This window comes from Mauremys reevesii, linkage group 1 (assembly GCF_016161935.1).
Source record: "Mauremys reevesii isolate NIE-2019 linkage group 1, ASM1616193v1, whole genome shotgun sequence".
NCBI lineage: Eukaryota > Metazoa > Chordata > Testudines > Geoemydidae > Mauremys > Mauremys reevesii.
In genome coordinates, this window is record NC_052623.1 from 8,982,049 (window position 1) to 9,042,550 (window position 60,502).

General features: G+C 45.8%; 4 protein-coding genes across 4 annotated transcripts; 3 read left to right on the forward strand and 1 right to left on the reverse strand.

The window, feature by feature from the left end:
* Window positions 1-8,555: 8,555 nt before the first annotated feature.
* LOC120390336 (olfactory receptor 51G2-like) lies at window positions 8,556-9,491 on the reverse strand. The gene has a single exon (XM_039512927.1). It carries the CDS (start codon window positions 9,489-9,491, stop codon window positions 8,556-8,558), a length of 936 nt encoding a protein of 311 aa, XP_039368861.1.
* Window positions 9,492-23,103: 13,612 nt separating this feature from the next.
* LOC120399192 (olfactory receptor 52D1-like) lies at window positions 23,104-24,075 on the forward strand. Its single transcript, XM_039527238.1, has one exon. It carries the CDS (start codon window positions 23,104-23,106, stop codon window positions 24,073-24,075), a length of 972 nt encoding a protein of 323 aa, XP_039383172.1.
* A 17,947-nt stretch (window positions 24,076-42,022) lies between these two features.
* On the forward strand, window positions 42,023-42,961 carry LOC120399240 (olfactory receptor 52E2-like). Its single transcript, XM_039527350.1, has one exon. It carries the CDS (start codon window positions 42,023-42,025, stop codon window positions 42,959-42,961), a length of 939 nt encoding a protein of 312 aa, XP_039383284.1.
* A 13,648-nt stretch (window positions 42,962-56,609) lies between these two features.
* On the forward strand, window positions 56,610-57,548 carry LOC120399212 (putative olfactory receptor 52P1). The gene has a single exon (XM_039527254.1). It carries the CDS (start codon window positions 56,610-56,612, stop codon window positions 57,546-57,548), a length of 939 nt encoding a protein of 312 aa, XP_039383188.1.
* Window positions 57,549-60,502: the final 2,954 nt, after the last annotated feature.

Below are 60,502 nucleotides of genomic sequence, written 5' to 3' on the forward strand. Positions count from 1 at the left end.
AGATACTAATTGTATTTGTCTGGGTTTACCTATATCTTATTAGAAGTTCAACAATGTGACCAAATTAGCTTATAGATGCTACATTTCAGTTCCTGTGAACAATGTTTCATTACCTATTCTCTTGATTCAGAGGTCAAAAGGGGATATAAACATTTAGATGAAATTTATGGTGTAATAATATCATTGCCTTTATTTCTCTTTGAAGTTTGTGATAAACTACCTGTGAACCTCTTCAGTGGTTAATTGCCTTATGCTAATCAATGCTAATAGTTATCAGTGTATACATAGGAAATAGAGATTTATTTCAAAGCAACAATGCACATTACTTATTCTTCGTCCAAGGAAGGCCTGCTGTGATCATCTGCGGACAAGAGGCTAATCAGCTGAACTTCAGCTATAAAGGGACTTTGGGGCCTGATCCTTACTATCTCAGATCTGCTTAAACGTTGTCAGGGGAAATTCAAGTGACAAGATGGAGGACTTCTGAATTAGCTCTGCAATTCTTATGGAAGAATTTGAAAAAAACTCTGCATGTGGCCTGCCTATTGGGCTATGACTTTTTCCATTAATTCCAGAAGGATTTCTACAAATAGACAGCATCACCATCTCTGCTTTGAAACTGACCTATAAACTGGATTCATATATGTATGTATAATGATCTTTTAACACAATAACTCTCTTCCTTTTCCTTTTAAATAAATCTTAGATTAGTTAATAAGAATTGGTTGTAAGTGTGTATTTGAGCTGGTGTGTAATGTGTTCGATCTCTTGAGAGTGGTAGAACTTTACAGATGGTGAATAAGATTTTAAATAACCCTCACTAGATGGACTTGGCTGTCTCGGTGGGAACCAAAGGCTAGATTGATTGAAGAGAACTGTATTTTGACTTCTTGGTATCCAGTAAGGTATTATAGAAGCTGTTTGGTTACTGTTTTAGTGAATCATTTATAAGAACAAGCCATCAGTTTTGGGAATTGTCTGCCCTATTCCCTGCAGTTTGCCCTGATTGAGCATTCTCATTATAGCCCCTCCAGCGACCATGGTCACAGCATCCCCAAAGGAAAAAATTTATTGTTTGCCTCCAAAAATCCCAGTTAGCATAACTGCAGTCCTGTGCCCTTTAAGCTTCTCTTTCATGAATAAAGTGTATCCTGATTTGTACGGGAATTAGGTTGCTCAGTGGAATACATATAAGGAAGAAGGAGTTTTAAGGGAGGAAGACTACGTGCATTCATTCCTAAACTACTTAGCAGGTTGACTTGTAAATTCTCTGAAAACTCATTCTGCACTCAGAGAGTAAGTGTTACAGTGCTGGCTGAGGCTACACCATATTTTGCATAGATACAGAAGTTGAATCCTTGCTCTAATGGCAAAACTTGACTCAACATTAACTATGGCTTCACTATTGATGCCACCATAATAAAATATAATTTTTCAGCATTTTTACCTTGCTGTTAATTGTAAATAATTCTTATTAATATTTACTTATTTGTTGAAATCCTTCCTTAATATGCCCTTCATTAAAGAAATCTGCGTACCATGAAGCCTTCTGTTAATCTATTCTGCACAGTCTGCCATCCTCATCTTCATAGATTAAAAGGCTAGAAGCGACGTAATGATCTAATCTAACTTCCTGTATAATAGACCATTGAATTTTACCTAGCAACTCCTGCCTCAAGCCCAATAACTTGTGGTTGAAATATAAGAGATTTGTTAGAAAGACCCACTCAAGTCACCACTGTCATAGGTCCATTGCTGTGATCCTTTCCAGCGCTCCCTCCCCAGTTACCCAGAGAACGTTAGATCTGTATTGTTTTGTCTTTCTACTGAGAGCCCATTCTTGCCAGGTGAAGTGAGTACCTAGTTCCAAACACTTCTCAGGCAGGGTGAACCCTTTTGTTTGTTTGGAAACCAACCTACACATGCATTTGTTAGTCAAAAGGATTTGGTGAGCGATTGGTCATATAAGCCCACATGGCATAGCTTCTAATCATTGATTGGCTGACTAACAAAATGACTAATAATGCCCTCTCTTGCTCTCTCTCTCTCCTGAGAGTGCTGATTAGTGCCCATGTATTTTGCAGTTTGGGTGCCCGTCTAGGAATGAGACCTATCTCTAAGGTCTGGAGGCAGTGGGCCAGGTACCCAGCTTTGTTCCAGCTCCTTTGCAATAGAGGGGGCATTTGGATTCCAAAGTCGAGTTGGAAACCCTTCAACTTTTATACAGAGGGGGCTTCAACTCAAACACTCCTTCCAATCACAAGGAGAGTATCGCCTGGGGAGAGAGAGAAAGACAGTTGATCTCATAGCTACCAGGTCCTAAAAGGGAACTGGATAAATTCATGGTGGTTAAGTCCATAAATGGATATTAGCCAGGATGGGTAAGGAATGGTGTCCCTAGCGTCTGTTTGTCAGAGGATGGAGATGGATGGCAGGAGAGAGATCACTTGATCATTGCCTGTTAGGTTCACTCCCTCTGGGTCACCTGGCATTGGCCACTGTCAGTAGACAGGATACTGGGCTAGATGGACCTTTGGTCTGACCCAGTATGGCTGTTCTTATGTTCTTATGTTCTACGTAGGTCAATACCAATACCTTAAATTCCACCCAGAAGGAGATGGGCAGCTAGATCAGATCTCAGATCACTGCTGTTGGTTGCTCAACACCAAATATGCTGCTTAGCAAACAGGTTGTTGCATTGTTCTAATGGTGTAACATTGCACCCCATAATGCTTTATAGAAATATGGTTATGGGTGTAAATATGACATAACTGGAATATGTTTTATGCTAGATATGCCATATAACATATTTTTGCAAAGGTTATTATCTACTGAATAGATTCATCCTATTTGTATGCATTTAGCATTTTTATATCTGAAGTTATGAGTGTTGGCTCTATGCTAGTATTTAAAGTGTTTGCTGTAGGAAGCACATAAGACAGATTTGGTCAACATAGTGTGAAGGGGTTATTCAAGTAACTAGCAACGGACTTTGGGAGATACCAATCCACATCTGAGCTGTCCTGGGAACATTCAAACTAACATGTAAACAATGGTGTTGGCCTGCAAAAAGCTTTGGGGGACGTGGTTCAGACCTGGGGCTGTGTTTGCAGCAGGCTAGCGGTCTGGCTCAAGGAAGGCAGGCTACTGAAGTCCCAAGCTGCCAGGGAAAACGGGCTCAAAGGTAGTCCTAGAACATCAGTTACTTCATCTGGGCGGGGGAGGAGCTCAGGTTCTCCACCCAGTGCCCCAAATCACCCTTATGGGGCACACAGAGCTGAAATCTCTCTAAGGCACTTAGCTCTGGCCCCAGTTATTGCAGCGTCCGAGCGCCTCACAATCTGTGACATGTTTCTCAGTACAACACCCCGTGCATTAGGTAAGTGCTATTAAACCCACTGGGCAGATCCCAAGGCCAGAAGGCACCACTGTGATCACCTAGTCTGACCCCCACCCCTGCACAGCACAGACCAGAGACCTGTCCCACAATAACTCCTAGAGCAGAGTTAGAACAACCTCCTGCCTTGATTTAACAATTGTCAGTGATGGAGAATCTACCTTGGTAAATTGTTCCAGTGGTTAATTACCCTCGTTGTCCCAAAAATTCCATCTTACTTCCAGTCTGAATTTGTCTAGTTTCAGCTTCCAGCTGTTCGATCATGTTATAACTTTCTCTGCTAGACTGAAGGGCCCATTGTTAAACTTTTGTTCCCCATTCAGGTACTTACAGACTGTGACGAAGTCACCCCTTCACCTTCTCTTCGTTAAGCTAAATAGATTGAGATCCGTGAGCCTATCACCATGAGGCAGGTTTTCTAAGCATTTAATCATTCTCTGGGCTCTTCTCTGGCCCCTCTACAAATACAATTTATCATCATCCTTCTTGACCTGTAGCCACCAGAACTGGACACAGAATCCCAGCAATCGTTGCGCCAGGGCCAAAAACAGAGGTAAAATAACCTCTCTGCTCCTGCTTGAGATTTTCCTGGTTGTACATCCTGGCTTGCTCTAGCATTTTTCATCAGTACTGCCACACTGGAAGCACACGTTCATCTGATTATGGCCCCTAGGTCTTTTTCAGAGTCACTGCTTCCCAGGATTGAGTCCCCATCCAGTAAGGATGGCCTGGGTCCATTGTTCCCAGATGTAAACCTCTACACTGAGCCATATTAAAACACATGTTGCTAAGGCATCGAGGGACTAAGTGAGTTGACCAAGGTCACAGAAGAACTCTGTGGAAGCGCCTGGAACTGAAGCCAGTTCTTCTGAGTCCCAGGTTAGCACTTTAACCACTGAACCATCCTTCCTCTCTGGGGCTAGTGGCTGAGGAGGGGGCAGCTGGCAGCTCAGCATGCTGAGATTACCAGGAACTCAGGGAATTAAACTCCTGTGACATCACTAAACAGGAACCAAAGAACAATTCCTTTTCCAGATGATAATGCTGAGTCATGCTTTCTCCTGAATCTATTGAGGGACAAATCCATTGGCCAGGGCCCAGAGCAGGGTCATAGTGGACAAGCAACTCCACATGAGCTCCCGGTGTGACGGAAAATGGGTGACTGTTACCCATAGGGACACTGGAAGGGACCTCCTGTGTCCCTGAGCCCAGTCCCCTGCTATCACAGGTGATCCTGTTTTATCATCAGGTGCAGAAACCTGTCAAGTTCCTGTGACACAGTGTGCTCGGGGCAGCCCTCCCTGGACATGCCAAGGTCAGGCCAGGCTGCAAAAGGGAGAGCAGATACTCCCAAGACTGGTGGGTAATGCTGAAGTTAACCCCCCAACCAGTCACAGAGCCCCCTTTATTGCATTCCAGTTCTCTGGCTCCCAATCAGCACCTCAGTCTAACACAGTGAGAAGTTATGTAAACAACTCTGCTCACTTATACAAAATGTTTTTCTGACTCCAAAGGGTCAATCATGTTACCAGGTCAGTGTACGTTTGGTTCTTACTCAAAATACCACGCTGCCGGCCAGTCCCTTAGTGTCTAAAACTAAAGGTTTATTATAAATTAAAAAGAAAGGACAAGAAGAGAGATGTTAAATGCTAAAACAGTCACATACATACAAAGACTTCAAGGGCCATATATCAGGTTTCTGCAGTATTGGTTTGTTTGCTGGCTTGAAAGTCCCTCTGGATCACACCCACCATTTGGAGAAGATGCAGCTAGCTGCTTGTGGCCTGTGCTTCCTTTGTTCCAGACACAAGCTGCCCAGCATATGGCTTGGAAGTCTCAGAATTCTCTCCATAGGCATGTCCCTGCCTGCCTTGCTGAGTCACAAGGCGTATCTGCCTTCTCTCAACGGGTCACTTGTACAGCTGATGGTCCTTAATGGGCCATCAAGCAGGCTAGGCAGGGCTGATGCCAGACTGTCTGAGGATGTCACCAAGAAGCAAAGCACAAGTTTGAAATACAGACATATCTATAACTCATAATACAAAGGTGATACAAACATATACACGAGATTATCATATCTGGCAAATTATAACATTTTTGCAAATATCTTACATGGCATATCTGGCATAACTCATTGCAATTATACAATACTGGTATTCGTAATATCCTAAAGTGTCCCCCAGATTCCATACGTAGTCACAGCTCCATCTTAAAACAAGCTCAGCTGTTTCCCCCCCAATCCCCACTGCTCCTGTTGGGAGGCTGTTCCAGAACCTCCCTGCTCGGATGGTCAGAAACCTCCTTCTCCTTTCCAGCCTCACTTTGCTCCTGACTAGTTGATCCCTGTTTGTTCTTCTGCCAACACTGTCCTTTAGCTTCAGGAGCTCGTCTCCCTCCCTGGCCCTACCCCCTGGCACTTATATATTCAAGCAGATCCCAGCTCAGCCTGCGTTGGTTTTTTATTATTTAGGCAGCACCTTCCATTCTTTAGTCTTTTTCATTCTGGAGCCCTTCTCTCTCTCTCTGGTTCTGCTCTTTCTTTCTTGACCAGAATTTTACACAGTTTGCCAGAGGAGGTCTCACCAGTGCCTTCTATAAGGATATTAATAGTTCCCTATCTCACCTGACACATTCTAGGATCTCATATGATTTGTTCACAGCCACATCACATCGGTGGCTCACAGTCATCCTGGGACTAACTAATACACCCAGGTCTTTCTCCTCCTCTGTCGTTTCCAGCTTACTGCTGGCTGAATAAACAGGGGTGCAGTGAGTAGATGTATGGAAGATTGAGAGCTGACTTGATGACAGTGTGCAAGCACTTTCACAGGGATGAAATACCAGCTATTAATGGGCTCTTTAATCTAAGAGAGAAAGGTATAACAAGAACCAATGGCAGTAAACTGAAGCCAGACAAATTAAATTTGGAAATGAGGCACACATATTTAACAGCAAGGGTGCTTGACCAGTGGAATAAACTCTCAAGGAAGGTGGGGAATTCTCCTGATACCTCCAAACCAAGACTGGATGCCTTCCTGGAAGACACGCTTTAGAGGACCAAAAGTGATGCATTAGTCAAACACAAGTCATTGGGGTCAATACAGGGTAACTGGGTAAAATTCTGCAGCCTGTGCTATACAGGAGCTCAGATTACAACAGTGGGTTCCTCAAACTTATTTTATGACACCCCGGTGCCTTCTTTGTGTCTGTAGGAGTTTATGCCCCACTCACCTGCCACACAAATACATATATTGATATATGTGCATACAGATGTGGTCTCCTCATCTCAAAAAAGATATACTGGCAGTAGAAAATGTTCAGAGAAAGGCAACTAAAATGATTAGGGGTTTGGAACAGGTCGCATATGAGGAGAGATTAAAGAGGCTAGGACTCTTCAGCTTGGAAAAGAGGAGACTAAGGTGGGATATGATAGAGGTATATAAAATCATGAGTGATGTGGAGAAAGTCGAGAAGGAAAAGTTATTTACTTATTTCCAAAATACAAGAACTAGGGGCCACCAAATGAAGTTAATAGGCAGGAGGTTTAAAACAAATAAAAGGAAGTTCTTCTTCACACAGCGCACAGTCAACCCATGGAACTCCTTGCCTGAGGAGGTTGTGAAGGCTAGGACTATAACAGAGAACTGGATAAATTCATGGTGGTTAAGTCCATTAATGGCTGTTAGCCAGGATGGGTAAGGAATGGTGTCCCTAGCCCCTGTTTGTCAGAGGATGGAAATGGATGGCAGGAGAGAGATCACTTGATCATTGCCTGTTAGGTTCACTCCCTCTGGGGCACCTGGCATTGGCCACTGTCGGTAGAAAGGATACTGGGCTGGATGGACCTTTGGTCTGACCCAGTATGGCCGTTCTTATGTAAGGACTGAATCAGGTTCGGCTTCTTTGTGTTGTTTTTCACCTGAGTTTTATTTTTTTGTTGCACAAATGAAACAACGATGCATTGGAATCAGAGAAAAAGCAAAACCATGACTGGTCCCTGCTTACAATGAAATGCGCACACTGCGCCATAGCAAACAGATCCACGTACAGACGGTGATGTCATTGCAAATGCTCTGCAAGCTTAACAGAAATCCATCAAAATGCACAGCACCGTCTAGAGTCAAACACCCAGTGCAATCTGGGGACTGGATCTGCCTGGAGAAATCATCTGGGCTAGTTGTGTCCCCACAACCCGTATACATTCCGCTCCCCGCCCCCAGGTGGGCTCTCCCCCAGTTTGGACCTCTGGACTAGATGCTCTAATGGCTCCTTCTGGCCTTAAATTCTATGACTCTGTGAATCATCGTCTTGAGTGGATCGTTATCTTGGATGCAACTTGAACAAGTTATTCCTCTGAATGCTGATAGACACTCAACAAGGATAGACGCTGGCCAAGAAGAATTGGGATTGTCACAATAAAACCAGGATATATGGTCTCTTTATGCTCTAAACCAGGTCCTTTCCTGCCTTGGGGGGAGTCTCACAATTGTCCCACTCTTCGAGCTGGGAACAAAACCATGCTAAACGCTTATCACCAAGCAGGGCCGACTGGACACCTCCGTCTCTTCCCTTTGGGTGCTTGTGACCAGAGCCATAAAGTCACACCAGCCTCCTTAAAACTAGTAGGTTTATTAGCAAACAGCACAAAGCACTAGAGAAAGTGGTTTTATAATATCAGGCAGCTGTCACACGTCTATACTTGTCTATCTCACATATCACTACAGGCTAAGTTAGACAGGCTTCCAAGAGCACAGCGCACTCTGGCCAAGTCACTGCCAATGGAGATTGCCCCAGAGTGCCCCCTTGTGGCCTGAGGTAGCCCTGAAGCCACCCTGCCCTTCCCTCTAAGGTCCTTGCAATGACTTACTCTCAGTCTGGGATACTTAAAGCAACAGACCCCTTTGTGGAGTCACATATATTCAGCCTTTTCTTTAACACAGTCTCTGCCACCCTTCATCTCCTTCCCCCAGTTCACAGTCCTTCCTCACCAGCCCCTCTCCCATTGCTCCAGGCCTTAGAGTCCATGAGAACCTTTCTCTACACAGTGGAGATCAGTAGCTCAAGTTGTCTCGGATGTAAGGGTCCAGGATGTAATAGCTGGCTCACGTTTTTCATCTCCCATGTCACCAGCACTGGATCCGGGTGATGAGCTGACCCTTCACTTGACAAACACCCTCATTATCCTTGCACGAAGGTGTTTGCTTTTCACACTGTACACGATTGGGTTCATCACGGGTGAGATCACCAGGTAAATGTAGCCAATGAGAATCGGAAGCAAGGGAGAAGAGCTCTTCCCAAATCTGTGTATGACAGACAAGCCGATCACTGGCGTGTAGAAGAGCAGGAAAGCACAGATGTGGGAGATACAGGTGCTCAGGGCCCTGAGGCACTCTGTGTGAGACGCGATGCTCAGCACTGTTTTGAGGATCATCACATAAGAGAGGAGGATGAGCAGCGAGTCCAACCCCACTGTGGAGATTGTAACAAAAAAGCCATAGATGTAGTTGGCTCTGATATCCGAACAGGCCATCTTCATGACCTCCTGGTTTATGCAGTAGGAATGGGAGAGGACACTGACTTGACAGTATTGGTAGTGTTTCAGGAGAAAGGGGAGTGGGAATATTACGGCCACCCCTCTTAGCACAAACACCAGTCCCATCTTGGCTATTCTCGGTGGGGTTAAGATGGAAGCATATCTCAATGGGTTACAGATCGCGATGAAGCGGTCATAGGCCATTAACAACAGCACAGAGGATTCAGTGAATGAAAACAAGTGGATGAAGAACAGCTGGGCAAAACAGGCACCGAGGCTGATCTCTCTAGAGTTAAATAAGAATATACCCAGTATCGTCGGCATGGTGGATATCGATAAGCCAAGGTCAGTGACGGCCAACATGGAAAGGAAAATGTACATGGGCTCATGGAGGCTTGGATCTGTTTTTATAATGAAGAGAATGATTGAATTTCCTACTATGGAAATAAGATACATTAAGCAGAAGGGGACAGAGATCCAGGGATGGACGCGGTCCTGCCCAGGTATCCCGGTGAGAAGGAACACTGCAGATTTGAGTTCGGTGTCATTGACAGCTGACATAATGTACTGGGCAGGTCCAAGGAGTTTTGAGCTTTCCTTCCTAAAGGGAAAAGGAACAGGAGAGTAGATGATATTTAATAAGTAGGGCTGTCAAGCAATTAAAAAAATAATCACAATTAATAGTGTGATTAATCGAACTGTTAAAAAATAATAGAATACCATTTATTTAAATAATTTTGATGTTTTCTACATTTTCAAATATATTGATTTCAATTACAACACAGAACACAAAGTCTAAAGTGCTCACTTTATTTTTTATTACAAATATGTATGCTGTAAGAAACAAAATAAATAGTATTTTTCAATTCACCTCATACAAGTACTGTAATGCAATCTCTTTATCATGAAAACTGAACTTACACATGTAAAATAGTGTACAAAAATAACCACCTTCAAAAATAAAACACAGTAAAACTTTAGAGCCTACAAGTCCACTCAGTCCTACTTCTTGTTCAGACAATCGCTCAGACAGAAAAGTTTGTTGACATTTGCAGGAGATATTGCTGACCACTTCTTATTTACAATGTCACCTGAAAGTGAGAACAGGAGTTCACATGGCACTCTTGTAGCTGGTGTTGCAAGATATTTTCGTGCCAGATTCGCTAAAAATTCATATAGCCCTTCATGATTTAACCCCCATTCCAGAGGACATGTGTCCATGCTGATGATGGATTCCGCTCGATAATGATCCAAAGCAGTGCAGACCGACATATGTTCATTTTCATCATCTGAATCAGATGCCACCAGCAGAAGGTTGATTTTCTTTTTTTGGTGGTCTGGGTTTTGTAGTTTCTGCATCTGAGTTTTGCTCTTTTAAGACTTTTGAAAACATGCTCCACGCCTCGTCCATCTCAGATTTTGGAAGGCACTTCTTCCAAAAGAAGATTCTTAAACCTTGGGTTGAGTTCTGAAGCTATCCTTAGAAAGCTCACTTTGATACCTTCTTTGCATTTTGTCAAATCTGCAGTGAAATTGCTATAACATGAAATATATAGCAGAATGTGGGAAAAACAGAGCAGGAGACATACTCTTCTCCCCCAAGCAGTTAAGTCAAAAATGTAATTAACACATTTTTTTAATGAACGCCATCAGCATGGACGCATGTCCTTTGTAATTGTGGCCAAAGGATGAAGGTGTATACAAATGTTTAGCATATCTGGCATGTAAATATCTTACAATGCCAGCTACAAAGTGCCATGCGAACACCTGTTCTGACTCTCAGGTGACATTGTAAATGAGAAGCAGGCAGCAATATCTCCTGTAAATGTAAACAAAATTGTTTGTCTTAGCGATTGCCTGAACAAGAAGGACTGAGTGGACTTGTAGGCTCTAAAGTTTTACATTGTTTTGTTTTTGAGTGCAGTTATGTAACAAAAAAATCTACATTTGTAAATTGCACTTTCATGATAAAGTCATTACATTACAGCACTCGTATGCAGTGAATTGAAAAATACCATTTCTTTTGTTTATAATTTTTACAGTGAAATATTTACAGTACAAAGAAAAATAATATAAAGTGAAGACTGTATACATTGTATTCTGAGTTGTAATTGAAATCAATGTATTTGAAAATGTAGAAAAACACCCACAAATATTGAATATATTTCAGTTGGTATTCTATTGTTTAACAGTGTGATTAAAACTGCTATTAATAACAATTAATTTTTTGTTATTTAATTGCATGAGTTAACTGTAATTAATCAACAGCACTATTCACAAGATAACTTTCTGCTCCCAGTGCAAGTCTAGAGACTCCCATGAGCTTAAGGAAGATCAGGAAAAACATAGTCTTGGATTTACACCACCAGTAGGAAGATGGGCACTGCCAGAGTGGATCAGATCTGCAGTCCATCTAGCCCAGTATCCAATGGCCAGGTCCAGATGCTTCAGATGAAGGTGAAAGAACTCCTGCAATGCGCAGCTATGAGATAACCTGCCCCCAGGGAATGTTTCCCCCTGACACCCACTAGTTAGACATATTTTGTGTGTCAGTTAGGAAAGTTTAGAGCTCTTCTAAGAGTTTTAAAAAATATTTTTGATGGTGCACTGCATAAGGCTTTATTGAAATATGGTTATGAATGTATATATGACATAAATGGAATATATATATGTAAAGGTTATGATCTACTGAATATATTCATCCTATTTGTATGTATTTGTCATTGTTGTATTCTAAGTTATGAATATTGGATGTAAGTGTTAGAAACAACTTCTGGTCAGTTACCAGGAGACAGTATCATACAACTGTTCACTGAACAAAGAGTTAACATCACACACCCATTGCAAACAGTATGTGGAGCACTTCTGAAATACTTTCTAAAGCAAAAGTCATAACATTTACACATCTATTCTTTAGTACACACATGTCAACCCATTCTTTCCCCTCTGATTTTCTTTCAGAGGTGATTTCTCAGGTTAGAGTGCGGACTTACAATATAGCATCTGTCATCTGGATTTCTTCAGAACCTGATAAGATCACAGTGTCTCAGCCCACATTCAGTCACTTGTCAGCAAACAAAAGTCTAGGAGCTGCTCTGTCCCTGGGTTAACAGCTGACTGGTTCTCCTCAGGTTCTGTGCTGTCAGTCTACAGCTTGTATGCGGAGAGGTAACAGGCATTGGGATCAATACAGAAAATTTTCATTCCCTGGGCTCTCACTCTCTAGTATAGTGGTTTTGAAAAGTTTTTTTCTCATTTGCGGAGCCCTAATAAATTTCAAATGGGGGTGTGAATACTTTTCGAAATGTTAGACATAGTCTGCAGACCCCCAGTGGTCCACGGACCACAGGTTGAAAATCACTGGTCTGGTACATAGTAACTCCAGCATCTGTTATTCAGCCACGATGAGGGTTTGCAGGAAGTAGATTTCAAAGCCAAATGCATGTGGAACATCATTTCCCACCTTAAAGTCGTCTACTGCTCTCTGACTGCCAATGCCTGGTATTCATAAAAACAGTAGTACCTGGGAATGGCACTGGGACAGACATGGAGCTGAGCTGCCATAGTGAATGTGTGTGGTAAACTCAGTTCTTGGGCTGTTTGCTGTAGAGTTATATTGGGATAACTATTGGAATGTTGATGTTATGGCTACATTGGGTGAAACCAGTACGGTTCTTCTTAGGTTAACAGCAGCCTGCTGGAAAACAAGCAGGAAGGGAAGCCACAGATCAACAAAAGCCTTCACTCAGTAGGAGGCATGTCAGGGAGGTTGAGAGACAAGACCGGAGCTACAAGCTGGGAAGAGCCTATTTCTGGGCTCCAGCCACGTTACACAGCTTGTTTTGCCAGCGCTGGGAGCCTGTCCAGAGCTGGGGCAGCTGTTGCTGAGAAGCTCTTCAGACTGACAGGCACAGACACTGCTGGGGAAGACTCAAGGCCCTTGGCCTGCCTGGGTCCCCACCAGAGAGGGAGGGCTTGGAGTCAAGCCTGTTGTTCCTACTCTTCAGATTCAACAGTATTTTGGTTCAAAGAGGCTGGCTGGCCACTCACTCAGCACTACTCATAGGCTACCAAAGGCAAGAACCACAGGTGCCAAACGCACTCGGACCTGCTGGGCAAGCAAACTCCACCCAATGTGCTGTAGCCCAGGGGCCAGTCTGAGGGTTGGAGAATGGTGAGATTCCACCCCCCAAGAGGCCTGACATGTGGCACTCGGAGACCAGACAGGGGGCAGCGATGCCACCTGCCCCGTAACTCTGAGGGGTCTCTACAGGGCAGAAAAGCTGGAGCTGTCAGCCAGTCAGGAAACAGAAATAAACCCTATCAGACCTGTTACCACAGAGCAACGCAGCTCTGAATTCCTGCCTTCACAATCGAGCCAGAGAATAAAACCCTTGAAAATTAATTTATTGATAAAATTTCCAGGAGCAAATAAACCTGAGGCGATTTGGGAACAAGTCACTGACATTCTGTGGGGTCTCCTCTGGCTCAGCCCCTGACAGGATCGGGCCCAGGGGACACGACACCTCTAGAAATGGGACCCATTCAGAAATCCTGACACAGGGCATCGGGGTTTTAACACTCCAAGCTTGCTTCCAGTGTGAGATTTCTGTGTAGCTTGAACAGCCCCCTGTGGAGAATGGGCAGATGTAGGGGAGGGGTTCCCAAGCTACCTGGGACAGCACAGCTGAGTCCTCTGCAGCAGCACAGAGCATCTGCAAATGGAAACAGCTTGCAGCCTTTCCCTCTTCACTTTGCATTTTAAAGATAGTGAAACCTGCCAACATACCCAATTCCTGCTAGAAGGGGAGCCGCTGATACCAGAGATCTTCATCCTAAAGGACAAGGAGTCATTGGAGAGTTTGCATGGGCAGCAGGCAGTATCTGTTCAGACAGGGAGGCAACTGTCTTTATGAAGCATGTCTGCACATTCCCTTGGGGGCCACTTGGCCATCAGGGAACCTTCGCTGCTTGGTTTAGTGTGCACCAGCTCTAACCCAGTAGGGGAAAAACTTCCTAGCTGTCAGGTCAGTTAAGCACTGGAATAAATTGCACAGGGAGGTTGTGGAATCTCCATCATTGGAGATTTTTAAGAGCAGGTTAGAGAAATACCTGCAAGGGATGGTCTAGATAATATTTAGTCCTGCCGTGAGCACAGGAGACTGGCCTAGATATTCTCTCAAGGTCCCTTGCAGTCCTACAATTCTCCCTGAGAAATACACAAAGAGCCACAAGATCCAGGGATTCCCAAAGTTATGCACAGATCTCAATGATCCATTGGTATGTAGCCTCATCCACATGCAATCTCTATGCCTCCACAACTGCTCTAGGACACTCTCCAGCTCCCTGCTAGCACAGGTTCATCAGAGGTTTGCTACCAGGGCCTGTCACAATAGCCACTGACCGCGAGATCTGCTGAAGGGGCCTTGTACAGGGTGGCGGGGGCTGCACAGAGACCTTTCCATTCCCAGAGTGTAGCCAAAGACTCCGTCAGTGCAACCTTCATTTATGTTACGAGGAAGAAGCAGATAAAAATCCTCCAGTTTCTCTTAGGGATCCTGGCAGCTGCAGCTGGGCAGCATCAATGCAACTGATATTTCAGAGAAAAATGATCTTTGAAAACTCACCCCCCCCAAAATGGATTGAGAGTAAACATTTTAGTTTGTGTCAAAATGTTTCAGGGGCGGCGGGTGGCAGGGGACTATCTGTTTTTCAGCCCAGCTCTAGTTCAATGAGCCTCTGTCCTTCGTGCTACAGGATCACACCCCTAGGTGGCAGCATCAGCCTCCCATACTGAGCAGCTCCTGGATGTCTGCTGGGGTAGCTATACCAGCTCTATAGCAGAGCGATCCCCTGGAGAAGGCTTGTCTGCAGCAGATGATCCATCAGTGGAGCAACTGAAGAACAAAAGAACGTCCATATTTGATCAGACCAATGGTCCATCTAGCCCAGTGTCCTGTCTTCTGACAGTGGACAATGCAGATGCTTCAGAGGGAATGAATAGAACAGGGCAATTATCAAGTTATCCATCCCATGCCATCTGCTCCCAGCTTCTGGCAGAGTTTTAGAGACACCCAGAGCATGGGGCTTCATCTCTGACCATCTTGGCTACTAGCCACTGATGGACCTATCCTCCATGAATTTATCCAGTTCTTTTTTGGATCAGTTATACTTTTGGCTGTCACAACATCACCTGGCAATGAGTTCCACAGGCTGGCTGCACACTGCGTGAAGAAATACTTCCTTTTATTTCTTTTAAAAGCTGCTGCCTATTAACTTCATTGGGTGACACCTGGTTCTTATGAAGGGGTAAATAACACTTCCTGATTCACTTTCTCCACACCACTCATGATTTTATAGGCCTCTACCATATCCCTCCTTTCCAAGCTGAACAGTCCCAGTCTTTTAAATCTCCCCTCATATGGAATCTGTTCCATACCCATCATCATTTTTGTTTCCCGTCTCTGTACCTTTTCCAATCCCTTTTTTTTGAGATGTGGCAACCAGAACTGCATATGGTATTCAAGATGTGGCCATACAATGGATTAATATAGAGGCAATATGATATTTTCTGTCTTATTATCTATCCCTTTCCTTATAGTTCCTAACATTCTGTTAGTTTTTCGGTTTTTGTGTGTTTGGTTTTTGACTGCTGCAGCACATTGAGAGGATGTTTTCAAAGAACTATTGGTAGTGACTCCAAAATCTCTTTCTTGATCGGTAAAAGCTAATTTATACCCCATCATTTTGTATGTATAGCTGGAATTATGTTTTCCAATGTTCATTTCTTTTAATTTGTCAACACTGACTTTCATCTGCCATTTTATTGCCCACTTTGTGAGATCCCTTTGTAACCTGCTTGGGACTTAACTATCTGGAGTAATTTTGTCCTGACTGGAAATTTTGCAACCTCACTGATTACCTCTTTTTCCAGATCATTTATGAGTACGTTGAATAGGACTGGTCCCAGTACAGACCCCTGTGGGACACCACTATTTACCTCTCTCCATTCTGAAAACTGTCCATTTATACCTACTCTTTGTTTCTTATCTTTTAACCAGTTACCGATCCATGAGAGGACCTTCCCTCTTATCCCATGACTGCTTACTTTGCTTAAGAGCCTTTGGTGAGGGACCTTGTCAGAGGATTTCTGAAAGTCCAAGTACATTATATTCACTGGATCACCCTTGCCTACATGTACCAGAATCACCTCTGGAGCCTTTTTTTAAATCAGTATCACATTAGCTCTCTGCCAGTCATCTGGTACAGAGGCTGATTTAAGTGATAGGTTACATACCATGGTTAGTAGTTCTGCAGTTTGATATTTGTGTTCCTTCAGAACTCCTGGGTAAATTCCATCTGTCTCTGGTGACTTATTACTGTTTAATTTCTCAATTTGCTCCAAAGCCTCAGTGACATTGCAACCCATAATGCTTTATAGAAATATGCATAAATATGCATAAATAAGACATAACTGGAATTTGGTTTTTGCTAGATATGCCATGTAACATATCTTTGCAAAGGTTATGTTCTACTGCATGTATTTATCCTATTAATCTGCGTGTATCATTTTTATATCTGAAGTTATGAGCATTGGCTCTATGCTTGTATTTAAAGTGTTTGCTGTAGAAAGCACCTATGGCAGATTTGGTCAACATAGTGTGAAAGGGTTATTCAAGCAAATGGACGTACTTGGCCAACAATGGGCCGTGATAGATGCCAATCCACATCTGATCTTTTCTGGGAACATTCCTGTAGAGAACGGAGTCATGCATGGACATGTGTCTTGCCCATCTGACTCCAAAACTCCATCTTGTAGCTGTGATTCTACACAGGGGGAGAGAGGGGTTTCCATCCACAAGAGAGAGACTATATAAAGCCCTGGCAAACCTCTCCATTTTGTCTTCAGCTGGCACAAAAGATACCTTCTCCACCCCAAAGAGTTACCTGAACAAAACTGGAACAAAGGACAGTAAATACAGGGGTGTGAGTGATTGTTGGACCCAGCCTAGGAGGAAATCTAGTCTGTAAAATAGGCTTGGAACATCTCTGAAGGTGAGATTTACCTGCATTTATTTTCTTATTGTATTAGGCTTAGGATTGCATGTTTTATTTTATTTTGCTTGGTAATACACTTTGTTCTGTCTGTTATTACTTGGAACCACTTAAGTCCTACTTTTTATATTTAATAAAATCACTTTTGTTTGTTAATTAATCACCAGAGTAAGTGATTAATACCTGGGGGGAGCAAACAGCTGTGCATAGCTCTCTACCAGTGTTATAGCGGCTGAACAATTTATGAATTAACCCTGTATAAGCTTTATACAGAGTAAAACAGATTTATTTGGGGTTTGGATCCCATTGGGAGCTGGGTGTCGGGTGCTGGAGATAGGTGACCTGCTGAGCAGTGTTTGGTTAAAATGTGCAGCTTGGGGGCATGGACCAGACCTGTGTTGCAGGAGGCTGGTGTGTCTGGCTGAAAAAGGTAGGGTTCTGGAAGTCCCAAGCTGGCAGGGAAAATGGGCTCAGAGGTAATTCCAGCATGTCAGGTGACAGTCCCAAGGGTGTCTCTGCGACCAAACCCCTCACAACTGCTTCCTGGAGCAGCTAGCATTTTCAGAGCGTACACAATGGCCTAACATTTCTTTTTTGTGATTGACCAGTGGCTTCCCTCTTAGACAGTGTTTTGCGGAGAAACACGACAGGATGGAATTCTTGATCCTGTCCTTCCTGCATTAAGACTGCTCGCGCACCACACTCAGATGCATCTGTGGTTACTAGGAAAGGTTTGTCAAAGTCTGGGGCCACCGGTTACCAACCAGTAACCACTCGGTCTGTTCTCCAGACACCACACTTAAAACTCACTTTAAATCACTACTAGTTTCTCAAAGCAATCAGCTGGGCACATATCCTGTCAACTACACCACTGTGATGGGTTCCCTGGGGGGGACACCTTTGGGACTGACACTTGATATGCTGAGATACCACTGAGCCTAACCTCTCTGCCAGCCTGGGCACCCCTTGCCTCTGTCTTGCTGAGCCAGACCCTCCAGGCCTCCTCCAGCACAGACACAGAGATAGGGGGGAAGGCTCAGTTAAAAGGGACTTGCCTCAGCACCCAACTACGTAGCCCCAATGGGACCTGACCCCCAGATAAATCCATCTTACACTGTATAAAGTTTTATAAAGTATAAGTTCATATTGTTTGCCCTCTTTCTCGAAGTAAAGAGAGATATACACAGACTGTTTGCTCCCCACCATGTAACAATTACTTGCCCTGGGTTTATTAATAAACAGAAGTGATTTTATTACGTATAAAAGATAGGATTTAAGTAATCATAAGCGGTAACAGACAGAACAAAGTAAGTTACTAAGCAAAATAAACAAACATGCAAAGCCAAGCTTAATACACTAAGAAACTGGTAAGCGGGGTATCCTCACTGACTCCCTCTTTGTCCTGCTTCACGCCCTTATATGGACTTGCCCCAAAGGCGGGAAACTTTGTCTCTTTGTTTAAACTTTCCCCCCACCTTGTGAAAAAATATAAAATCCAAGATGGATTCCAGCATCAGGCGACACAGACACATGTCTGCACAGGGATCCCCAATGCCTCTCCTCCTCACAGGGATCCCACAGACTTACAGGAAAACAAATCCATGCATAGCCAATTGTTTCTTGCATAAGAATCATCAAGTTCCTTAATGGCCCTCACTTAGCATAATTACAATAGGACCTTAGATTTATACTTCATATTTCTAACTTCAAATATAAGAATGATTAATGCATACAAATAGGAAGAACACATTCAGCAGATGATAACTTTTTCAATGATACCTTACATGATGTATTTTGCATAAAGCATATTCCAGTTTTGTCATATTCATATTCATAAGCATATTTCAATAAAGAATATGGAGTGCAACACAACAGGGCACACCTACCTAAAATACCACCATAGTGAAATAACCCCAATGCATCAGATCAGGGAAACTCCCTGGCTGTTCTCTTGTAAAATGTGGGATATCATGTGAGATGAACTCCAGGTCGTTTTGGCCCTGGAACGAGTGAAGGAATCACACAGTGAGTGGAGAATTCCCATTGTGTTAGTTCTAACCCAGGATAGCGCAACCTGTTTCTACATCGATTTCTGAAAGATCAACAAAGTATCGAAATCTGATGTTTATCCAATGCAGAGAGTAGATGAAATATTAGAATAGTTGTGAGCTTCCATATAGATATCCACTTTAGACTAAACAAAGGGATACTGGCAAATAGCTTTGATACCAGAAGCCTGGAAGAAGAAAACCTTTTCCACACCCTTCGGTTTGCATCAATTAAGGACCACTTCACTGGGCCTTCACAGAGTGGCACTGACTTTTCAGAGGCTAATGCACTGTATATTACAACTGCCTGGGCAGTATGCAGTGGTATGCTGCTACGATCAATTGAAAATGGTTTTTGGTCCCGTGTATGGTGGCAGCATTCCCACACATAGCGCAGATGGCAGTACACTACACACAAAAAGAAACCTATTGTCAATTGCTAGATTGCATAGTCTGCAGGACTCAGTTTCCCCTGACAACCTGAGCTCCTGTTATCAGTGAATATTTTCTTCTGTCCCGTGTGAGACTCTCAAGCTGTAGTTCTTCAGGGTCTATTTTCTGCTCTTCCCACTGCTCATGGAGCCGAGGGAATTGTCTGGGAGTCCTGGTCAACCAGATTGTTCACAGGGACTGTACAGGGGAACCATAAAGGTTCCTGTCCAGCACACTGAGTGTGATTCATACACTGATTCTCAGAGCTCCGCCTTCCTGCCATAGTAAGGAGATTTCTTCTCTCTGCTGGGTGGATTTTGGTGAGGTGCCTGTTTCTGCATTAAAGTTAGTGCCGAGGGCTCAGGAAGGGTTCCAGGATTCAAGTTAAGAACCATCTAGGCAGGAATTCACCAAAGTGGTGACTTGAACTGTTTAGTATTTAGTAGTAAAAAGCTAAACAGTTCAAGAGATTTACAATGGGAAATACAAACGTATTGGAGATAGTTTAGACAAATATTTGTTTTTCAGATCAGTTCCTTGTCTCTTACTGTGTCCTTCTATCTGTCTCAGCAGCTTCCTTTTATGGGCTGTGTCATTTTTCCTCTGGTTCACTCATGTTTTCCAGTTCAGGAACTTCACTGCCCTTTTAGAAAATTCAACCAAAGCCTCCTCATTGGGTACCAGAGGGTTCACAAGAAGAATGAGTCACACACTGGCCAGATCCTATTCTCACATTCTGCCTTCAGTGGGTCACTCCAAATTGACACTGACCTCCCTGACAGCAAAATTGTTGCCCATGTGTTTTGGAATCCCCATTTTTCATGATTTTCACAGCTGGTAGCCAAAAGATAACCATTAAGGGTGAAATCTTGATCCTTATTCAGATCAACAGCAAACTCTCAACACGGCCAGGAGTTCACCCTAAATCCACTTGTAGGGACTTAAATAAATGTCCTGATTTACACTGGCCATGAGCCTCCAGTGACTTCAACTGGAGTCATCCCATGGCCTCTAAGGCCGGTGAGCTCATTTGGACCAATGATGAACTGACAGGAGAGTTGCTGAAATCTCACACTCACAGGCTTAGAGGTTCAGAACAATCAGGATAACACGTTTTTTTCTGAGGGGACAGAGGGATCAGCTCTCTCTGTGCCCCTGCATCTTTGGAAAGGACGAGAATCACCAAAAGGCAGTAAAAATAACCAGGTGGTGTTGGAAATGTCACCAGGGAGGTTCCAGAATGCACAGTGTGTCGTCGTGCATATGTGGATATCCTGCCATATGTACAGACCAAAGAGGCACGTTGAGGCCTCCTTGGGTGGGGTGAGTGTGTTAGACTGTTAGGTAATTTCTACCATACTGTAGCAGAATGTCTCTCACACCTTCCCCCATCCGGACCATTCCTCCTCCTGTGAGCAACCCCTCTACAGCCTCGTGGTAATGTCAGCAATTGCCAACAAGGAGAAGCAGCCTCCGGAAGGGGTGTCTGGGTTTCTAGCGGGCTGCAATATGTTAAAGCTTCATGTCATTTTGAGAAAGAGTTACTCACACTGGCTACTTTTAGTCTCCACGTCCTCTGTCCTTCCCGCCGGGTCTGTCCCTCTTTCCTTCAGTGCACAGCCTGAATTTTTGCTGATCTCCCCCTCTCCCCTGGCACAGACAGACTCTGAGTTTAACCTAGTCTGTGGAGATTATGCTGTGAGCTGTCACTGTGGGGTCTGACACCTGCTTTTGGTCCTGGGTGAGGGGTATCACTGTGTGGCAGTAGTGTGGGTTCTGGGGATGGGGGAAAGGCAGACAGCGTTGGGGGTTGTGGGGCAGGCGGAGGGGTATACAGACAGGCGGGAAGCGTTGGGGGTTGGGGGGCAGGCAGGGGGTATATGGACAGGTGGACAGCACTTGTTCGTGTGGGGACTGGGAGCAGTGAGTACATGAACAGGCGATCAAACGCTGGGTGCTGTGGGAGCAGGGAGCGGCCTGTACATGGCGAGGCAGGCAGAGCTGTTGAAATTGAATTTTCCTTTGTGATTGTTGGTTCAAAGCCAGTACTGGGACCTTTCCTGGCCTTGAATGCATGTTGGTGGGTAGACTGAAGAGCTCACATTAAATATTTGTTCCCCATGTAGGTATTTAGAGACTGTGAACAAGTCTCCTACTAACACTATAAGGCAGGTTTTAATTCTTCACTTATTCTGGTGGCTCGTCTCTCAACCCTCCTTCTTGAATTGTGGATTCCAAGAATGGATACAGGATGTCAGCAGCAGATGCACTAACTCCAAATACAGAGGTAAAAGAACATCTCTATTCCTACTTGAGATTCCCCCAGTTATCATCCGCGGATCGCATTAGCTATTTTGGCCACATGATAATATTGGGAGTCTCGTGTTTAGCTAATTATTCCTTCGTTCTCCCAAATCTTGTTCAGAGTCATTGCGATTCCACAATAGAGACCAGCATCATCTCTCGGACAAAGCTGAGTGCCTGTAAAAACGTGTCACACCAAAAGAAAAAGGGGAAGTAACAGAGGTGCAGGCCTGTAGCCCTAAATACAAAGACCTCTGTGCTCTTCATATCCACTCTCTTGAGTACAAAGTCGTAGCCCAGCAGGATAATTTCTGTGTCCATTGGGAAAATTGGCTCCTTTCCAACATATGAACTGCATTGTGGTTCAGACCTATGGCCAATCTAGTCCAGTGTCCTCTGTCTGAGAATGACAGCCCCAGGTGCTGCAGTAGGAGGCATAAGAAACCCAGCAGTAGGTTGATGGGGGGATGCCTTAACCATCCCGAGAGTGTCATTCTAATGCCTGACAGTTAGAGACTGGCTGGTTCCCTGAAATACATTGGCATATAGGCTTTCCAAAATATTTATTTAGCTGAAAGTATTGTAAATGGATAGTCTTGTGTTGTCAGTCAGGGAGAACACATTCTTTATCTCCTCTCTACCAGTCATCCCCCTGAAAACTCTCTACCAGTCAGTAATTTATAGACTTTTCTCATATCCCTCTAATAGATCTCCTTTGTAAGGTAACAATCCTAGTCTTTTCAACCTCTCTCCTTGATCATTCTCATTGCCCTTCCCTGAATCCCTCCAGCTCTGCAATATCCTGTGTGAGAAGGGTGCACCGTACCACCCAGAGGAGTCTAGAGGAGGGTGAAACATAAACTGACTGATCTCATGGCGTATTTTCTGTATGATTCCCCATCACACTCCCCTTGGACCCAATGTTTTTCTTAGTTTTGAGTACGGTTTCACAAAGCTGTGTACCATGTCTTGTACTGAATTTATACAATTAAATTAGAATCTTGAAAAATATTCGAGGACTTCAAGCTTTTCCCTCTAAAAAGCAGACATGCTGCAGATATTTACATTGAAGTTCTTCTGCCATCACGCCACCCATTCATCTGGCTTAGATACCTCCCTCTGAGGACTTCTCTTTACTTGAATATTACCAAAATAATATGGTGGCATCTGCAAATGTCCCCACCTCACTGCTCACCCCCGTTCTAGATTATTAACTATAAAATATTTACCATACTATTTGTTATCATGTATGTAACTCCCCCCCCCACTCTGCTTCTCTCCCTTCAGGAGGCACCTTGAGTATTTCTGAGCCCGATCAACGCTTCAGTCACCTCATGGCAGCTTTCAACCTCACCCACTCTGATCCTTCACCATTTATCCTAATGGGCATCCCTGGACTGGAAGCTGCCCACATCTGGATTTCCATCCCTTTCTCTATGTTCTACGTTTTCAGCCTGTTTGGAAATTTCATGCTTCTGTTTGTTGTAGGCAAAGAGCAGACCCTGCACAAGCCGATGTACCTGCTGCTCTGCATGCTGGCACTCACAGATATCGGCATGTCTACCTCTGTCATTCCAAAGGCACTGTGTATATTTTGGTTTAATTTGAAAGGCATTACTGTGGATGGCTGCCTCACCCAGATGTTCTTCCTTCACATGCTAACTGTAATGCAGTCAGCCATTCTTGTTACAATGGCCTTCGATCGCTATGTTGCCATATGTAACCCTCTGAGATACGCCACCATCCTCACCAATGCACGAATAGCTAAGCTAGGGCTTGTGGGTTTGACAAGAGCTGTTCTTTTCATTCTGCCCCTTCCTCTGCTCCTCAGCAGGCTGCCATTCTGTGCCAACCGCATTATACCCCACACGTACTGCGAGCACATGGCTGTGGCAAAGATGTTGTGTGGGGACATCACAGTCAACAGGACATATGGCTTGGTGATAGCGCTTGTAGTCATCTGGTTAGACCTGATGCTCATTGCCCTGTCCTATGGTCTGATCATCAGGGATGTCCTCAGAATCTCCTCCAAGAAAGCCCACCAGAAAGCCCTCAACACCTGCACAGCCCACATCTGTGTGATGCTGATGTCTTATATTCCCTGCCTCTTCTCCTACCTGACACAGAGGTTTGGTCAAGGAATTGCTTCCCATGTACATGTCACCTTCGCTACCTTCTATCTCCTTGTCCCCCCCATGCTCAACCCTATCATTTATGGGGCCAAAACCAAAGAGCTTCGTGACAAAATGGGCAAATACATCTGCAGAAGTTTATTGCCGGGGGCCACTGACTTTAAAGCTGTGTGACAAGAGGGGGAAGGATATCGCCTCATTAATCAAGGATGCTCTGTCCCAGTTTGGCTGAGCTCAACATTGTGGAAGTTCAGAGTCTGAGAAGCTCCTCACACCTAACATCTTATCTCTCCATCACTAAGCACTGTTCTCTCCGTTGCTGAGTTCCCTCTCTCTCACCATCACCTGACCTCTTTCATTTTCACCCGCCAGCTCCATTTTCACACACTCAGCCTATCAATCAGCCTTTCTGTGACTACCAGGCGATATTCACTTTTCTGATGTAGGGTGAGTTTGCGTTAGTCCCTCTCTGAACAGAGTTCTTGATCAGTTCGACAAACTGAAGCTACACTGATGAACCGGACTGTTAGAAAGCCAAAGACAAAGAAAGAAGCTACAATGCTGAATTTTTTAATCATACATAAAGCGAGAAAAATTTAGTGTGGGAATTGAGAACATTCTTCTAGAACTTGTTGGTGAGAGGTGTGACACTGTGTTTTTGAACTGGACTGATGTGTTAAACTTGATATTGTTTTTGAGTCACATTACTTACCACTTTGTGCAGCCAATTTTTGATTCGCTTTCAGCTGGACCTTTCAAAATACACACTAGCCGTTCCCGTTTTCAAAGACATGAAGAGTAGGTGTCAAAATTTCATGTTGGAGTTTGTGAAAAAGGTGAAACAGGGATTATCACCAAACATCTAGGTGACTGAATTGCTTGCAGTCCTAAGTCCTCCTACTGCACTCAGCCCTGCGTAAGCTAGAATGGCTAATATCTCATTTTTGCTATTGGTTTGTGAACACCTTGGGTATTTGGAGCAGCAGTGGAGAGTTTTGCCTACGATTCACTGGCCTCATACTCACGACAACCAAGTTGAGCAGTTTGGGGCTGAAGTTGTCAAACACATGTTTTTGTCAAGTTCATCTGAGAAAACAGTCTTTCAACTGCAGCGTTACTAAATGGTAGGGACAGCAATGAAAGAGCGAACAAGCCAAGTTCAATAAAGTCTTTGTCCCCAGTGGCGTCTATGTGTTTGACAACTTCAACCTAAAACTGCTCAACCTGGTTGTCCTGAATATGAGGCCAGGCAAACACAGAGCCATCATTTCTTTTCAAGACAAACTATGGACTTTGACTACGCACACTGAATGCTGTTAGAAATAAATACCATAATCATTTTATTGTTGTTTTTGTACTACATACATTGTGTGCTCTTTTGGGCTAATGTAATGTTTGAAACATTTATCAGTCCTCAACCGGGATACAAGTACCAGTAAGGGGCTTTTGACTTTGATTATCATCTCATAGTGTTGTAGCTAGCGTGGACAAACTCCTGCTATGCCTTGTAGGTTTTTTTTTTTAAAGCCAGAGGAAAAGTAGAGCAGGGAATTGTGGGGCCAGAGCCAGGACAGTGGATGCCAGCCATGGCACAAGTAACACGGCATCCGAGAACAAAGAGCAGCTGGGAAGAGCAAGGTGAGGAGCCCACATGCAGAGGCCCCAGCAGAGGGAGATGATACTGTGCATGAAGGCTTTGAAGGCTAGACTCAGAAGCAGGGACATGAATCTGATGAGAGGGCAGATGCTGGGGAGAAGGGTCCTGCCACCTAGAGACTGATGGCATGTACCACTGCCAGAGCTGGTATCTTATCTGCGGTGTCACAGCCACGCAGGCTGGAGACTTTTGCCGGAGCTCCAGATGGTGGGAGAGGGAGGTGCAGAGAAGGGACCATGACCCTCCCACTTTTGAGAGTGGACGGGATTGGTCAATCTGCTTTTGTCACAGGTCTGATCCCCTGCCCTTCCTCTTCACTCTGAGGTTACGCCTCCAGCCATGCCAGAAGCTGGAGCCCAGGCCCGGTAAAAGCAGCCCATAACCCTGGGAATCTGTGGGGAAGGGGGGAAGAAGAGAAGCCCCATGCCAATATCCCTGCCCCCCCCACCTCCCTGCCTAGGGCAGATGGAGGGTCTGCAGCTCCCCAAAGCTGCCAACCCCTGGCGGCTCTTACCATGGCCCAGCTGCAGCTCTTCAGACACTGAGGTCCTGCATCCAGACCAGGCCGGAAGCCAGAGATGGGTCAGTGTAAGAGCCATGTGGGCATCTGTGGAGAACCGGAGACCCTCCATCATCTCTGAACGGGGCTTTCTGGGGGGCAGGGACATGGGTTGGAGGCTGCTCTTGGCCACCATCCCCACCCCCAGAGGCTCAGGCCCTCCAACGCGGATCTGGTTTCGAACTTGGTCAATGAGGGGTACTGGGGGGAAAAGGAGGGTTAGGCACAGGAACATGGAGGGGACACTAGGGGTAGATGGTCTCCCTGTTTGTGAGCAGCATGTCAAAAGGAGCAAGACACTTAGTTGGTTCCTCCAGCCCTTACACCAGGAAATTGTCCAAAAGGCTCTCCAAAAACGTCCTGGATTGCCTGTGCATTGCTGTATTGCTCTTCCAGCAGATGTCAGGGTGATTGAAGCCTCTCATGAGAACCAGGGCCTGTGATCTGGAAACTTCTGTTAGTTGTCTGAAGAAAGCCTCGTCTACCTCATCCTCCTGGTCTGGTGATCTATAGCAGACGCCTAGCACGACATCACTCTGGTTACTCTTGCCTCTAAACTTAAGCCAAAAACTCTCAACGGTCTTTTCTCCAGTTTCATACTGGAGCTCTGAGCAATCTTACATGCAGTGCAAGTTCTCCCCTCCCCACTCTGTGAGAGGCTCAAAAAGTGACTGGTTTCTCTGCTACAATCAAGATAGACTTAACTCTTCACTTCAGCCCGCTGTGCATAGGACCTTGTTGTGAGACATTCCCTTCCGGTCTCCAGTCCCTAGTCTGTACAGAGCCAGTATGCCTGGAAACAGACTCCTGAGAGGGCAGAACTTTTGGGAAGGAGGTGGCCTTCTTGGCAGCTCAAACATCCTGCTGTTTGATCCCCCCACTGCAGAGTCAATGCCAGGCCTTAAAAACCTTTAAGGATGGAGATTCTACCACCTCCCTGGGAGACAAAGGATTCTCACCTTTGTAAATTTATGGGTGGGAAGGAAGCCCTGACTCCTCCCCTCTATGGCTGTTTGCCCAAGAAGAAAGACTGCATGAGCCACCTGAGGGGAAGGAAAGGGGTCCAGTCTGAAAAGGAATATAACTGGAACTCTGAACCACCAAAAACTTTGCAATCTCCCTAAAATAACATTTAGGGGGAGAATTTACATTTTGTAACCTGTTTCTTAAGTATATTGAGCTTAGCTTGCCTGCTTTGTTTACTTAAAATACAACTGTTATAGTTAATAAACTTATTTCTGGTTTATAATATAACCCAGTTTATGTGATTTCTAACTGTGGGGTGAGAAGTTGTGAATACCCTCCTCCATATCAAGGGAAGAGGCGAATTTCATATTATTTTGGGTGTGTATCCCAAGGGAGGTGGACATCTGGGTGCTATAGCAAGGACCATAAGCTGAGCCTTACCAGAGCGGATCTCTGTCTCTCTGTGCGGCTGGGCGGGGCCTTGCCTGTGTGGCTAGTGAGTCTGGTCCAGCAAGACCAGGCTGGCACAATAGGCTGACTCAGTGATATCTCAGCACATCAGATGACATCCCAGCGGGTCCAACCCATGACAAATGCGTACTAAGCTTAAGATCTTGAAGAGACTGGTGATCTTAAAGAGACAGTGTGTGGTGCCATCTGCTGTTGTGTTGGGTGATAACAGGGCCTGGAGAGGCTGAATCACCAGCAAAGCAGGGTGAACAAGGGGCAGCCCAGCTGGGTGGTGAGAGAGGCGCAGCAGTTCCTACGGCTCCCAGACTGCACCCCGCAGGTGAAACCCATCACACTCATACCCTCCAGAGCCCAAATTAGGGCAACAGGCACTCATCACACTAACATGGGGGAGGGACTGTAGCCTAAAGAAAAGATCCAGAGGTAGCAGTTGATTGATTCCTTTACCACCATGTTCTCATCCCAGCAGGGCACAGCTACCTAAAATACCACCACACTGAAATGGTCCCAGGACAACAGATTAAGGAAACTCCAAAGCTGTTCACTCGTAAAATGTGGGATACCATGTGAGATGAACTGCAGGTCATTTTGGCCCTGGGTCTGGTGAAGGAATCACAGAGTGAGTGGAGAAATCCCATGGTACTAGTTCTGACGCAGAACAACACAACCTGTTTCTGCATCAATTTCGGAAAGATCAACACTGTATTGACATTTGATGATAACCCGATTCAGAGAGTAGCTGAAATATTAGAATAGTTTGTACTCCCGGATGTATAGTCACTTTAGACCTCACAAAGGGATACTGGCAAATAGCTTTGATACCAGAATCCTGGAAGAAGAAAAACTTTTCCACACCCTTCAGTTTGCATCAATTAAGGACCACATCACTGGGCCTTCACAAAGTGGCAGTGACTTTTCAGAGGCTAATGCACTGTATATTACAACTGCCTGGGCAGTATGCAGTGGTATGCTGCTATGATCAATTGAAAATGGTTTTTGGTCCCGTGTATGGTGACAACATTCCAACACATAGCGCAGATGGCAGTACACTACACACAAAAAATAATCCTATTGTCAATTGCTAGGTTGAACAGTCTGCAAGACTCAGTTTGCCCTGACAATCTGAGCTCCTGTTATCAGTGAATATTTTCTTCTGTCCCGCGGGAGGCTCTCAAGCTGTAGTTTTTCAGGTTCTATTTTCTGCTCTTCCCACTGCTCATGGAGCCGAGGGAATTGTCTGGGAGTCCTGGCCAACCAGATTGTTCACAGGGACTGTACAGGGGAATCATAAAGGTTCCTGTCCAGCACACTGAGTGTGATTCATACACTGATTCTCAGGGCTCCGCATTCCTGCCACAGTAAGAAGATTTCTTCTCTCTGCTGGGTGGATTTTGGTGAGGTGTCTGTTTCTGCATTAAAGTTAGTGCCAAGGGCTCAGGAAGGGTTCCAGGTTTCAAGTTAAGACCCATTTAGGCAGGAATTCACCAAAGTGGTGACTTGAACTGTTTAGTATTTAGTAGTAAAAAGCTAAACAGTTCAAGAGATTTACAATGGGAAATACAAACGTATTGGAGATAGTTTAGACAAATATTTGTTTTTCAGATCAGTTCCTTGTCTCTTACTGAGTCCTTCTATCTGTGTCAGTAGCTTCCTTTTTCGAGCTGTGTCATTTTTCCTCTGGTTCACTCATGTTTTCCAGTTCAGGAACTTCACTGCCCTTTTAGAAAGTTCAACCAAAGCCTCCTCATTGGGTACCAGAGGGTTCACAAGAAGAATGAGTCACACACTGGCCAGATCCTATTCTCACATTCTGCCTTCAGTGGGTCACTCCAAATTGACACTGACCTCCCTGACAGCAAAATTGTTGCCCATGTGTTTTGGAATCCCCATTTTTCATGATTTTCACAGCTGGTAGCCAAAAGATAACCATTAAGGGTGAAATCTTGATCCTTATTCAGATCAACAGCAAACTCTCAACACGGCCAGGAGTTCACCCTAAATCCACTTGTAGGGACTTAAATAAATGTCCTGATTTACACTGGCCATGAGCCTCCAGTGACTTCAACTGGAGTCATCCCATGGCCTCTAAGGCCCGGTGAGCTCATTTGGACCAATGATGAACTGACAGGAGAGTTGCTGAAATCTCACACTCACAGCCTTAGAGGTTCAGAACAATCAGGATAACACGTTTTTTTCTGAGGGGACAGAGGGATCAGCTCTCTCTGTGCCCCTGCATCTTTGGAAAGGACGAGAATCACCAAAAGGCAGTAAAAATAACCAGGTGGTGTTGGAAATGTCACCAGGGAGGTTCCAGAATGCACAGTGTGTCGTCGTGCATATGTGGAAATCCTGCCTTATGTACAGACCAAAGAGGCACGTTGAGGCCTCCTGGGGTGGGGTGAGTGTGTTAGACTGTTAGGTAATTTCTACCATACTGTAGCAGAATGTCTCTCACACCTTCCCCCATCCGGACCATTCCTCCTCCTGTGAGCAACCCCTCTACAGCCTCGTGGTAATGTCAGCAATTGCCAACAAGGAGAAGCAGCCTCTGGAAGGGGTGTCTGGCTTTCTAGTGGGCTGCAATATGTTAAAGCTTCATGTCATTTTGAGAAAGAGTTACTCACACTGGCTACTTTTAGTCTCCACGTCCTCTGTCCTTCCTGCCGGGTCTGTCCCTCTTTCCTTCAGTGCACAGCCTGAATTTTTGCTGATCTCCCCCTCTCCCCTGGCACAGACAGACTCTGAGTTTAACCTAGTCTGTGGAGATTATGCTGTGAGCTGTCACTGTGGGTCTGACACCTGCTTTTGGTCCTGGGTGAGGGGTATCACTATGTGGCAGTAGTGTGGGTTCTGGGGATGGGGGAAAGGCAGACAGCGTTGGGGGTTGTGGGGCAGGCGGAGGGGTATACAAACAGGCGGGAAGCGTTGGGGATTTGGGGGCAGGCAGGGGGTATATGGACAGGTGGACAGCACTTGTTCGTGTGGGGACTGGGAGCAGTGAGTACATGAACAGGTGATCAAACTCTGGGTGCTGTGGGAGCAGGGAGCAGCGTGTACATGGTGAGGCAGGCAGAGCTGTTGAAATTGAATTTTCCTTTGTGATTGTTGGTTCAAGGCCAGTGCTGGGACCTTTCCTGGCCTTGAATGCATGTTGGTGGGTATCAGGGTCTCTCTTCCCTTGCAAGCCACAGAGCTACAGCCAGGGCGTCACAACCTTTAATCTGTTTTGTTTCCAATTGTTGTTGTTACATAACTTCAGGCATTTCACCGGTGAAAAGAACCATTGATCTTTGTTTCTCTGATGGTTCAATCTCCCATTATACTCTGATCCCCCTGTCCCTACTCTCCTTCCCCATCCCAGGGTGCCCTGATTCCAACAGTATGCTGGACACTAGTGTCTGCTTCATGCTCCCCCGTCATTCCTGGCTCCCACACTCTCCAAACCACCCCACACAGCATTTCCTCTGCAGGGGGTGAGGTGCCTCCCATCACACCTGCTCCTTATCTGGGGAGTAATCAATGACTGTGTCTCACCAAGGAGAATCTCAAACACTGCCTGAGGCTTCGGGGACTGCTACACGGGAACAACTCACAAGCAGAGAAATTGGTGCATTGTATAATACATATATATAATCTTGGTTTAAAAATTCTTCCCATGGTTAATTACTATCAGCATGTAGGTATTTAGAGACTGTGACCAAGTCTCCTGTTAACACTATAAGGCAGGTTTTAATTCGTCACTTATTCTGGTGGCTCGTCTCTCAACCCTCCTTCTTGAATTGTGGATTCCAAGAATGGATGCAGGATGTCAGCAGCAGATGCACTAGCACTAAATACAGAGGTAATATAACATCTCTATTCCTACTTGAGATTCCCCCAGTTATCATCCCTGGATTGCATTAGCTATTTTGGCCACATGATAATACCGGGAGTCTCATGTTTAGCTAATTATCCCTTCGTACTCCCAAATCTTGTTCAGAGTCATTGCGATTCCACAATAGAGACCAGCATCATCTCGCAATAATTATATAATAGGAGATATGCTAAACTCCTAGGGACCTTGAAAGGTCATTGAGTCCAGCCCCCTGCCTTCACTAGCAGGACCAATTTTTGCCACAGACTTCTTTCAAGGATTCAACTCACAACCCTGGGTTTAAGCAGTCTAATGCTCAAACCACTGAGCTATCCCTCCCCCCAAATCCCTTGCTGACACAACTGGGTGCCTGCAAGAAAGTGTCACACCAAAAGAAAAAAAGGGAAGTAACAGAGGTGCAGGCCTGTAGCCCTAAATACAGAGACCTTTGTGCTCTTCATATCCATTCTTTTGAGTACAAAGTCATAGCCCAGCAGGATAATGTCTGTGTCCGTTGGGAAAATTGGCTCCTTTCCAACATATGAACTGCATTATAGATCAGACCTATGGCCCGTCTAGTCCAGTGTCCTTTGTCTGAGAATGACAGCCCCAGGTGCTGCAGTAGGAGGCATAAGAAACCCAGCAGTAGGTTGATGGGGGGATGCCTTAACCATCCTGAGGCTGTCAGTCTAATGCCTAACAGCTAGAGACTGGCTGGTTCCCTGAAATACATTGGCATATAGGCTTTCCAAAATATTTATTTCACTGAAAGTATTGTAAATGGATAATCTTGAGTTGTCAGTCAGGGAGAACACATTCTTTATCTCCTCTCTACCAGTCATCCCCCTGAAAACTCTCTACCAGTCAGTAATTTATAGACTTTTCTCATATCCCTCTAATAGATCTCCTTTGTAAGGTAACAATCCCAGTCTTTTCAACCTTTCTCCTTGATCATTCTCATTGCCCTTCCCTGAATCCCTCCAGCTCTGCAATATTCTGTTTGAGAAGGGTGCACCGTACCACCCAGAGGAGTCTAGAGGAGGGTGAAACATAAACTGACTGATCTCATGGTGTATTTTCTGTATGATTCCCCATCACACTCCCCTTGGACCCAATGTTTTTCTTAGTTTCTGCTTGCATTGTGAGTACGGTTTCACAAAGATGTGTACCATGTCTTGTACTGAATTTATACAATTAAATTAGAATCTTGAAAAGTCTTCGAGGATCTCAAGCTTTTCCCTCTAAAAAGCATACATGCTGTAGATATTTACATTGAAGTTCATCTGCCATCATGCCACCCATTCATCTGGCTTAGATACCTCCCTCTGAGGATTTCTCTTTACTTGAATATGATCAAAATAATATGGTGGCATCTGCAAATATCCCCACCTCACTGCTCACCCCCGTTCTAGATTATTAACTATAAAATATGTACCATACTATTTGTTACCATGTATGTAACCCCCCCTCATTCTGCTTCTCTCCCTTCAGGAGGCACCTTGAGTATTTCTGAGCCCGATCAACGCCTCAACCACCTCATGGCAGCTTTCAACTTCACCCCCTCTGATCCTTCACCATTTATCCTAATGGGCATCCCAGGCCTGGAAGCTGCTCACATCTGGATTTCCATCCCTTTCTCTATGTTCTACATTATCAGCCTGTTTGGAAATTTCATGCTTCTGTTTGTTGTAGGCAAAGAGCAGACCCTGCACAAGCCGATGTACCTGCTGCTCTGCATACTGGCACTCACAGATATCGGCATGTCTACCTCTGTCATTCCAAAGGCACTGTGTATATTTTGGTTTAATTTGAAAGGCATTACTGTGGATGGCTGCCTCACCCAGATGTTCTTCATTCACATGCTAACTGTAATGCAGTCAGCCATTCTTGTTACAATGGCCTTCAATCGCTATGTTGCCATATGTAATCCTCTGAGATACTCCACCATCCTCACCAATGCACGAATAGCTAAGCTAGGGCTTGTTTGTTTGATAAGAGCTGTTCGCTTCATTCTGCCCATGCCCCTGCTCCTGAGCAGGCAGCCATTCTGTGCCAACCGCATTATCCCCCACACATACTGTGAGCACATGGCTGTGGCAAAGATGTGTGGGGACTTCACAGTCAACAGATCATACGGCTTGGTGACAGCGCTTGTAGTCCTCGGGTTGGACCTGACGCTCATTACCCTGTCATATGGTCGGATCATCAGGGATGTCCTCAGAATCTCCTCCAAGAGAGCCCACCTGAAAACCCTCAACACCTGCACAGCCCACATCTGTGTGATCCTGAAGTCTTATGCTCCCTGCCTCTTCTTCTACCTGACACAGAGGTTTGGTCAAGAAATTGATTCCCATGTACATATCACCTTCGCTAACTTCTATCTCCTTGTCCCCCCCATGCTCAACCCTATCATTTATGGGGCCAAAACCAAAGAGCTTCATGACAAAATGGGCAAATACATCTGCAGAAGTTTATTGCCGGGGGCCACTGACGTTAAAGCTGTGTGACAAGAGGGAGAAGGATATCGCCTCATTAATAAAGGATGCTCTGTCTCTGTTTGGCTGAGCTCAACATTGTGGAAGTTCAGAGTCTGAGAAGCTCCTCACACCTAACATCTTATCTCTCCATCACTAAGCACTGTTTTCTTCGTTGCTGAGTTCCCTCTCTCTGACCATCACCTGACCACTTTTATTTTCACCCGCCAGCCCCATTTTCACACACTGAGCCCGTCAATCAGCCTTTCTGTGACTACCAGGCGATATTCACTTTTCTGATGTAGGGTGAGTTTGCGTTAGTCCCTCTCTGAACAGAGTTCTTGATCAGTTCGACAAACTGAAGCTACACTGATGAACCGGACTGTTAGAAAGACAAAGACAAAGAAAGAAGCTACAATGCTGAATTTTTTAATCATACATAAAGCGATCCAGTGAGCAAAATTTAGTGTGGGAATTGAGAACATTCTTCTAGAACTTGTTGGTGAGAGGGATGAAACTGTGTTTTTGAACTGGACTGATGTGTTAAACTTGATATTGTTTTTGAGTCACATTACTTACCACTTTGTGCAGCCAATTTTTGATTCGCTTTCAGCTGGACCTTTCGAAATACACACTAGCCGTTCCCATTTTCAAAGACATGAAGAGTAGGTGTCAAAATTTCATGTTGGAGTTTGTGAAAAAGGTGAAACAGGGATTATCACCAAACATCTAGGTGACTGAATTGCTTGCAGTCCTAAGTCCTCCTACTGCACTCAGCCCTGCGTAAGCTAGAATGGCTAATATCTCATTTTTGCTATTGGTTTGTGAACACCTTGGGTATTTGGAGCAGCAGTGGAGAGTTTTGCCTACGATTCACTGGCCTGATACTCAGGACAACCAAGTTGAGCAGTTTGGGGTTGAAATTGTCAAACACATGTTTTTGTCAAGTTCATCTGAGAAAACAGTCTTTCAACTGCAGCATTACTAAAAGGTAGGGACAGCAGTGAAAGAGCGAACAAGCCAAGTTCAATAAAGTCTTTGTCCCCAGTGGCATCCATGTGTTTGACAACTTCAACCTAAAACTGCTCAATCTGGTTGTCCTGAATATGACGCCAGGCAAACGCAGAGCCATCATTTCTTTTCAAGACAAACTATGGACATTGACTACGCACACTGAAAGCTGTTAGAAATAAATACCATAATCATTTCATTGTTGTTTTTCTATTACATACATTGTGGGCTCCTTTTGGGCTAATGTAATGTTTGAAACATTTATCAGTCCTCAACCGGGATACAAGTACCAGTAGGGGGCTTTTGACTTTGATTATCATCGCATAGCGTTGTGGCTAGCGTGGACAAACTCCTGCTATGCCTTGTAGGTTTTTTTTTTAAATAAATATTAAATCTGTACTAGGAATCTAATGAAAGTTTTCATTTGTTACTTATGTATACACCGATGTATTAATAAAAAAACCCAAACCCTTTGTTGAAAGAAGTGGATTGGGCTATTATCAGGTTAGTTTTTAAGTGATATTGGGTTATGAATGCAGGAGAAATCTGGCAACTCCAGACCAGAGGGTCCAGAAAAACAGCCCAGAAGGCACAGCTGGACTGGAGGCAGAGCAGCAGCACTGAGGAAGAAGGCAGAGGTGGGGAGTGGTAGCAGACAAGAGCCAGGAGTTGGGTCAGCATGGGAGCCAGAGGAAAAGTAGAGCAGGTAATTTTGGGGCCAGAGCCAGGACAGTGGATGCCAGCCATGGCACAAGTAACACGGCAGCCGAGAACAAAGAGCAGCTGGGAAGAGCAAGGTGAGGAGGCCACATACAGAGGCCCCAGGAGTGGGAGATGATGCTCTGCAGGAAGGCTTTGAAGGCTGGACTCAGAAGCAGGGACATGAATCTGATGGGAGGGCAGATGCTGGGGAGAAGGGTCCTGCCACCTAGAGCCTGAGGGCGTGTACCACTGCCAGAGCTGGTATCTTATCTGCGGTGTCACAGCCACACAGGCTGGAGACTTTTGCCGGAGCTCCAGATGGTGAGACAGAGAGGTGTGGAGAAGGGACCATGACTCTCTCACCTTTGAGAGTGGATGAGATTGGTCAATCTGCTTTAGTCACAGGTCTGATCCCCTGCCCTTCCTCTTCACTCTGAGGTTACGCCTCCAGCCAGGCCAGAAGCTGGAGCTCAGGCTAGGTAAAAGCAGCCCATAACCCTGGGAATCTGTGGGGAAGGGGGGAAGAAGAGAAGCCCCATGCCAATATCCCTGCCCCCCCACCTCCCTGCCTAGGGCAGATGGAGGGTCTGCAGCTCCCCAAAGCTGCCAACCCCTGGCGGCTCTTACCATGGCCCAGCTGCAGCTCTTCAGTCACTGAGGTCCTGCATCCAGACCAGGCCGGAAGCCAGAGATGGGTCAGTGTAAGAGCCATGCGGGCATCTGTGGAGAACTGGAGACCCTCCATCATCTCTGAATGGGGCTTTCCGGGGGGCAGGGACATGGGTTGGAGGCTGCTCTTGGCCACCATCCCCACCCCCAGAGAATCAGGCCCTCCAACCCAGATCTGGTTTCCAACTTGGTCAATGAGGGGTACTGAGGTGAAAAGGAGGGTTAGGCACAGGAACATGGAGGGGACAGTAGGGGTAGATGGTCTCCCTGTTTGTGAGCAGCATGTCAAGAGGAGCACGACACTTACTTGGTTCCTCCAGCACTTGCACCAGGAAATTGTCCAAAAGGCTCTCCAAAAACGTCCTGGATTGCCTGTGCATTGCTGCATTGCTCTTCCAGCAGATGTCAGGGTGATTGAAGCCTGTGATCTGGAACCAGGGCCTGTGATCTGGAAACTTCTGTTAGTTGTCTGAAGAAAGCCTCGTCTACCTCATCCTCCTGGTCTGGTGATCTATAGCAGACGCCCAGCAAGACATCACTCTGGTTACTCTTGCCTCTAAACTTAAGCCAAAAACTCTGAATGGTCTTTTCTCCAGTTTCATACTGGAGCTCTGAGCAATCTTACATGCAGTGCAAGTTCTCCCCTCCCTGCTCTGTGAGAGGCTCAAAAAGTGACTGGTTTCTCTGCTACAATCAAGATAGACCTTAACTCTTCACTTCAGCCCGCTGTGCATAGGACCTTGTTGTGAGACGTTCCCTTCAGGACTCCAGTCCCTAGTCTGTACAGAGCCAGTATGCCTGGAAACAGACTCCTGAGAGGGCAGAACTTTTGGGAAGGAGGTGGCCTTCTTGGCAGCTCAAACATCCTGCTGTTTGATCCCCCCACAGCAGAGTCAATGCCGGGCCTTAAAAACCTTTAAGGATGGAGATTCTACCACCTCCCTGGGAGACAAAGGATTCCCATCTTTGTAAATGTAGGGGTGGGGAAGAAGCCCTGACTCCTCCCCTCTATGGTTGTTTGCCCAAGAAGAAAGACTGCATGAGCCACCTGAGGGGAAGGCAAGGGGTCCGGTCTTCAAAGGAATATAACTGGAACTCTGAACCACCAAAACTTTGCAATCTCCCTAAAATAACATTTAGGGGGGGAATTTACATTTTGTAACCTGTTTCTTAAGTATATTGAGCTTAGCTTGCCTGCTTTGTTTACTTAAAATACAACTGTTATCTTTAATAAACTTATTTCTGGTTTATAATATAACCCAGTTTGTGTGATTTCTAACTGTGGGGTGAGAAGTTGTGAATACCCTCCTCCATATAAAGGGAAGAGGCGAATTTCATATTATTTTGGGTGTGTATCCCAAGGGAGGTGTCAGAGTAGCAGCCGTGTTAGTCTGTATCCGCAAAAAAAACAGGAGTACTTGTGGCACCTTAAAGACTAACAAATGGGTGCTATAGTAAGGACCATAAGCTGAGCCTTCCCAGAGCGGATCTCTGTCTCTCTGTGCGGCTGGGCGGGGCCTTGCCTGTGTGGCTAGTGAGTCTGGTCCAGCAAGACCAGGCTGGCACAATAGGCTGACTCAGTGATATCTCAGCACATCAGATGACATCCCAGCGGGTCCAACCCATGACAAATGCATACGAAGCTTAAGATCTTGAAGAGACTGGTGATCTTAAAGAGACAGTATGTGGTGTCATCTGCTGTTGTGTTGGGTGATAACAGGGCCTGGAGAGGCTGAATCACCAGCAAAGCAGGGTGAACAAGGGGCAGCCCAGCTGGGTGGTGAGAAAGGTGCAGCAGTTCCCACGTCTCCCAGAATGCACCTCGCAGATGAAATCCATCACACTCATACCCTCCAGAGCCCAAATTAGGGCAACAGGCACTCATCACACAAGCATGGGGGAGGGACTGTTGCCTGAAGAAAAGATCCAGATGCAGGTGTTGATTGATTCCTTTATCACTGTGTTCTCACCCCAGCAAGGCACAGCTACCTAAAACACCACCACACTGAAATGGTCCCAGGGCAACAGATTACGGAAACTCCAAAGCTGTTCACTCATAAAATGTGAGATACCATGTGAGATGAACTGCAGGTCATTTTGGCCCTGGGTCTGGTGAAGGAATTATAGAGTGAGTGGAGAAATCCCACGGTACTAGTTCTGACGCAGAACAACACAACCTGTTTCTGCATCAATTTCTGAAAGATCAACACTGTATTGACATTTGATGATAACCCGATTCAGAGAGTAGCTGAAATATTAGAATAGTTTGAACGCCTGGATGTATAGTCACTTTAGACCTCACAAAGGGATACTGGCAAATAGCTTTGATATCAGAATCCTGGGAGAAAAAAGCCTTTTCCACCCCCTACAGCTTGTATCAATTCAGGATCACGTAATTTTTCCTCCACATTGTTGCACTGACTTTTCAGAGCCTAATGGACTGGATATTACAACGACATGGGTGATATGCAGCAGTACGCTGCTACGATCAATTGAAAATGGCAGCATTCCCACACATAGTGCAGATGGCAGTACAGTACGGACACAAAAGAAACCTATTGTCAATTGCAAGATTGAACAGTCTGCAAAACTCACTTTTCCCCTGACAATCTGAGCCCCTGGTATTGGTGAATATTTTCTTCGGTCCCAGGGGCGGCTCTCAAGCCAAAGTTCTCCAGGGTCTATTTTCTGCTCTTCCTGCTGCTCACAGAGCCAAAGGAATTGTCTGGGAGTCCTGGCCAACCAGAGAGTCTGCAGGGACTGTACAGGGGAATCATAAAGGCTGCTGTCCAGCACGCTGAGTGTCAGACGTGAGATTCATACACTGATTCCAAGGGCTCAATCTTCCTGTCAAAGTAAGGATATTTCTTCCTTCTGCTGAGTGGGATTTTGGTGAGTTACCCGTTTCTGCATTACAATTAGTGCTGAGGGCTCAAGGAAGGGTTCCAGGGTTCAACTCAAGAATCATCTGGGCAGGAATTCAGCAGCACAGAAACTTAAACTGTTTAGTATTATCAGAAACGCCAAGGGATTCACTTGGTAAAATTGTACCTACAAGTGTATTGGAAATAGTTTAGACAAATATTTGTTTTTAAGATCCGTGTCTTGTCTTTTACTCTGTCCTTCTATCTGTCTTAGTAGCTTCCTTTTTGGGGGCTGTGTGGTTTTTCCTGCGGTTCGCTCAAGTTTTCCAATTCAGCAAATTCACTGGCCTCTGAAGAAGTGAAGCCAGAACCTCTGCAGCAGATATCTGTTACCAGAGGGTTCCCCACAAGAATGGGTCACACACTGGCCAGATTCTGCTCTCATATTCTGCCTACAGTGGGTGACTCCGACTGATACTGGCCTCCCTGAGAGCAAAATCCAGGCCCATGTGTTTGGGAATCCCACTCTTTCATGCCTGGTCCCAGAACGCCACATAAACTGGGAGTTTCCTTCAGACACATTCCGAACAAAACAAAATAATGCTCACACGTGAGTGGCAAATACCAGGGCACCTGTGCTGCTTTTCTTGTTGCACCCATAAACACGGCACGAAGCTGCGGGAGCTGCTACACAGGAACAACTCGCAAGCGAAGAAGTTTGCACATTTTATAAGGAGAGTTGGAAACTTTGGGACATGTGGGGGCCTAGATAAATGCAGCTGCCATGTGCAGGAGCCACTGCCAGATGCCTGAAACAATGGGACACTGGGAACCACAGTTAAGCACAAGGCGCTCTGGCAGCCATTTCTAAGCCAGCTCTGTTAGCCATTCACGGTGACGCTTGTACACACATTCCTCAGTGCAGAGATTTTATGGGCTCAGGTTATTCTTTTTCTCATCTAAAATATTCATCCATGCAGTTGGTCACGGGATCCCCCAGCCTCGTGAAATACCCACCTAGTGTAACGATTCTCAGGCACCACAGTCACATGAGAATTTCTCCCCATAGGGTTATATTTACCATGGTCAAGAATAGAAAAAATGCCTCCAGTAAGCTCAGGCATGAGCATGCAGGCAAAATGCCTCCAGCTGACTCCTGAGGACATGTTTGTAGATTCCAAGGCCAGAAGGGACCGTTGTGATCATGTAGTCTGACCTGCCCTAAATTAATTCACATTTGAACTAGAGAAGATCTTTTAGAGCAGTGGTTCTCAACTAGGGTACATGTCCTAGACAAATTAGAGGATTGGGCTGAAAGAAATCTGATGAGGTTCAACAAGGACAAGTGCAGAGTCCTGCACTTAGGATGGAAGAATCCCATGCACTGCTACAGACTAGGGACTGAGTGGCTAAGAAGCAGTTCTGAAGAAAAGGACCTAGGGGTTAGAGCGGACGAGAAGCTGGATATGAGTCAACAGTGCGCCCTCGTTGCCAAGAAGGCTAATGGCATTTTGGGCTATATAAGTAGGGGTATTGCCAGCAGATTGAGGGACGTGATCATTCCCTTCTATTTGACATTGGTGAGACCTCATCTGGAGTACTGGGTCCAGTTTTGGGCCGCACACTACAAGAAGGATGTGGAAAAATTGGAAAGAGTCCAGCGGAGGGCAACAAAAATGATTAGGGGGCTGGAGCACATGACTTATGAGGAGAGGCTGGGATTGTTTAGTCTGCAGAAGAGAAGAAGGGGGGGAGTTATAGCTGCTTTCAACTACCTGAAAGGTGCTGCAGTAAAAGGTGTAAGAAACCCAGCAGTGGGTAGATGGAGGGATGACCTTATGCCTAACAGCTAGACATCAGCTTGTCCCTGAAACTCATAGGCATATAGGCTTCCAAAATATTTATTTTGTTGTAAATATTGTAACAGGATAGGCTCAGGATCCATGTAAATGTCCCAACACTTCCTGATCCTTGCATGTCCCCAACTATGTCTTGTAACAATGAGTTCCACAATCTATTTAGGCATTGAGTGGAGAAAGCATTTTATTTATCTGTTTTGAATTTGCCACACTTCAGTTTAATTCAATATCTTCTTGATCTTGTGTAATCAGACAGGGACACCATGTTTTCCATCTACACTCTACCAGTCATACCTCTGAAACTGCTCTACTAGTCAGTAATTCAAAGACTTTTCTCATGTCCCCTCTTATTCATCTTCTTTGTAAGGGAACAATTCCAGTCGTTTCAACCTCTCTCCATATGAGAGTTTCCCCAGTCACTTGATCATTCTCGTTGCCCTTCCGTGAGCCCCTCTAGCTCTGCGATATCCTGTGTGAGAAGGGTGCCCCGTACTGCACAGAGGAAATCAAAGGAGAGTGAAACATCGACTGGCTGCTCTCATGACATTGTATTTTCTGTATGATTCCTCAGCCAACTCCTCCTGGATCCCAATGCTATACTTAGTTTCTGCTCTGCTTGCACTGTGAGTGGTGCTTCCCAAAGCTGTGTACAATGACGCCCAGGTTCCTGTACTAAATTCATATAGTCAAATTAGAACCTTGTAAGATGTTTGAGGAGTTCAATTTTTTCCCTCCAATGGCATACACGTTGCAGATATTGACATCCAAGTTTATCTGACATCATGCCGCCCATTCACCTGGCATGGTTAGTGCCTTCTGAGGATGTCTCTCGACACGAGTATGACTGAAATAATCTGGTGCCATCTGTAAAGGTTCCCACATCACTGCATACACTCCTTTCTAGATTGTTAATATCTATACCATATTTACCGTGTTAATTCTTATAAACTGTGTAACACACACACCCCCACTGTGTTTCTCTTCCTTCACAGGCACCTTGAACATTTCTGAGCACGATCGAAGCATCAACAACCTCATGGCAGCTTTCAACCTCACTCCCTCTGAACCTTCACCATTTATCCTAATGGGCATCCCAGGCCTGGAAGCTGCTCACATCTGGATTTCCATCCCTTTCTCTACAGTCTACATTATCGGCCTGTTCGGAAATTTCATGCTTCTGTTTGTTATAGGCAAAGAGCAGACCCTGCACAAGCCGATGTACTTGCTGCTCTGCATGCTGGCGCTCACAGATTTCGGCATGTCTACCTCTGTCGTGCCGAAGGCACTGTGTATATTTTGGTTCAATTTGAAAGGCATTACTGTGGGTGGCTGCCTCACCCAGATGTTCTTCATTCACACAGTTTCTGTTATGCAATCAGCCGTCCTCGTGACAATGGCCTTTGATCGTTATGTTGCCATATGTAACCCTCTGAGATATGGCACCATCCTCACCAATGCACGAATAGCTAAGCTAGGGCTTGTGGGTTTGACAAGAGCTGTTCTCTTCATTCTGCCCATGCCCCTGCTCCTCAGCAGGCAGCCATTCTGTGCCAACCGAATTATCCCCCATACGTACTGTGAGCACATGGCTGTGGCAAAGATGTCCTGTGGGGACATCACAGTCAGCAGGACCTACGGCTTGGTGATAGCAATTGTAGTCAACGTGTCAGACCTTACACTCATTGCCCTGTCCTATGGTCTGATCATCAGGGCCGTCCTCAGAATCTCCTCCAAGAAAGCCCACCTGAAAACCCTCAACACCTGCACATCTCACATCTGTGTGATGCTGATGTTTTATACTCCCGCCCTCTTCTCCTACCTGACGCAGAGGTTTGGTCAAGGAATTGCTTCCCATGTACATGTCACCTTTGCTAACTTCTATCTCCTTGTCCCCCCCATGCTCAACCCTATCATTTATGGTGTGAAATCCAAAGAGCTTTGTGACAAAGTGGGCAAATACACCCGCGGAAGGTGATTGCCACTGACTTTAAAACTGTGCAACAAGAGGGGGAAAGGAGATCTCCTCATTAATGAAGGATGCTCTGTCCCAGTTTGGCTGAGCTCAGCATTGTGGAAGTTCAGAGTCTGAGAAGCACCTCACACCTAACATCTTATCACTGCATCACCAAGTTCCCACTCTCTGACCATCACCTGACCTCTTTCAGTGTCATCCATCAGCTCCCAAGCCCACACACCCTGTCACTCGGCCTTTCTGTGACTAGCAGACCACCAGAAGATACTGAACTTTTCTGATGGAAGGTGGGTTTCCCTTAGTTCCTGTGTGAACAGGGTTCTTAATCAGTTTGACAAACTGGAACTACACTTTTCCATAGCCAAAGACAAAGTAAGAAACTATAGCGCTGAACAGCAATTCCGTGAACAAAATTTACCTGATTTTTCTACTTTCAATTCTTCTGTAATCCTGGAGAAGAAACCAAACGTTTCAGTTGAAATGTGTGAATATATAAAAGTTGCTGCAGGAATTCTGGCTATAGCTTGTTGCTGAGAGTTGTGAAACCATGTTTTTTTGAGAACCGGATTGATGTTTTAAGCTATGATATCACCTTGGAGTCACATTACTTACCACTTTGCACAGTCGATTTCAGAGTTGCTTTCAGCTGGACCTTTCAAAACACACACTAACCGTTCCCATTGTAAAAGATATCAGGAGTAGGTGTCGAAATTTCATGTCGGAGTTTGTGAAACAGGGATTATCAACAAACATTCAGGCGACTGAATCACTTGAAGTACTAAGTATTTCTACTGCACTCAGCCCTCCACGACCTAGATTGGCTAATTCCTAATTTTTGACATTGGTTTATGAACACCTTGGACAATTGGAGTAGCAGTGGAGAGTTTTGCCTATGGTTCACTGTCCTCATACTCAGGACAACCAAGTTGAGCAGTTTTGGGTTGAAGTTGTCAAACACATAGATGCCGCTGGGGACAAAGGCTTTATTGAACTTGGCTTGTTCGCTCTTTCATTGCTGTCCGTACCTTTTAGCAACACTGCCATTGAAATACTGTTTCTCAGATCAACTTAATAAAAACAAAACTGCACAATAAAATGCAAGAGGAACTTTTAGAAAACATTATTCATGTTAGGGCATATATGCAATGACACAAATTCTCTTGTGAACAGTTTGCACCAACAAAAGAAACGATTGCACTGGTCTCTGCCAATGTATGACCAGCACCAGGGGCGGCTCTAGGAATTTGGCTGCCCCAAGCAGGGCGGCGCACTGCGGGGGGCGCGCTGCCGGTCGCAGGTCCCGCGGCTGTGGGGGACCTCTTGCAGACGTGCCTGCGGGGTCCCGCGGCTCCGGTGGAGCATCCGCAGGCATGCCTGCGGGAGGTCCACCCGAGCCGCGGGACCAGCGGACCCTCCGCACTCATGCCTGCGGGAGGTCCGCTTGTCCCGCGGCTCTGCTGGACCTCCCACAGGCATGACTGCGGAAGGTCCGCCAGAGCCGCCTGCCGCCCTCCCGGCAAAATGCCGCCACAAGCGCGCGCTTGGCACGCTGGGGTCTGGAGCCGGCCCTGACCAGCACCAGAAGCATTCTACTTCTGTCAAAGACAGTGAGGATGAAATGTTGCATTTCAGAGACTAACAGTAACATACTAATTCAACACAACATATGGAGGTTGACTACCATTATTAAATGCCATTAGAAATAAATACCATATTAATTTTGCTATTGTTTTTGTTCTACATACATTTTGGTTTCCTTTTGGGTTATTTTATCACCGTCACTCTGTGTTTCTGTTTGAAACATTTATCATTCCTCAATCAGGCGACAAATACCAGTAGGAGGGATTGAATTTGATTTTCATCTCATAGCTTTGTTCCTAAAGTGGACAAACTCTTGTTGTGCCTTGTAGCTTTTAAAATAAATATCTAATTTGTATCAGGTATCTAATGAAAATTTTCACTTGTTACTTGCTGTATACAACAATGTGTTAATAAAAAAATGTGTAAAGCAGGATTGGGGTACTTTTAGGTTAGTTTTTAAGTGATATTGTGCAATGAATGAAATAGAAATCTGGCATCCCCAGAAAAACAGCCCAGAGGGCAGAGATGGGCCAGAGGCAAAGCAGCTGCACTGAGGAAGAAGGAAGAGGTGGGGAGCAGAAGCAGACCAGAGCCAGGGGCAATGCGGGAGCCAGGGCAAATCCATAGCAGGGAGCTGTGGGGCCAGAGCCAGGACAGTGGATGCTGACCGTGGCACAAGTAACATGGCAGCTGAGAACTAAGAGCAGCTGTGAAGAGCAAAGTGAGGAGGCCACGTGCAGAGGGTCCAGTGCAGGGAGATGTTGCTCGGCAGGAGGGCTTTGAAGACTGAACTCAGAAGGGAGGACATGAACCCAATGGGATGGCGGATGCTGGGGAGAAGAGTCCTGCCACCTAGAGCCTAAGGGCGTGTGGCCACTGCCAGAATAGGTGTCTGACCTGTGGTATCACCTCAGCGCAGGCTGGAGTCTTGGGCACGAACACCAGATAGGGGAGGGAGGCAGAGAAGAGACCATGGTCCTCACACATTTGAGAGTGCAGGGGCTTGATACTGGCTGCCAACTAGACACTGACCCATTCATAACTACCAGTTGAGCCTGATGATCTAGCTAGGTTTCTATCCACCGTATAGTCCATTCATCCAATCCATACTTTTTTTACTTGCTGGCAAGTATACTGTGGGAGACAGTAACAAAAGCTTTGCTACAGTCTAGATATATCACATCCACAGCTTTCCACATATCCATAGAGCCAGTTATCTCATCATAGAAGTGAATCAGGTGGGTCAGGCATGACTTGCCCTTGGTGAATCCATGTTGACTATTCCTGATCACCTTCCTCTTCTCTAAGCTGCTCCATGATTTTTCCAGGGACTGAGGTGAGGCTGACTGGCCTGTAGTTCCCCAGATTCTCCTTCTTTCCCCCCTTTTTTAAAGATGGGGAGTATATTTGCCTTTTTCCAGTCATCTGGAACCTTCCCTGATAGTTCTGAGCTTTCAGAGATAATGGCCAATGGCTCTGCAATCACATCAGTCAAGTCCCTCAGCATCCTTGGATTCATTAGATCCAGACTCACGGACTTGTGCATTTTCAGGTTTTCTAAATGGCCCATAACCTTTCTTTCACCACTGAAGGCTGCTCACCTCCTCACTATACTATACTGCACAGTGCAACAGTCTGGGGGCTGACTTTGTCTGTGAAGACTGAAGAAAAGAAACCATTGAATACTTCAGCTTTTTCCATATCACCTGTCATTAGGTTGCCTCCCCCATTCAGTAAGGGTCCCACACTTTCCCTGACCTTCTTTTTCTTTCTAACATGCCTGTAGAAACCCTTCTTGTTCCCCTAAAGCGATGAGCAGAGGTGGGAGGGATTAGTAGGGTTATGCTGACTACTCTGGAAAGCAATGAATAAGGTAGGTTTTCCCCCACTCCAGCCATTAAAGCATTCAGGGGGTTGTACTGAGGTGGTTGCTGGGTTGGGGGTCTACGTTTTCAACCTAAGAAAAAAATGGGGACTTCTGAGGTATATCAGGGCCACTACAGGCAGGAAAGGAAAATAAACAGGCACCGGTGCTCCGGGTACCTCTTCCTCTTGAAAGAAAGTTGCAGGATCAAACTGTATAGTCCTTAATCAAGTAAAACTTCTATTCTCATCAGTGCCTCCGCTCATAGATGCTAACATCAAAGTGTACAAGTGATAACGTGCTCAGTAACGATATATTTCATACTTAAATATCAGAGCCATCTTATCCAGGGCTACACGTCTTATACACATTGGCTCAGGGACAACATTTTCTAGCATATTCTGAATAGCACTGACCATGCAGATGGCACACAGTGAATAATATAAATAAAGACAATAATCAATTTTATGGACTCTGTGGGTGCAATTTCTGTTCTTTATTATGGAATTGGCTTGCATATAATTTGAGGCATAAACACATCTGATACTCATACAACACTTTCTCATTCCTTCCTTTTCACAAATTCAAAACAAAAAACAATAAAATAAAATGGTTTTCAGTTAAAATCTAAAACTTCACAGTAGCCATTTCTCTACAACCCAGCCTGCGGCAGAACCTGCCATCTGTTGGGGGTGTTAAGAGATTTCCTCTCATCCGACTCTCCTTTTCTCTCTTTCTTCATCTTTCCTTATTTTTCTGCTGCTTTTTCTGCTGCCAACCATGACATCCTTCCCAATTGCATGGGATCGCTTGCTGGAGTCTCAGGCCTGGTCTACACTAAGGGGGGGGGTGTCAAACTAAGGTACGGAAGTCCGGCTACATGAATAGCGTAGCTGAACTCGAACTACCTTAGTTCGAACTACTCACCCGTCCAGATGCCGCGGGATCGAAGTTTGTGGCTCCACCGCCGTTTGCAGTGGTGGAGTTCCGGAGTCGACGGGAGCGCGTCCGGAGTTCGAACTATCGCGTCTAGATTAGACGCGATAGTTCGAACTCCGAGAAGTCGAACTCTCCGCGTCAACCCGGCGGGTAAGTATAGACCTACCCTCAGAGAACTGGCCTTCTTGGTTTTGCCCCCATCTGTCAGAGTCCTCTTTTTGGAGCATGCAGAAGAGAGATAGGCTAGTCCAATGGATAGGGAGCTAGCCTTGAGTTCGGTGTCCTGCATGGACTTCCTCTATGACCTCCGGCCATTGCCTTAGCCACAGAAGGGTTTTTAGGCACCCAAAGATGTAGTTGGGCATCTAGTGGGATTTACAAAGCACCCAACCTCCTAGGTGCTTTTGAAAAGCCCACTAGGTGCCTAAATGCTTTTGAAAATATGGCTGCTAATCTCTCTGTGCCTCAGTGCCCCACCTGTACAATGGGGAAAACAGCACAGATCTAACTCACCGAGGAGCTGTGAGGGGAACTAGATTAGACATCGTGAGGTTAGACATTGTGAGGTGTTTAGATGCTACGGTTAGAGGGCCAAATAAGTACCACAGGTACAGGGGAACTTTTCTATACCACTGCTAGCCCTTCCCTGGGCTTTGGGCCCTTCTTTTCACCTATTTCCCTCATGTCTCCCTCTTTTTAAATGTAACCTTGGCTCAGAGGCCTTGGCTCTGTTTCTTCTTCCGACTTCACAGCATTCTCTCACCAACATCCTCCACCTCCTGCAGAGTGATTATTGTTTTACAGGCTCACCTAAGGACTTCCAGATTGTTAATTAAATTCCCAGCCCTTTCTTCCCTTAATCACCCTGCCTCTCTTTGAAAACAAAACACTGAGAACACTAAGAACTCCGCCTGGGAGCACAGCTCCTGTACGAAATGGTGCCCCTGGTCTAGACATCAGAGAATCCACATGGGAGTGTCTCAGGGGAGTGTGAGAAGTAACTGTGAGTCCTGCACTTGGTGGTGAAGGGACCTAGGTGAGCTGCATTTGGTCTGATTGTGTCACTGAAGGCCGTGTGGCTGGGACACCTGGGTTTCTCAGTCCAGGTGTGTGAAGTGAATGGGGTTAATCCCCCCTCGCTAGAACAGATCTCAGAGCTGCTGATCTTCTACCTGGACCTGGAAGCTGCCAATAGTGGAGACCTCCTCTTCCAGGCCTTACTGCCCCACCCTCATCTCCTTGACCTGGCAGCGGAGGGCCCCTCACCAGATGTCAATCCTAGCTGGTGTCAGTCTGAGACCTTCTGGACAATGGGTACCAGGACTGGGAGCACAACAGTGCTTCTCCTACAGCTGTGACCCCATTGTAGAGTAAGATAACTCTGCCCTTCGACCATGGGCAGAGATCATAGCTAGTGAGACAGTGCAGCCCTGCCGTGTACAGAGTTCATAGACAATGGCGATGATTAGTTGGTGGTTATCATTGTTTGTTGGTGGGAAAATGGGAAAAGTTTGTCTAGAGATGGGTTTATTTTGACGTTTGTACATGATCAGGAGGCTGTTTGCCTCGGAGCATAGAGGGCAGGGCAGAGGGGAGTTGGTTTGTTCCTCAGACACTGAAGGACAGCAAACAAGGGACCCCCAGCATTGTGATCTGGAAGGCCCTGGTAGCAAGAACAGAGTAAGGATCACGGTAACACACACAGAGAACGTTTTTACTATTGTGTATGTATGCTACAGTATCACTCAGTAAACAAGGTGTGTTTTATGGAGAGGGTCTCCTAGTCTCTTAACCAAAGCCCCTCAGTGCAGAACCCCACCCTAACCTGCAGGGTAACACCATGAAGTCACAAGACCTCATCAGACTTTCCCTGGCACTGGCCAAAACAGCTATCAATCGATCCAGGAAGATGACACTGAACAAGGAGTTTCCCTCCAAAAATATGAAGCCACCAAGCAGACTGATGCCATGGAGCAGACTGACGTGTGACAAGGCCTGGAAATGTTGCTACTAACAGTTTCACAGCAGGTACATTTAAAGACTTCAGGGATTTGTGTCTGAGAGAGCAATCCACACACAGTGTTCTGCAATCAAACGCACGGGCACAAACCGTATCACCAAGGGCTGCTAAGCAGGATCATGGCCCCCAGGATGGAGTCAATGTTCCCTGTAAGCTGCCACCTGCACAACAGTCCATCAAGTGCCACACACTTGATTATTACAGCCGTGCCCATCCTCAGCGACAGCAACTTGCATTTTCCTTGGTAGATTCAGTCAGAGAAAGGGACAGAGTGAAGAGAAAACCCTCTAACACAGGTGTCTGCTGATTGAAATTTGGTGGATTAAGTAAGCCCCCAGGTAGTTCAGTTTGGGTGTGTGGCACCATCTGCTGTCGTGTTGGGTGATAACAGGGCCTGGAGAGGCTGAATCACCAGCAAAGTAGTGTGGAAAAGGGCCAGCCCGGCTGGGTGGTTAGAGGGGTGCAGCAGTTCCCATGGCTCCCAGACTGAACTCCTGGGCTGATAACTCATCACACTCATACCTTTCAGAGCCCAACAGGCACCTTTGATACAAGCATGGGGAAGAGACTGTATCCAGAACAAAAGATCAATATATAGCAATTGGTTGATTCCTTTACCCATGTTCCCACCCCGGCATGGTAAAACACCACAGTGAGTGGAGAAGGCCCATTGTACTAGTTCTCACACAGGATAGCATAACCCCGTTTCTGCATCGATTTCTGAAAGATCAACAGACTATCGAAATTTGATGATTACCCAATGCAGAGAGGAGATGAAATATTAGAAGAGTTTGAGCTTCCAGATATACATCCACTTTAGACCTCACAAACAGATATTGTCAAATAGCTTTGATACCAGAATCCTGGGAGAAGAGAGCCTTTTCCATGTCCTACAGCTAGCATCTATTAAAGATCGCTTCATTTTGCCTTCACAGAGTGGTGCTGACTTTTCAGCCAATAATGCACTGTATATTACAATTGCATGGGCAGTATGCAGCTGTATGCTTCTACGATCAATTGAAAAGGCTTTTGGTCCCATATCTTGTGGCAGCATTCCCACACACAGTGCAGATGGCGGTACATTACACACAGGGGGAAAAAATAAACGTCAATTGCTAGGCTGAAAAACAGACTGTAAGACTCAGTTTGCCCTGGCAATCTTGAGCCCCTGATATCGGCAAACCATTTCTTTACTCCCAGGGGAGGCTCTCAAGCTGAAGTTCTCCAGGGTCTATTTTCTGCTCATCCTACTGCTCACGGAGCCAAGGGAATTGTCTGGGAGTCCTGGCCAATCTGAGAGTCTGCAGGGACTGTACAGGGGAAACATAAAAATCGCTGCCCAGCGTGGCGAGCATCAGACATGTGAGATTCATACCTTCATTCTTAAGGCTCTTCCTTCCTGTTGCTGTAAGGAGATTTCTTCTCTCTTCTAAGCAGGATTTTGGTGAGTTGTCTGTTTCTGCATTAAAGTTAGTGCTGAGGGCTCAGGGAAAGGTTCCAGGGTTCAACTCAAGAACAATCTGGGCAGGAATTCAGCAGCACGGTAACTTGAACTGTTTAAGTATTGTCAGAAACACCAAGGGATTCACTTGGTAAAATTGGAACTACAAATGTATTAGACATAGTTTAGACAAATATTAATTTTTATAATCAGTTCCTTGTCTTTTACTGTGTCGTTCTGGCCGTCTCAGTAGTTTTTTAATTTTTTTTTCTCTTTTTGGTGTGTGTGTGTGGTTTTTCCTCTGGTTTGCTCATATTTTCCGATTCATCAACTTCACTGGCCTCTGAAGAAGTGAAGCCAGAACCTCTGCAGCAGATATCTGTTACCAGAGGGTTCACAACAAAAATGGATCACACACTGGCCAGATTCTGTTCTCACATTCTGCCTATAGTGGGTCACTCCAGAATGAAACTGGCCTCCCTGAGAGCAAATTCAAAACCCATGTGTTTGGAATCCCCCATCTTTCATGCTTGGTCCCAGAACGCCACATAAACTGGGAGTTTCCTTGGGACTCTTTCTGAGCACAACAAAATAATGCCTCCGTAGCAGGACCCACTGAGATCTATGGCACTCTCCCAACACAGCCACTCTAAATCCACATGTAGGGACCTAAATAAATGGCCTGATTTACTCCAACCACAAGCCACCAGTGATTTCAACTGGAGTCCTCCTGTGGCCTTTAAGGATGGGTGAGTTCATTTGGACCCAAAATAACAACTGACAAGAGTCTCGCTGAAATCTCACACTCACAGACTTACAGGTTCAGAACAATCAGGATAACGATTTTGTGTGTAGGGAGAGGGGTCTTCTCTTTTTGTGCCCCAGCATCTTCGGTACTGAATAGGATGAGAATCATGAAAATAAAAGCAAGTTTCTGGCTTAAGGAAACCAGGCGGAGGCCCCAGAACGCACAGTGTGTGGTGGTGGTAGGGAGAATGTGCGGGTGGATGTGCTGTATCTAGATCACAGTGGCAGGGGTCCTGAAAACAGACGAAATAGGGAACCGACATTCTGCCCAATTCACAGACCAGCAAGGTGTATTGAGGCCTCCTGGGGCAGAGGGGTGTCTCAGATAATAATGGAATGTGGACCACACTGTAGCAGATTGTCTCTGACACCATCCCCCATATGGACCATCCCTCCTGCTGTGAGCACCCCCTCTACAGCCTCCTGGTAATGTCAGCAATTGCCAAGATGGAAAAGCAGCCTCAGGAAGGGGTGTCTGGGTTTCTAACAGGCTGCAATACAATAAAGCTTTGGGTCTTTTGAGGAAGAGTTATACGTGCTGGTTCTTTTTAGTCTCCATGTCCTCTCTCCCTCCCGCCGGGTCTGTCCCTCTCTCCTTCCCTGCACAGGCTGGGCCCCTGCTGTTGGGGTTCCCTTCACCCCTGGAGCGCAGCTCAGACAGATCTCCCCTTCTGGCCCGTGCAGGCAGACGGTGAGTTTAACCCAGCCAGATGACGTATTTCTGTGAGCTGTCGCTGTGGGGTCTGGCGCCTGGTTTCTGTCCTGGGTGAGTGGTATCACTGGGTGGCAGTAGTGTGAGTTGTGAGGATGGGGGATATAAATGGACAGGCAGGGAACGTTCAGTGTTGTGGGGCAGGCAGGGGGTGTACAAGGGCAGGTGGGGAGCCCTGGGGGTTGTGGGGCAGGCAGGGGCTGTACACAGATAGGCAAGCAAACGGGGGATGGGAGCACAGTGTACTCAGAGAGGCGGGAAGTAATTGGGTTGTGGGGTAGGCAGAGGGTGTTCATGTACAGGTGAGCAAACGCTGGGGGTTGTGGCAGTGGGGTGGGCTGTGGGGCAGGCAGGGGTTACATGGCCAGGTGGACAGTACTGCTTCGGGTGGGGATGGGGAGTGTATGTGCAAAGCACTGGTTCATGTGAGGCCTGGGAGCAGGGAGTACATGGACAGGTGAGCAAACGCTGGGCGTTGTGGGGGTGGGGAGCGACATTCACATGGTCAGGCAGCCAGCGCTGTTCAAACTGAATTTTCCTTTGTGATTGTTGGTCCAAGGCCAGCACCGGGACCTTTCCTGGCCTTGAATGTGTGTGTGTGGGTCTCAGGGTCTCTCTTGCCTCACAAGCCACAGAGCTGCAGCCTGGGTGTCACAACCTTTACGCAGTTTTGTTTCCAATTGTTGTTGTTGTTACGTAACTTGAGGCATCTCACCGGTGAAAAGAACCATTGATCTTTGCTTCTCAGATGGTTCAATTTCCCATTATACTCTGACCCCCTGTCCATACTCTCCTTCCCAATCCCAGGGTGCCCTGATTCCAACAGCACGCTGGGCGCTGGTGTCTGCTTCATGCTCCCCGTCATCCCTGGCTCCCACAACCTTTGAACTGCTCTATGCCCACCACAGCTCTTCCTCTGTAGGGGGTGAGGTGCCTCCCATCACACCTGCTGCCTTGGCTGGGGGGTAGGTAATCAGTGACTGTGTCTCACCAGTGAGATGCTCACAAACGAGTGGCAAATACCAGGGCACCTGTGTTCCTTTTCTTGTTGCACTCATAGACGTGGCATGAAGCTTGAGGGGCTGCTGCACAGGAACAACTCACAAGCCGAGAAGTTTTCACATTATATCATGAGAGATGGAAACTCTGGGACATGTGAGGGCCGAGATAAACACAGCTGCCCTGTGCAGGAGCCACTGGCAGATGCCTGAAACAATGGGCCACTGGGACCTAGATGCTAAACCCAGGATGCTCTGGGACCATTTCTAAGCCAGCTCTGTTAGCCGTTCATGGTGATGCTTGTACATTCATTCCTCAGTACAGAGATTTTATGGGCTCAGGTTATACTTTTTCTTACCTAAAATATTCATCCATGCAGTGTGTCATGGGATCCCTAAGCCTTGTGAAATACACACCTAGTGTCATGTTTCCAAGGCGCCTCACATAGGGCAAAATTTACCATGGTCATGAATAGAAAAAAAGACTTCAGTAAGCTCAGGCTTGAGCGTACAGGCAAAATGCCTCCAGCTGCCTCCTGAGGACATGTTTGTAGATTCCAGCACCAACGCCGTTGCGATCATGTAGTCTGACCTCCCGCATAGCACATGCCAGAGGCCTGCCTGGAAATAATTTGTGTTTGAACTAGAGAAGGTCTTTTAGAGCAGCAGTTCTCTCCAAGGGTACAGGTGCCCCTAGGCGTGCAGAAAGGCTTTCTGGGGGGTATGTCAACTCCTCTAGATAGTTGCCTAATTTTACAACAGGCTGAATGAAAAGTAGTAGCAAAGTCAGTACAAATAAAATTTTCCTACAGACTTCTTTATACTGCTTTATATACCATACACCGAAATGTAAGTAAAATATTTGTATTCCAATTTATTTACTTTAAAAGTACATGGTAAAAATTGGAAAGTAAGCAATTTTTCAGTAATAGTGTGCTGTGTCACTTGAGTATTTTTATGTCTGATTTTGTAAGCGAGTAGTTTTTAAGTGAGGTGAAACTTGGGGTGTGCAAAACAAATCAGATTCCTGAAAGGGATCCAGTAGTCTGGAAATGCTGAGACCCATTGTTGGAGAGAGACATCCAACCTTGGTTTAAAAATTATTCCATTGGTTAATTACTCTCAGCATTTGATAAGTGTTCCCTTATTTCCAGTCAGAATGTGTCTAACTTCAACTTCCAGCCATTGGATTGTGTTAGACCTTCCTTTGCTAGACTGAAGAGCTCACATTAAATATTTGTTCCCCATGTAGGTACTTAAAGACTGTGACCAAGTCTCCCCTTTATACTATAAGACAGGTTTAAATTCTTTCCTTATTCTGGTGGCTCGTCTCTCCACCCTTCTTGAATATACAGGATTCCAGTAGCAGGCTCACTAGCACCAAATACAAAGGTAAAATAACCTCTCTGCTTCTTCTTGAGATTCCCCCAGTTATCATCCCAGGATTGCATAAGCTATATTGGCCAACTGGTAAAAGTGAGAGTCTCATTGGTTAGCTAATTATCGCTTCACACCTCCAAATCTTGTTCAGAGTCATTCCGCTTCCCATGATTGAGACCAGCATTGTTATCTCTCAGGCAAAGCTGGATGCCTGCAAGAAAGTGTCTCATCAAAAGAAAAAGAGGAAGTAACAGAGGTGCAGGCCTGTAACCTTAAATAGCAAAACCCTTGTGCTCTTCATGTCACTTCTGATGAGCACATAGTTATAGCACAGCAGGATAATGTCTGTTTCCATGAGGGAAACTTGGCTCCTTTCCAACATAGGAATTGCATCGTGGATGAGACCTATGGTCCATCTCGTTCAGTGTCCTCTCTCTGACAGTGACAGCTCCCGGTGCTGCAAAAAAGGTGTAAGAAACCCAGCAGTGGGTACATGAGGGGATGAACTGACCATAATGAGAGTATCCCCATAATGTCTAACAGCTAGAGACTGGCTTGTGCCCTGAAACACATGGGCGTATGGCAGTGTTTCCCAAACCTGCCCCTTTGTAGGGAAAGCCCCTGGTGGGCCAGGCTGGTTTGTTTACCTGCCCCGTCCGCAGGTCCAGCTGATCGCGGCTTCCACTGGCTGCAGTTCGCTGCTCCAGGCCAATGGGAGCTGCAGGAAGCAGCAGCCAGTACAACCCTCGGCCCACGCTGCTTCCAGCAGTGCCCATTGGCCTGGAGCAGGGAACTGCGGCCACTGGGAACCATGATCGGCCGGACCTGCCAACATGGCAGGTAAACAAACTGGCCTGGCATGCCAGGGGCTTTCCCTACACAAGCGGCAATTCCAAGTTTGGGAAATACTGTCCTATGGGCTTTCCAAAATATTTATTGAGCTATAACTATGGTAACTAGTTAGTCTCACTATCCATATAAATATCCAAACATTTCCTGATTCTTGCTTAGCTCATGGTCTCAGCTACATTTTGTGGCAAGGAGTTCCGCAGTTTACTTAGGCATCAAGTGAGGAAAGAATTCTTTTTTTCTCTGTTTTGAATTTGCCACTTTTCAGTTTAATTGAATGTTCTCTTGATCTTGTGTTATCAGACAGGCAGAACACATTCTCGATCTATGCTTTACCAGTTAGCCCTCTGAAACCTCTCTATCAGGCAGTAAGTTATAAAATTTTCTCATGTCCCCTCCTATTCATCTCCTTAGTAAAGTAACAATCCCAGTCTCATCAATCTCTCTCTATATATGAGAGTTTCCCCAGGCAATTGATCATTCTCGTTGCCCTTCCGTGAACCCCTCTCGCTCTGCAGTACCCTGTGCGAGAAGGGTGCCCAGTAGTGCACAGAGGAGTCCAGAAGAGTCCAGAGTCCAGATCATTGACTGACTGATTTCATGGCATTGTATTTTCTGTATGATTCCTCATCCCACTCCTCCTGGATCCCAATATTTTCTTTGTGTCTTCTGTGTTTGCACTGTATGTAGGACTTCCCAAAGCCCAGATCCCTGTACTGAATTCATACAGTTAAATTAGAACCTCATAAGATGTTTGAGGAATACACATTTTCCCCTCCAATTCACTCCAGTTATTAACATCCAAGTTTATATGCCATCATGCCACCCATTCACCTGTCTTGGTAAGCTCCTTCTGAGGGCTTCTCTGCACTTGAGTATGACCTAAATAATCTGGTGCCTTCTGTAAATGTTCCCACCTCACTGCTCACCCCCCTTTCTAGATTGTTAGTAGCTATAAAATTGCTATTTTTTATAATCTGTGTAAACCCCCTTGCTTTGCTTCTCTCCCTTCACAGGCACCTTGAACATTTCTGAGCCCGATCGAAGCATCAACTACCTCATGGCAGCTTTCAACCTCACCACCTTTGACCCTTCACCATTTATCCTAATGGGCATCCCTGGCCTGGAAGCTGCCCATCTCTGGATTTCCATCCCTTTCTCTACGTTCTACATTATCAGCTTGTTTGGAAATTTCATGCTTCTGTTTGTTGTAGGCAAAGAGCAGACCCTGCACAAGCCGATGTACCTGCTGATCTGCATGCTGGCGCTCACAGACATTGGCATGTCTACCTCCGTCATGCCAAAGGCACTGTGTATATTATGGTTCAATTTCAAAGGCATTACCGTGGGTGGCTGCCTCACCCAGATGTTCTTTATTCACGCAGTTTCTGTTATGCAGTCAGCCGTCCTTGTGACAATGGCCTTCGATCGCTACGTTGCCATATGTAACCCTCTGAGATACGCCACAATTCTCACCAACGTACGAATAGCTAAGCTAGGGCTTGTGGGTTTGACACGAGCTGTTCTCTTTATTCTGCCCATGCCGCTACTCGTGAGCAGGCTGCCATTCTGTGCCAACCGCATTATCCCTCACACATATTGCGAGCACATGGCTGTGGCAAAGATGTCGTGTGGAGACTTCACAGTCAACAGGACGTACGGCTTGGTGGTAGCATTTGTGGTCATTGGGTTTGACCTGACACTCATTGCCCTGTCCTACAGTCTGATCATCAGGGCCGTCCTCAGAATCTCCTCCAAGCAAGCCCACCAGAAAGCCCTCAACACCTGCACATCCCACATCTGTGTGATGCTGATGTCTTATACTACCTGCCTCTTCACCTACCTGACACAGAGATTTGGTCAGGGAATTGCTTCCCATGTGCATGTCACCTTTGCTAACTTCTATCTCCTTGTCCCTCCCATGCTCAACCCTATCATTTATGGAGTCAAAACTAAAGAGCTTCGTGATAAAGTGGGCAAATACACCTGCAGAAGGTGATAGTCAAGGACCACTGACTTTAAGGCTGTGTGAAAAGAGGGGGAAAGAAAATCTCCTCAGTAATCAAGAGTGCTCTGTCCACTTTCACTGAGCTCAGCATTGTGGACGTTCAGATTTTGAGAAGCTTCTCACACCTATCATCTTATCACTCCATCATGAAGCACTGCTCTCTCTGATGCCGAGTTCCCTCTCTCTGACCATCACCTGATCTCTTTCAGTGTCACCCATCACCCCTAAATGCTAAACACCCTATCAATCGGCCTTTCTGTGACTACCAGGCCACCAGAAGATACTGCAGTTTTCTGACAGAAGGTGGGTTTCCATTAGTTCCTGTGTGAACAGGGTTCTTAATCAGTTTGACAAACTGAAGCTACACTTTTACATAGTTAAAGACAAAGAAAGAAACTACAGTGCTGAACAGCGATCCAGTGAACAAAATTTACCTGATTTTTCTACTTTTCATTCTTCTGTAATCCTGGAGAATAAACCAAATGTTTCAGTTGGAAAGTGCAAAGATAGTAAAGTTGCTGCAGGAATTGAGGCTAGAGCTTGTTGGTTAGAGACGTGAAACTGTGTGTTTTTGAGAACCAGACTGATGTGTTAAACTATGATATCAACTTTGTTTCACGTTACTTACCACTTTGCAAGGCCAATTTTAGGCTTTCTTTCAGCTAGACCTTTCAAAACACACCCTAACCATTCCCATTAAAAAATAGGTAATAATTAGAGATATACCAATCTCCTAGAACTGGAAGGAGCCTTGAAAGGTCATTGAGTCCAGCCCCTGCCTTCACTAGCAGGACCAATTTTTGCCCCATACCCCTAAGTGGCCTCCTCAAGAATTAAACTGACAACCCTGGGTTTAGCAGGCTGTCCCTCCCCCTACTGAGCTATCCCTCCCATTGTTGAAGATATCAAGAGTAGGTGTCAAATTTTCATGTTGGAGTTTGTGAAACAGGTGAAACAGAGATTATCACCAAACATCCAGGTGATTGAATCACTTCCAGCACTAAGTCCTTCTGCTGCACACAGCCCGGCACGAGCTAGATTGGTTAATATCTCATATTTGCCATTGGATTGTGAACACCTTGGACAATTGGAGTAGCAGTAGAGAGTTTTGCCTATGGTTCACTGTCCTCATACTCAGGACAACCAAGCTGAGCAGTTTTGGGTTAAAGTTGTCAGACACATGGATGCCGCTGGGGACAAAGACTTTAATGAACTTGGCTTGTTTGCTCTTTCGTTGCTGTCCCTACCTTTTTGCAACACTGCAGTTCAAAGACTGTTTCTCAGATGAACTTAATAAAAACAAAACTGCACAATAAGATGCAAGAGGAACTCTTAGAAAACATTCTTCATGTTTGGGCGTATATGCAACGAGACAAGTTCTCTTGTGAACAGTTTGCACCAACAAAAGAAACAATTGCACTAGTCTCTGCTGATGTAGGACCAGCACCAGAAGCATTCTATTTCCAACGAAGACAGCGAGGATGAAATGTTTCATTTTTGAGACTAACAGTAACATACTAATTCCACACAATGTATGGAGATTGACTACCATTATTGAATGCCATTAGAAATAACTACCATATTAATTTTACTATTGTTTTTGTTCTACATACATTTTGGTTTCCTTTTGGGTTATTTTATCACCATCACTCTGTGTTTCTGTTTGAAAAATTTACCATTCCTCAATCAGGCTACAAATACCAGTAGGGGGGATTGAATTTGATTTTCATCTCATACCTTTGTTCCTAAGGTGGACAAACTCATTATGCCTTGTAGCTTTTTTTTTCAATACTAAATATTTAATTTGTACTAGGTATGTAATGAAAATTTTCATTTGCTACTCAATGTACACACCAATGTGTTGTTAAAAAAAAAGCTTTGTTACCCCCCCTCCGTCACATCAGCACCCAGCCAGAATGGGGTGGAAAGTCAGGGTTGGTGGTGGTCAATGGCATCCCATCCAGGGCCGGCTCTAACATTTTTGCCGCCCTAAGCAAAAAAAAAGAGCCCCGCTCTGCCCCCGCAAGCGCCGCCCGACCCCACCCCGAGCGCCGCCCAAGTTCCCGCCCCACCCAGGGCCGCATCACGCCGCTCAAGTCCCCGTCCCCCCTGAGCGCTGGGTCGCGTCGGGCCGCCCAAGTCCCCGCCCCCCCAGCTCCGCCTGGCTAACCAAACACAACAAAAACAAACCCCGATCGCTGCCCCCTCCCAAGGTGCCGCCCCAAGCATATGCTTGGTAGGCTGATGCCTGGAGCCGGCCCTGATGGCCGGATACCACACGGCCCCCTGGGACTAGGTGTCTGCTGAGCCAGCTGGCCTCAGGAGCTGGGTCACATCCAGCCCTGGGCAGCAGCCTCATTGTGATGGCCACATGCACGCCCTACTCAGGGACTGTGAAAGGGTGTGATCCCATTGAGGAGACACAAGAGATCCTAATGAATCTTCAAAGGCCTGCCTAACCCCTGCGCTGGGCAATGACCCAGGGCAGGTCAGTTTCTGAGGGGACACCTTCCCCACCTCAGTGAGACTGAGGAACTCCCTAGGTGGATACCCAGACAAACTCCCTATTTTAATGTATATTCAAACTTTATTGTATATTCCTCTTTTAACAGCAGCAAAGAGTCCTGTGACACCTTAACAGACATACTGGATCATGAGCTTTTGTGGGTGAATATCCACTTCGTCAGATGCATGTAGTGGAAATTTCCAGGGGCAGGTATATATAAGCAAGCAAGAAGCAGGTTAGAGATAATGAGGTTAGTTCAGTCAGGGAAGATGCGGCCCTCTTCTAGCAATTGAGGTGTGAAAACTGCTTTTGTAGTTGGCCAGCCATTCACAGTCTTTGTTTAATCCTGAGCTGATGGTGTCATCCGACGAAGTGGGTATTCACCCACGAAAGCTCATGCTCCAATACATCTGTTAGTTTATAAGGTGCCACAGGACTC

Excerpts from the sequence above, each read along its gene's own strand:
- LOC120390336 (XM_039512927.1), bottom strand. The coding sequence starts at position 9,491 with ATGTCAGCTGTCAATGACACCGAACTCAAATCTGCAGTGTTCCTTCTC.
- LOC120399192 (XM_039527238.1), top strand. The coding sequence starts at position 23,104 with ATGGCAGCTTTCAACCTCACCCACTCTGATCCTTCACCATTTATCCTA.
- LOC120399240 (XM_039527350.1), top strand. The coding sequence starts at position 42,023 with ATGGCAGCTTTCAACCTCACTCCCTCTGAACCTTCACCATTTATCCTA.
- LOC120399212 (XM_039527254.1), top strand. The coding sequence starts at position 56,610 with ATGGCAGCTTTCAACCTCACCACCTTTGACCCTTCACCATTTATCCTA.